The sequence below is a fragment of the Lactuca virosa genome, chromosome 3, assembly GCF_052849685.1.
Source record: "Lactuca virosa cultivar CGN04683 chromosome 3, Lactuca_virosa_CGN04683_v6, whole genome shotgun sequence".
NCBI classification, from domain to species: domain Eukaryota; kingdom Viridiplantae; phylum Streptophyta; class Magnoliopsida; order Asterales; family Asteraceae; genus Lactuca; species Lactuca virosa.
Window position 1 is genome coordinate 58183000 of NC_136428.1, and position 72089 is coordinate 58255088.

At 37.0% G+C, this 72089-nt stretch overlaps 4 protein-coding genes across 6 annotated transcripts; 2 read left to right on the forward strand and 2 right to left on the reverse strand.

The window, feature by feature from the left end:
* The first annotated feature begins 18902 nt into the window (after positions 1 to 18902).
* On the forward strand, positions 18903 to 30138 carry LOC145165765 (zinc finger FYVE domain protein). Of its 2 annotated transcripts, none has more exons than XM_079084648.1 (29): positions 18903 to 20106; positions 20294 to 20438; positions 20524 to 20799; positions 20881 to 21048; positions 21138 to 21356; positions 21460 to 21554; positions 21666 to 21837; positions 22126 to 22547; positions 22633 to 22756; positions 23094 to 23189; positions 23304 to 23513; positions 23586 to 23733; positions 23809 to 24604; positions 24688 to 25014; positions 25109 to 25330; positions 25420 to 25510; positions 25770 to 25847; positions 25941 to 26231; positions 26313 to 27565; positions 27666 to 27770; positions 27858 to 28089; positions 28171 to 28611; positions 28703 to 28834; positions 28913 to 29001; positions 29117 to 29199; positions 29292 to 29407; positions 29494 to 29579; positions 29657 to 29756; positions 29853 to 30138. In XM_079084648.1, exons 1-29 carry the CDS (start codon positions 19043 to 19045, stop codon positions 29916 to 29918), a joined length of 7647 nt encoding a protein of 2548 aa, XP_078940774.1. In that variant the 5' UTR covers positions 18903 to 19042; the 3' UTR covers positions 29919 to 30138. The 2 variants fall into 2 exon arrangements, with proteins under 2 accessions (XP_078940774.1, XP_078940775.1); XM_079084649.1 differs by having other exon boundaries at positions 19907 to 20106; positions 20308 to 20438.
* A 10776-nt stretch (positions 30139 to 40914) lies between these two features.
* On the reverse strand, positions 40915 to 41607 carry LOC145163554 (uncharacterized). The gene is made up of 2 exons (XM_079082385.1): positions 41318 to 41607; positions 40915 to 41236 (listed from the first exon to the last, which is right to left on the reverse strand). The coding sequence occupies exons 1-2, from the start codon at positions 41605 to 41607 to the stop codon at positions 40915 to 40917; spliced, it is 612 nt and encodes a 203-aa protein (XP_078938511.1).
* Positions 41608 to 43506: 1899 nt separating this feature from the next.
* On the reverse strand, positions 43507 to 45227 carry LOC145163555 (protein FAR1-RELATED SEQUENCE 12-like). The gene is made up of 4 exons (XM_079082386.1): positions 44748 to 45227; positions 44435 to 44684; positions 43612 to 44370; positions 43507 to 43526 (listed from the first exon to the last, which is right to left on the reverse strand). Exons 1-4 carry the CDS (start codon positions 45225 to 45227, stop codon positions 43507 to 43509), a joined length of 1509 nt encoding a protein of 502 aa, XP_078938512.1.
* Positions 45228 to 48390: 3163 nt separating this feature from the next.
* LOC145165766 (potassium channel KAT3-like) lies at positions 48391 to 53449 on the forward strand. 2 transcript variants are annotated; one of them, XM_079084650.1, is made up of 12 exons: positions 48391 to 48592; positions 49497 to 49712; positions 49796 to 49957; positions 51354 to 51411; positions 51490 to 51807; positions 51893 to 52231; positions 52340 to 52372; positions 52459 to 52644; positions 52725 to 52802; positions 52878 to 52947; positions 53031 to 53177; positions 53265 to 53449. In XM_079084650.1, exons 1-12 carry the CDS (start codon positions 48405 to 48407, stop codon positions 53366 to 53368), a joined length of 1899 nt encoding a protein of 632 aa, XP_078940776.1. In that variant the 5' UTR covers positions 48391 to 48404; the 3' UTR covers positions 53369 to 53449. The 2 variants fall into 2 exon arrangements, with proteins under 2 accessions (XP_078940776.1, XP_078940777.1); XM_079084651.1 differs by having other exon boundaries at positions 52878 to 52938.
* The last annotated feature ends 18640 nt before the right edge of the window (positions 53450 to 72089 follow it).

Below are 72089 nucleotides of genomic sequence, written 5' to 3' on the forward strand. Positions count from 1 at the left end.
ACTCAAAATCCCCATTTTCTAAGTACTCATGAACATTGTAGCAATCTTATTGCAATGTCTAACCCCCATAGACAATCTACAATTCAATTCATGATAGTCTTGATTCACTACTTACTTCCAAAAGTATGAACGACTATGGAATTTCGAATAATCAAATCATTCAAGAAGTAAAACATCCAAAGCGAAACACAAGAATAAACAATTAAAAAATACAATAACTATACACATAAATAATCTCTATTATTTAATCACCAAAATCAATTACATTTATTTTGTTACAAGTTTTAAACTATCAACTAACTACTAAAACTAATATCATCTCTCAAGCCTATGCTACTAGCATGTTGGTTATGCTTAACTCTACTCAGAGCCTTTGTGAACGGATCTGCAAAATTATCTTCTGAAGACACTCTCTTGACTAGGAGATGACCTTCTTCAACCCTACGTCTAATGTAATGGTACTTTTTGATGGGATTTATACATAGCAAACAATCCTATGTGTGCATGCAACCCTAATTTTAGAATCTATGTTTTCACTATTAGACATACAAGCATTGAACACAAAAACTAGAAACCCTAGGAGGCACATGTAATTTTCGAAATTAACATATAATTAGGGTTAGGATACATACCTTGATTGTTATATTGTAATAACAATCAAATCCTTGAAGATCTTGAACTTTGGTAGCAAGTGTCACAAGTGTCACACCTCTAATGGCTCACAAACAAACCTAGCAACCAAGGATTACTTTAGAAAGAGAGAAGTAGAGTAGAATTTCGGCCCTTGGGTTCTTTTTGGAGTTCATAGCCAAAATTTAACCCTAAGAGGGTTTATATAGGTGATAAGGAAGGTTTAGGATAAGGCAGGTGTATCTTAGATAACCCTAATCCCTTAACTTCCTCCCTAAGGCTTCCAAGGCACCCTTAGAGCCCAAGGAAACCCAAGGACACTCTAGATTTCGTCCCCCTCCCCTCTAAGGGAGGTTCTAGAATGCTCAATGCTCAACTTTTGAACATTGTCACCTTTAGTCCCTGCAGTTTTAATTAATTCCTTTAATCCCAAAATTAATTCCAAATTAATTTTTGATTAAATATTAATTAAACAATATGATTTCTAATTAATATATTATATCCATAATACCTTAATAAATCATTTATCTTGATTTCAAATTAATTTATTAACCACGTAATAAATTAATAAATCATTCTTCTCTCTCTAACAATTATCCTATTCAATTGCCAGGTTTGAAGACAACCCAAAATGACATTGCTACTATCAATTCAAGTACATATCAATTATAGTTATGGGCTTAGAAACCTAATCCAACAGTCTCCCACTTGGATAAGTTTAATAACTATAGTTGCAAGTATAACTTCAAAAATTGACTAGCAAATTTTAGCTACCAAAAGCCGTTGTCGAACTCTGACCTAGTCAGTAACTTGTCCTTAGATAAGTGATCAAATATTCCTCCATTCTACAAGATATCCTATGGACATGAGACATGGATTATAATCATTCTCTCTATCCAAGTTTTGTTTCCTGATTTCCGATTTATGACGACCGACTAATTGAACAAATCAAATCAGTCCAGGCTTGGCCAAGCGCTTAGGTGTCATCACTAAATCATCAAGGGGCCCACATATATCGCTTTTATACATTTACAGTAAAAGGAACGGATAAACTTCGAATCATATGCTTTTACTATTTACTCATCAAACCACACACAACAATACATTTTATAACATCGAGTTACTGATGCGTTTACGTATTATCAATGTGCAACCGACTTGCAACAACAACTCATATGTCTCCGTTTCAAGAATATAAGATATTATCGTCTCACAATCACTCGTGACAAAATCCATGAAGTGATTCAAATGAGCGTGGGTTTAATCCAATACTCAAACTCTTATTTCAGGAGTACTCATGAACACTGCAGCAAACATTTGCTATGTCTAAGCTCTTAGACAATCTACAGTCGGATTCATGACAATTTTAATTCACTACTTACTTCCAAAGTATGATCGATTGTGGATGTTTGAATAATCCTATTATCCGTGAAGTAAAACATGCGAAGTGAAACACAAGAATAACCTAATCCAATGTGGTCTCAAAACTTTTGAATATAAATAAAACACTTATTATTTAATCACCATATTAATTAGACCTTATTCATTGTATATTGTTTCGACCAATCAACTGAATACTTGAATTAAAACATCTATCATGTCATGCTCTTAGCATGCACACCATGTTTATCTATGGTCATTTCTTTGTGAAACAGATCAACTGAATACATATCCAATGATGCTCATTTCACAATTTCTAAATCCTTATTACAAGTGTAAGAATACAAAATTCTTGCCACTTATTAGAATATGTTAAAGTCTAAACTTTCATGCAATAATCCTTTTGTAATGTTGAGGCACCAAAGTCACAAAGACTTTGCCAATGATATTACAAACCATTCCATTGAAGATTGTTTACAAAAACAATTCCATGGAAATGAAGTCTCACATTCAAAGTACATTCCTTTGAATATCCTTCTTGCATAAAAGTTTCTAATCTTACACATAGATTCTTAATATCCAACTCCCATTATGGAAACATTTCCATATTTCCATATGACAATCCATTCTTAACAGAATTCTATCTATTCAGAATCACGTCAATATGGTCTATTTATTACTATACTTCCAACTGTCCATAAGCAACCAATCTTAAGCGAACTTCAGATTGTCCTTCACAGTTGTTTAAATCTTTAGTCATATCTCGTTCTAGTCCCTTTTCCCTCTTAATGCGCTAGGCATTTGGAAAAATAGAACAAGTTAATATTATAGCATATGCAATCGATCCTATACCCGAAGCATATGGGATTCGATTCATAATGTCTCACATAAAGACATGATACTCGATCAATCTCTTGCTATAATATTTCCATATATAGAATTTCCTATGTTGAAACATTTCAACATGACATTCATATATATCCATGACTAAGTTCCATTAAAATTTAGATCTAAATATTTAGATTCGAAACTAGGTATAAGTATCCTCTCCCTTACTATAGCGAAACAATTCCCAAACTTTGCAACTTTGCAAATTGAAAACTTTATTTCCTATAAATATCATTGCTACCTTGCAACACTTATTATAATGATTATGCTCCCACTAGCATAATAATTATTCTTACTAGCATAACAGTTATGCTCCCACTAGCTTTGACATGTATCCAGAAATCAGCTGGACTTCTAGAAATCAATACTTATTAACTTTCTTACCAAAGTTCAGATGGTGCTTCGATAAGTCTTTATCTAGACTTCTCAAGCTCATACACCTTTCATTAAATAGAATATGTGCGTGTCTAAACCATTTCAGAACTTACAACAGTAAATCCCGAATGTTCAAACTATTTGCCATTTCTCACAATTCGAACTATGAAAAGGGATGTCGTAATCATACTCGAATTTGAGAACGCAATTGCCATAACCGCTAACTCTATTGATACTAATCAATCCTTTAAAATCTACTAGTGGAAGCGTTTCCTCACACTCATTTTCATGAAGGAGAGAACTCTCTTGCCACTAAGATTTTATGGTATATGTGTTCCTATCCATGTGAATTTGTCATTTACAACCACTATCATAAGATAATGTTTATGACAAATTCAAACTCATATGGACTGAACTTGCTTAATCTCTATTTCTTGCCATCTAGTAGCACAAGGGCCTACCATTGCTTCCAAGTTATTGAGCAGCTCGCCTACACTGATCAATGTACTTTCACTGATCAAGGTTCTTTGCCTCATGCAGTCAAATGAGAACTCATAAAACTCACATGCATAGTCAACTTAACTGGAATTGGCACATAAACAAGAATATGTCAACACGATAGGTTATAAACCTTAAGTTGTGTGCGAGTGATTACTAAAAGGTTTATTCTTGATTAGTTCCTGAAACTTTTCAATATCATAAAGACTCCCACTGACCTCTTGACATATAAAATTCTATTGTCAAGGAACATTCCTCGACAAACGAATATTCAAGAGTTAGTGCGGGTTCTTATCAAGATAACACTTCATATAATTGGTCTTACTCGGTCTTTGTTTTATCTAAAACATCACAACTACCAATTTCAAATGTGCAAGAGTAAGAAAACATTTCTACTCCACATTTCATGAGGTGTTATAAACCTACTTAGAATATGTTACTCAAGGTACAACATGAAGTAACTAGAGTATAACTCAAAATTTTGATTTTGGAACGAAGTACGACTCATCCTTTTGATTTAATCATTTCAACAATTCCCGATACCTCTTCTTAGTCATGTAAATGCACTAAGGTGTCCTTAGAGGATCAATTGTGACATGGTTCCATAATCATTAGGATGATCATAAAACACAATACTAAAGTACTCCCCTTTCCTTTCAGATTGGAGAAACTTTTATCTTTCTGCCTAATTGATTCTTCTCATTCGTTCTGCTATACTTTGAAATTTTTCAAGGTATCAGAATTATACTTAATCTTATAAGCATAACCATATTTACTTAACCAACAGTAAATCATGACGAATAGACTTTATCGTCCTTTGTGGTGGATCTGACCGCTCCACATCAATGTGTACTAGATCCTTTAGTCTTTCACCTGACTCACATATACATGTGAATAAAGAATTAGTCTTAATTTCCCAAAGATCAAGATTCTCATGCATCACACAATTCAAATCGCATGATTCCAAGTTTCTGTCCAATTGAAACTTGGATGATGAGAATCCTTCCTCATTTGGTAAATTATGACACTACCACTAACGATATAACCAATAATCAAATCCATTTCAATATTGCTAACAATAGAAATATAAACACCAATTTTCATAAATTCCATTGCAAGGAAATTTAAATAAGATAAAATCAAATTTTATTTTATTGATAAAATGCGGAAAACTTGTCCTTACAACGCAAATACATATGAAAACTATGTTACTAAATATTCCTAAGCAATCTATCATAACTCCTAAGTAGCAGCTCAAAAATCCGATCATCGAACCATGTGATTTAAATCCATTTCTTCACGATCAGACCCATCTCACTCTTCTTTTAAGTTTCCTTCCTTTTCTTGGATCCTACAAAACATCAAAATGCAATCTTATCACATCATGTATTAAGAATCTATAAATAGAAACTTAATAAAGTTAGATAGTGGACTTACCTGAAGTAGAGTCATACAATTTGACTTTACCATCCTTGCGATCCTTCAGCTAGGTACGACAGCTTCGGATCCAATGCCCCTTTTCTTGGAAATAGAAACATTTGGACTCTTTGGGGTTGACACATGAGACAATCTCAAAATTTGCCTTTCTCTTATGATCAAACTTTTCAACCATGGCCGATTTCTCTCCCTTAGGAGGAGAAACGATTTCTGGATTATCACCTTTTTCATCACCAATATCCATGGAAATTTGGGATGTAGATCTTCCAATCAAATTTGCTTGACCCGTACGCCAAAGCATTGTTGCTTCAGCAGCAATTAACAAATATGTCAGATCAATAAGGTTCACGTCGTTATCAGTCACATAGTAGTCTTTAACAAACTGACTATATGACTCGGGAAGTGACTGAAGAACCAAGTCAATAGCTAGCTTCCTTGGGAAAACGACACCCAACATCCCTAGTCTATCAATGTGCGACTTCATCTTCAAGACGTGTGTGCACACAGACCTACCATCTTGGTGTTTGCTTGCCAATAGGGCTTGAGTGACCTTGAACTTTTCAAGTCGACGAAAACGTGGGTCAGGGAGAATCACGGGATGAGGTGGAGGAAGAGAAGTATGATCCAGTTCCTCCTTTGCACGAAGAAGGGAATGATCTTTTACCTTGATCGACATGTGAAATATCATCTTCGAATGGAAAGCTTTTTTCAAAGGATTGAGGAAGACCATAATTGTTAGAAACAGACATCTACAAAGAGAGAAATTCAAGTTAGTTGATTTAATCCTTAATATATCACCCAAATGAAATATTAAGGCTAGGACCCAACACAATAATTTACAATTCGGAAGAGGGATGTCGTAATCCAATTGAAAATTATTTGAAGGTAGGCAAATGACGACAATTCCACCACGAAAAACGAAATTTTAAATGAATTAGGTTTTAGATGAAACTCCTATATCTTTTGAGATTCATTGAACTTTTCAATGGCATGTTTAATCTCGATTATGCCCTTCAAGTTTGTGACTGGGATATCGAGCATCACAAACAATGTGTGAATAACCATGCAAATCAGCTTCGTATTCTCGATGTCATTTATCACCTAATCAATGTGCCGGTTAACCACACACGTGTGACATCCCCATTTTCATAGCCAGAAAAGACCGGTTTTGTTTATGCTTTATAAAAATCAGAGTACCACTTTTAATAAAAATGTTGCAGAATTTGTTCCCAGAAAAACATGATCAATACGTTATCAAAGCATTTTCGAAGAAATGTATTTTTATTCATTTTAAAACATTGGGATGTCATCGTCAATACAGAAACATAAGCATAAACAGAACTTACATTCATTATCACTAGTGATTTATATCTCCTTAATCCCTTAGTGTAATGTAACTTCATATAGACACTTGTGATACAAATAAACTGAGTGGGTCAGGTTGGGAAACCTGGTGAGTACATAGGGTTTTCAACCCACAATAATATAATTATTATGTTTAAGCATCAAACAATCATCCCAATTACCCATCCCCATTATCTTTTTTACTCTTAAGGATCTACCCTAAGAATCAGCTATTCCTCGTTCATTCATTCCTAAGGATCATCCTAAGGAATCGGCACAAAGTCCATCATTCCCACGGTTTACACAATGGGCACTAAGTCTGCATAGTCGCCAGGGTTTAGGCACCAAGTCTGCATGGTCGCCAGAGTTTACGCACCAAGTTTGCATGATCGCCAAGGTTTAGACACCAAGTCTGCATGATCGCCAGGGTTTAGAGTACACCGAGTGAACACATCGTTCACAACACCTACAAGTTGCGAGCCTGCTAGTGTTCCAATGGACTGTCTAGAATAGTCCGTGGTTGTCATTCATACTCTGCTAGATGACGGGGCCATGTTTGGGTAAAAGGCTTCTCTCATTGTTCACCTCTCACCCTTATCTCATGGTCTATATCACCTCTTATCTCAACATTCAATTCATATTTCATCTACCTATGTTTTACCCAACATATTTTGTAGATATAAAATACATATACAGTTTAAATCATTTAAAACATGTATAAAATCTTTCATTCAGCATAGACAGCAAGTATTCAGACAATATGCACACATAACACGTAATTTATATTAAAATACTTCATATCTATGTGTAAGATGAAAGTAATTATGCACTCACCTGATAAGGTGGTGACTCGGTACTCGGACAACGCTTCGTTTACTTAAAACAACTTCTTTCGACAAAACCTAGTATCATTACCACTAGAGTTTAATCTAAGGTTCGACGAGACTAATTAATAGTCTAGCTATTATTACTATTATATAAGCGTTAAACAATACTCTTCACCCACTATGTACAGACAGGGGCCAGACATGGAACATCGGAGGGCAGGATCATTTTGGCATAAAGCACTTCTGAATCCAGCAACCCAAGCGGCCCTCCAAACCAGATTCCTCGTACCGTGAGTGGTTAAAAAGATATTATAACAACACTTATATAACTCATAATAATAGCCCAAATACTCATTATATGGTCCTAATAACATTACTATATTAGGACATAAGCTATACTAAAGATAGGTTAGGCGTAGCTCACTTACAACGGGTTTTCTCGAAAACCGGGCTTCGCTAGAGCAGCATTCCCGAGCCAAAAGGCTCTTTTCTCGGGGCTTCGGGAGCCTCGGGGCTTCCTTCGGGTGCTAGGGGGCTTACCTAGGCTTAGGGGGGGTTTTGGGGGCTAGAGAGAGAGAGTTTAGAGAGAGAGAGTTTAGAGAGAGAGAGAGAAGAAGTTGGAATGGTGTGAAGAATGAGGGAACCCGACACCTCTATTTATAGGCTGCCAGGCAGCTGGACTCGCCGAGTTGGGTCGCTGACTAGCCGAGTCAGTGCCATGTGTCATCATCTGATGGCTTTTCTTGGGGAGAAAGCAACGGCTGTGATCGCGCCACGTCACCCAAACTCGCACAACACCCTCCCGACTTAGAAAAATCATAACTCTCGCATACGAGCTCCGTTTTCGACGTTCTTTATATCCACGCATAGGTGGAATCATAATCTACAACTTTCATTTAGACTATGTCGGCTAATTCTCGACCGATCTTAAATTTAACAGTAGGAGGAAATTAGATTGTTAAATGTCCGCGTAAAATTCATAACTTCTACATACAGACTCTGTTTTCGTCTATATTTTTATCGTTGAGTTCCTATTAATGAGATCTTCAACTCTCATTTAGGTAGCATAGGCCAAAAACCGCTCGAACTAAAATTTGAGTTTCGGGCCGTGCACTGCTGTGCCAAATCTTAGAAAATTCATAACTTCCTCATACGAAGTCAGATTTGGGCGTTATTTTTTTGTATGTTCTCGGTTTAACGTATACTACAACTTTTGTTTAGATTACTAAGGCTAAAAACTCCTCGATCATAAATTCACTATTTACGTCTCCCGGTGCCGTGCCGGTTTTGCCGTAAAACTTCGACGGGCCATAACTTCTTCGTTATAACTCGGATTTCAGCGTTCTTTATATGTACGGAATCCTTGTAATATACACTACAACTTTTATTATGATTATTAATTCTAAATAATATTCTACCAACCATTCGTTTTCAACACTTATTGTATCTATAATGACTAGCCCGGATCTACGGGCGTTACAATTATCTCCCCCTTAGGATGATTACATCCCAGAATCATCAATGAAACATGTCTGTATAATGACTCCGTACGTTATCTCTTTCTCTTAGGTAATAATCGTAACTTCTATGTTCCTTCGAATGAGTATCTAACTCTTTGACTTCTTGACCGCAGGCGGTGCTCGATCTTGCACCCGTTCTCTATCTTACGTTAGACTTTCAATTGTGACCTTCACGTCACAATCTCGATGTTTACTGGAGACAAACTCAAGATGGGTTCTTTGATTACTGCAATGGACTAATGCGTCATATTCTAATGACCTATCGTCGTGTAACGCAACGTTTAGACTCAGGTCTTTTAGAGTCAAATTCCAGAATGGAATATACCTTCCTTCATGTTCTAATGTGATATAATCACATTTTAACATGTAGCATTTCTAGCTACCAACTTCTTTAACAAAGAGCGCGATACTTCTATTGATCGCATTGATTTCAATCTTCTGGTTTAAGTCAGATGTGACATTGAACTTGGTTCTCTAAAGCACGTAACATACTCGTCTTAGTCGGACTCAATTTGATATGACCACTAGGGTCGGAATAACAGTCATCTTCTTAGTCATTACCGAAACTATGGTAACGACATACTTGAATAAAACGGAATCAATTACTAGCTTCTTGGTAACCTTGTGACTTTCCCTGATCCAAGCGTGAGTCATGTGCTTCCGGTAGTATAGGCCTCTACTACCATTCACACCTACTCATACTCGTCCCAAGTATTGTCTCGCAGTTTTCCAAGTCACCATACAAGAAAATCACATAACAGTTTAACACACCAGATAACAAAACGAAGGTTTTATTATTATTTATTGAAACTATTACATAGGTGTTCAAGTTCACCCTAGACTATGCCTCTAATAGGCTACATCATATGATTCTATCCCCTTGGCTACTTCATAACTCGATCTTCGGGTATGAATTCCTCATCCTCGATTCATTGCGTTGTTTTCTGCTTCGTCGAGGATCATGTGGAATGCCCTTGGCCTTAGTGGCGTTTCTGGCCTTGCTGCCTCGTTTTTCTCCGGGCAGTCTTTAGAAACATGCCCTTCTTTGTTACATCTGTAGCACACCCTCTTGTTGGATGCGCACTTGTTGGCGTAATGCCCTGTCTTTCCACATTTGTAGCAAGTCACCTCCTCGCTACATTTCCCGAAGTGTTTCTTTTTACACTTCTCGCACCACTTAGCTTCACATCCTCCTCCTCCTTCAGTCTTTGAGAATTTCCTTTCTTTGTTGGATTTTGAAGATCCTTCATACTTCCTTTTCTCGCCAACTTCAGCTCTCTCCATACCCTTTTCCCTAATCTGGGTCTCAACATTTCTGGCTGCTCTAACGGCTGTTTTCAAGGTAGTTGCCATTTTAACTGTTGGGCCAAAGTTTGTGGGCAGTCCGTTAGCAAACCTATCGATCTTGGAGAGTTCAGTAGGCACCAAGTAGGGGAATAGCTTCATCCTCTCGGTGAATGCGGTGGCATACTCATCCACACTCATCTTTCCTTTCTCCAGGTTCTGAAATTCGTTGTTTAGGTCTATCATATCTATCTCTGAGCAGTACTGCATTTTCAACTGCTCCATGAATGCTTCCCAATACATTCGCATGGCTTCTCCTCGTGGCATTGTATCTGCCAATAACTTCCACCAACTTAGCACTCCAGTATTTAGTTGTCTGACTGCAAAGACGGTCTTTTGCTTGTCGCTACAATCACAGCTCTCAAACACCATCTCCATTTTGGAGATCCAGTCCATAATCTCAACCGGCTTCAGGCTTTCGGAAAGGCTTGGTGGCTTGGCACCCAAGAAGTTCTTATATATTCGTCCATCCTTGTAGTTTCCCCTCTCCGGGCCATTCCTTCGTTCTCCTTGAGTCCCAACTTGACTCACAGGGCGGCTATAGTTCCCTTCCTCCGATTGCTCGGGAATCAGCTCGGGTTGCTCAATGGGCATGGTAGGTTCGTCCCTATTTTCATGCAACATCCTCCTCATTTCTTCCCTTTGTTCAGCTAACATAGCCCGAATCATGGATTGTACTCCAGCCATGGTGATTGGTTCAGGTGCAGCTTCTACTACAACAGGTATTTGCTCAATCACTGGGGGTTGTTGATTCCTATTTTCATTTGCGTTCCCGACTCCACTTCAGGATCTTGCCATTTCGATCTATACACCAATTCAGTCGTTCGGTGTCTAATGACGAGAATTAAGATAGGAAAATTTTTATTTATGATCGATGTGTAAATTTCCCTATCACTCCGAAAAGTTACATGCCAGTTCTAATACCGTAATTATACGTTTATAAATCTGAACACATAAAGTTTCCAGATCCGTTCGGCAACAGACCATAGATCCGATCAAACGATAGCATAAAGCATCACAAATCATTTAGCACATAAAAGCATGTTAGGCATTTTCCCTAAATAAGCTAGTGCTTGCGTCTATTTAGGTGTACTACCTAAAATATATTAGGCACACTCCTCACAATCATCGCTTAGCATTCTAAGTTTAAGTCTAGAAATAAATCCTTATTCCTAGTTCGCTTAAACTAATGCTCTGATACCAACTGTGACATCCGGCCAGAAAAGACCGGTTTTGTTTATGTTTTATAAAAATCAGAGTACCTCTTTTAATAAAAATGTTGCGGAATTTGTTCCCAGAAAAACATGATAAATACGTTATCAAAGCATTTTCGAAGAAATGTATTTTTATTCATCTTAAAACATTGGGATGTCATCGTCAATACAGAAACATAAGCATAAACAGAACTTACATTCATTATCACTAGTGATTTATATCTCCTTAATCCCTTAGTGTAATGTAACTTCATATAGACACCTGTGATACAAATAAACTGAGTGGGTCAGGTTGGGAAACCTGGTGAGTACATAGGGTTTTCAACCCACAATAATATAATTATTATGTTTAAACATCAAACAATCAACCCAATTACCCATCCCCATTATCTTCTTTACTCTTAAGGATCTACCCTAAGAATCAGCTATTCCTCGTTCATTCATTCCTAAGGATCATCCTAAGGAATCGGCACGAAGTCCATCGTTGTCACGGTTTACACAACGGGCACTAAGTCTGCATAGTCGCCAGGGTTTAGGCACCAAGTCTGCATGGTCGTCAGGGTTTACGCACCAAGTCTGCATGATCGCCAAGGTTTAGGCATCAAGTCTGCATGATCGCCAAGGTTTAGAGTACACCGAGTGAACACATCGTTCACAACACCTACAGGTTGCGAGCCTGCTAGTGTTCCAATGGACTGTCTAGAATAGTCCGTGGTTGTCATCCATACTTTGCTAGATGACGGGGCCACGTTTGGGTAAAAGGCTTCTCTCATTGTTCACCTCTCACCCTTATCTCATGGTCTATATCACCTCTTATCTCAACATTCAATTCATATTTCATCTACCTATGTTTTACCCAACATATTTTGTAGATATAAAATACATATACAATTTAAATCATTTAAAACATGTATAAAATCTTTCATTCAGCATAGACAGCAAGTATTCAGACAATATGCACACATAACACGTAATTTATATTAAAATACTTCATATCTATGTGTAAGATGAAAGTAACTATGCACTCACCTGATAAGGTGGTGACTCGGTACTCGGACAACGCTTCGTTTACTTAAAACAGCTTCTTTCGACAAAACCTAGTATCATTACCACTAGAGTTTAGTCTAAGGTTCGACGAGACTAATTAATAGTCTAGCTATTATTACTATTATATAAGCGTTAAACAATACTCTTCACCCACTATGTACAGACAGAGGCCAGACATGGAACACCGGAGGGCAGGATCATTTTGGCATAAAGCACTTCTGAATCCAGCAACCCAAGCGGCCCTCCAAACCAGATTCCTCGTACCACGAGTGGTTAAAAAGATATTATAACGACACTTATATAACTCATAATAATAGCCCAAATACTCATTATAAGGTCCTAATAACATTACTATATTAGGACATAAGCTATACTAAAGATAGGTTAGACGTAGCTCACTTACAGCGGGTTTTCTCGAAAATAGGGCTTCGCTGGAGCAGCGTTCCCGAGCTAAAAGGCTCTTTTCTTGGGGCTTTGGGAGCCTCAGGGCTTCCTTCGGGTGCTTACCTAGGCTTAGGGGGGGTTTTGGGGGCTAGAGAGAGTTTAGAGAGAGAAAGAGAAGAGGTTGGAATGGTGTGAAGAATGAAGGAACCCGACACCTCTATTTATAGGCTGCCAGGCAGTTGGACTCGCCGAGTTGGGTCGCTGACTCGCCGAGTCAGTGCCATGTGTCATCATCTGATGGCTTTTCTTGGGGAGAAATCAACGGCTGTGATCGCGCCACGTCACCCAAACTCGCACAACACCCTCCCGACTTAGAAAAATCATAACTCTTGCATACGAGCTCCGTTTTCGATGTTCTTTATATCCACGCGTAGGTGGGATCATAATCTACAACTTTCATTTAGACTACGCCGGCTAATTCTCGACCGATCTTAAATTTAACAGTAGGAGGAGATTAGATTGTTAAATGTCCGCGTAAAATTCATTACTTCTACATACGGACTCCGTTTTTGTCTGTCTTTTTATCGTTGAGTTCCTATTAATGAGATATTCAAATCTCATTTAGTTCGCATAGGCCAAAAACCGCTCGAACTAAAATTCGAGTTTCGGACCGTGCACTACTATGCCGAATCTTAGAAAATTCATAACTTCCTCATACGAAGTCAGATTTGGGCGTTATTTTTTTGTATGTTCTCGGTTTAACGTATACTACAACTTTTGTTTAGATTGCTAAGGCTAAAAACTCCTCTATCATAAATTCACTATTTACGTCTCCCGGTGCCGTGCCGGTTTTGCCGTAAAACTTCGACGAGTCATAACTTCTTCGTTATAACTCGGATTTCGGCGTTCTTTATATGTACGAAATCCTTGTAACATACACTACAACTTTTATTATGATTATTCATTCTAAATAATCTTCTACCAAAAAGTCGTTTTCAACACTTATTGTCTCTATAATGACTAGCTCGGATCTACGGGCGTTACAACACGCTCCATTGATCATCGATAATTTACGAGAAACCCATTGCCATCCTTCATTAGTCCACATTAGTGTGCCGGTTAACCACACACGCTCCACTAACTGACCAATAAGGTGCAATGTGCAATTTCATGGGTTAGCATCAAATTCACATTTTCCTAAAGTAACTAAGATTGGGAATTTATAAAAGTGTTTAGTTACTTTGTATGTTCATTATACTTTTAATGATAGCTTAGTGTCCTATCCTACCTGTTCGGCTAACGACCCCCCACTAGTCAAGGGTGCGGTGGGTAAGAGTGGATACCCAATGGCGGTCATTTTACAGGCTGCTTCCTTAAACACCTCTTATATACCAGCTTCGTGAATGAGGCCTACTAACGGTAAGACTAGCTTTTCTTATACATATATAATATTAAACCATTTAATTATATATATAGTATCACAGTGTATGTTAAACTTTTAAAATACTAGGTTTTTTTTTTTAATTTTATTAAAATTTTCAAAAATTAAAACCATTTAATTTAAAATTAATTTTTTTAAAAAAACTTTTGATTTAATAATTATCCAAAAATTAAACAATTAATTAAATTATTAAATCAAATAAGGATTACCAATTTAAATTAAACATATTAACTTAATTTAATCATTTATCTATGGATTTCGAAATTTAGGTAGGGATATCTTTAATTATCCAATTAAACAATTAACAAGATAATTACCAAAAATAACAACCTACTAACTTATTCCTTAGATTTCGAAATCTTCTGCTTGGAGTGGAAGGCAAGGCTTTCAACCTTGCCTAAAAATCAAAAACCCTAGGGTTAGGAAACCCTAGATTTCGACTCCAAGGTGGCCAAAGGAAAGGGTTTGAAAACCCTTAGGGATTTTCGAAAAACAGGGTTCTTAAACCCTAACTTGCGAAAATTTAAAGGCCTTAGGGTTTAATAGCCATAAACCCTAATTTTGTCTAGTTCAATCAATTGTACCAAATCTAATTGAAAACAAAAATCATACGCTCTGATACCACTGATGGGATTTATACATAGCAAACAATCCTATATGTGTATGAAACCCTAATTTTAGGATCTATGTTTTCACTATTAGACATACAAGCATTGAACACAAAACTAGAAACCCTAGGAGGCACATGTAATTTTCGAAATTAACATATAATTAGGGTTAGGATACATACCTTGATTGTTATATTGTAATAACAATCAGATCCGTGAAGATCTTGAACTTTGGTTGCAAGCGCCATAAGTGTCGCGCCTCTAATGGCTCACAAACAAACCTAGCAACCAAGGATTACTTTAGAGAGAGAGAAGTAGAGTAGAATTTCGGCCCTTAGGTTCTTTTTGGAGTGCATAGCCGAAATTTAACCCTAAGAGGGTTTATATAGGTGATAAGGAAGGTTTAGGATAAGACAGATGTATCTTAGATAACCCTAATCCCTTAACTTCCTCCCTAAGGCTTCCAAGGCACCCTTAGAGCCCAAGGAAACCCAAGGACACTCTAGATTTCGTTCCCCCTCTAAGGGAGGTTCTAGAATGATCAATGCTCAACTTTTGAACATTGCCATCTTTAGTCCCTGCAGTTTCAATTAATTCCTTTAATCCCAAAATTAATTCCAAATTAATTTCTGATTAAATATTAATTAAACAATATGAATTCTAATTAATATATTATATCCATAATACATTAATAAATCATTTATCTTGATTTCAAATTAATTTATTAACCACGTAATAAATTAATAAATCATTCTTCTCTCTCTAACAGTTATCCTATTCAATTGCCAGGTTTGAAGGCAACCCAAAAGGACATTGTTACTATCAATTCAAGTACATACCAATTATAGTTATGAGCTTAGACACCCAATCCAACACTTTTTAGATGTGAACAAGCCGAAAAGTTAATTACCTTAATAAGTCAATTTCATTTTTCTTTACAATTAACCCCTCGTCGTTCTTCCTTCGTTCATATGCTACCGTATCATATATTTTCTTTGCTCATTGATTTCTCCCTTCATTTATATGCTACCGTATCACTCATTGGTTTGTAAGATTCCCCATATGCCCCATTAAATTTCATCATATGCATTCATTTTACCTTTAATGCAATTTTCTTATGTCATTTAACCTTCTTTTATGAATTGTCACTTAAAACCATTTTTACTTAATCAAAATATTAATTAAGTCCCTTTAATCCCATCTTATTTCATCTTTTTGTCATTAGAAAAAGTTTAACTAAAATTTTATTATCTCATTCATTTTACTTTTAATATATTTTTCTTACAATTTAATTTGTCTTATGAGTTATGACATTTAACCCTTTTTTATGAATTGTCACTTAAACCCTTTTTACTTAATCATGATAATAATTAAGTCCCTTTAATCCCATCTTATTTCATCTTTTTGTCATTTGAAATGTTTGAACTAAACTTTTATAATCTTTTGTATTAAAACGTCTAACCCATAGTTGTGGATGTTACAGTTTTACCTAATGGTTATTTGTTTTTCTTTAATCTCTTCTCGGAAGCACTCACATCTCTTTCCTGTTGTGGTACACCACAACTTCACCATTGCACCATCCCATCTTCCTGCCACGGTTTTGTTTCTCTGTCTTAGGATATATATATATATATATATATATATATATATATATATATATATATACATACATACATACATACTTTTTGCTGTTTGGTTGCTGATTTTTGAGTCATTTCTTGATTGCTCTTTTTAAGTATGGAAACTTAGGATTCTTTCTCCATAACAAGGTTTTGTTCAATGTATTGATGTTTTCTCATATCCGATGAGAATTAAACGAGTTACAAGAGTAATTAAATAATTGATGATGACTATTAACAAAAATGTGAAAATAACTTAGTTTTGTTTGGAACTATGGTTTGCGATTTCAAGGTAGGGATGGGTATGGAACGAAACCGATACCAACCCGAGATTATCAAATGCCAAATTGGGTAGAAAGTCAATATCGAGCACCGGACCGAACTAACATTATCGGTACTGTTATTAGTTTTTGGTACTAGTGTCAATTTTCGGTACTAGCACTGATACCAAATCCTGAATTTTGGTGATTTTAGAGTGCAGAGTACCGTCTCATATTAACAAAAAAAATGGTGTCGGTTCAGGTCGGGAATTTCGGTACCCTTGCTCACCCCTATTTCAAGGAGACTTTTGGTTACATTGTGTAACTTTTGTAATATTTTGTGTACTTGTGATTCTTTGTTAAACTTTGATATTCCACATTGAAATTAAGGTAAAGGTCAAAGTCTTTTCATCATATTTTTCTTTTGATATTGAGGTTCTATTGAAATGGTTTTGTGGGTTTTGCTTTATACATCGGTGTTAAAGAAAAGGAATCACACCATCTCAAATGAGATGCACATTGGAGGAGGTCTCAGACCGGTCTCGAACGGTCTTGGACCGGTCTTTTTTTGGTCCGATTTTGCGGTATTTGCATGCATCTTTTTCGGTTCGGTTTTGGGGTTTTTTTTAGTTTGATTTTGGTAATTTTCGATTTTTTTGTTCTGATTTTGATTTTTTTCGTTAACAAATTTGTGATTAACATTATAATAATACATTAAAATTTTACAAAAAACGGTACACTAAAATTTATTAAAAGAAAAAAAGGAAGACAATAAGTATTACATGACTAAAAAAATATGTAATTAACATAAAAATGATATGCTTATAAACTTGGCTTTCCATCTTTTTTGAGATGAGCCTTGTGGCGGTTTTGGAATGGTTCGATTTTTTTTAAGACTGTTATGTTTTTTTTCGAACTAGTCTCATGACGGTTTTGAACCGGTCTTTTTTAGAAACAACATTTTTTTCGGTTTGTTACTGGTTCTTTTTTCAAGATCGATTCAAGATCGATCTTTTTGTTCATGTCTATTGATCCTTACTCACTTTATGATAGGGATGGACATTAGAACCGTTGGAAGCGGAACCAGAATTGGTAATAAGGTTCAGTTACCGATTCTCCATTTTTATGAAAACCTGTCCCGGTTCTAAAAGCCGGAACTGGTTTGACATTTTTCCTGTTTTTTAAAATGTGCATAATTCACTTCTATGAAGTCAGAATTACTTGATTTTTTTCCAACATGTAATTTGGAGTTTGTAATTCATTTTGGACTGTACAAACATATATTTTGGTTAGATATTGAATCAGACACATGCCTCGAAAGAAAAAATATCGATGCTGCGTTTTTTCTATTTCAACACTTTTTTTTTTGTTTTTTTTAATATGTCCCGTTTTTTTAAATGTGCATAACTTATTCATATGACGTCATGATTACTTAATTTTATTTTTCAATATGTAATTTGGTGTTTGTACTTCATTTTAGATTGTAAAAACACATATTTTGGTTATATATTGAATCAAATATAGACCTCGGAAGACAACATATCAATGCTGCGTATTTTCTGTTTCAACATTTTGTTTTTATTTTATGAAATCTGTCCCACTTTTAAAATGCGCATAACTCACTCATATGAAGTCGGAATTACTTGATTCTTTTTTCATCATGTAATTTAGTGTTTGTATTTCAATTTATAATGTAAAAGTTCACAATTTGGTTAAATATTGACTCATTTATAGGCTTCGGAAGATAACATATTATCTATAACATTTTAACCGGTTCTGGTTTGAAAAATAACCGAAAAACCTGGATCGGAACCGGCGGTCCGGTTCCCGGTTCTTATAATATAGGAAAACCGGTTAAACTCATCTCTACTTTACGAATAAGATACGATAAATCAATTTTTTAAATAGTATAATCACCTTTAAAGTGATTTAAACTTAAAGAAGAAGTAAATGAAACCCGATAATTAATTTTAAAAAAAATTCTGTTTCCAAGTTTAAAACATGAAATCATACAAAAACTGTTTCGTCCACAGACCCATCACCCAAACATCGCCTAAACTACTACTGGGTGTCACTAACTATATAAACCCTTTTCAACGTTCTTCTCTTTCCTTTCATGCCCCAACTTTGTCGTTCATCCCTTCTCCACTTTCATCTGTATCTATCCAGATACCTTTTCACCTATACATACACATGTATCTTCTTATTCTATAGCCCCAAGCAACGATGGAATCTCCACCGCAACAGGCAGTGATGGAAATGGAAACAGACCTGCTTTCTCGTCTCACAGCAAACCATTTGTTCTTGGGTCAAATCGAACCGTTTCGAGCTACCATTCTCGCTCTCCGATCTCGAAACCCTGACCTAGCTCGCGCTATCCTCCAAACAATAGTGGCGAGTGGTGGCCGTTATGAGACTATCCTTTTCAGCTCTAACTCATCCCCTGCTCTTCTCACTTATTTATGTACCCTTGAACTCCTCCAATTTAATGATCCTACATCGCGAGTTTGGAGTTTTGACTCGGCTACTTTGCGTTTGCGCGCTGAATTTTTGCTTTATGTTCAGACTATTACGTCTAGGGTTTTGGAAACTAAGAAAGTGATCGATAATTTAGGTCAAAATGAAATGGATATTGCCAATCTCGATTCAATTAAGAGAGATGGAACGGGTACTAGTGAGAGGCTTGAGGAGTCGAGATGGGACGCCAGTGGAACGACTATTAACGATATTGATTCAAAACAGCAGTTCAGTGAGTCAAAAGGGGATACCAGCGAAATGGATATCAATGATTTTGATTCAAGAGCTGGGCACTTAGCTGACCAGGATGTTGCCAATGCTAAACATTGGGATTTTCAGGAGTGCTTGAGAGTTTTGAACAAAATCTCGGAGGTGGGGTTCAAGAGGTTGAGGCCAGATTTGATTGAACTGGACGTCAAAGTGAGTGAAGAAGAGGGGACTTCTGGTGCTACTCTAGAGATTGAAGAAGGTGAAATGGTGTGTTTGAGGGGAGTAATTTTGGAAAATGCTGTTATTTTTCAGGCACTGTGTGAGAACATATCAAAGCAGGTAAAGTGGGTACAAGGGAATGATGGTGGTGATGATTCAGGTTTGGCTATTTCACCAACAGTTCAAGAAGAGGATGTTAAGTCTCTTGAATTGATACAAAGCTATGCTCAGATGGTGCATTTGAGTGCCATGAAGGAATGCTTGAAGGAAGGTGACAATGATGGAGCCATGTCGCATATTCAATATCTTCACTTTGATTATGGTGTGGAGGAAGCTGATTACCGGTATGCCCCAAGACACTGTTTTCTTTTAAGATTGACTTTCCCAATTTGTTAATAGATATTGGTTGTCCCTGTTCTTTTTTTTTTTCCCTCCAATTCTACAGCATTAAGAACATGATTCAACAATGGTCATTATCAAATTACTTTTATGTTGGTTATTCATTTGTAATCCCTTGTGATGTTTAAATAGCATGGTTTTGCAAGATCTCCTAAAGAGGGGTTTATCAGGAATGACGGACTATGATGACACCTGGCTTTCCATGCGAAGTAAATTGCTGTCAATATATGAGAAAGCACTCTCATCAAACTCGATACGTCTTGTAAACATGATACAGGTGTGATGAAGCATTTATAATATGCTGCTGTACTTTTTATACACCTATTGCAATAATATAATCTATCAGGATTTGCCTTTTGCAGTCCATCCAAGAGGAATTGTTATCAGAAGAGATAGAGACACATAAAGTTTTGAATGGCAACCAGATTCCACCCCCTCTTGCAAGACTTTTAAGTTTTATTGCACAGATGACCCCTGATCCATTGGGTGACCAAACATCATCCTTTAAGTCGGCTATATCTGCATGCATGAGAGACATGTATCATTATGCCCGTATTTCTGGGTTGCATGTACTTGAATGTGTCATGGATGTTGCTCTTTCTGCTGTCAAAAGGGAACAACTTCAAGAAGCTAGCAATGTATGTACCCTGTCCTTTTTCTTCCATTGTACCCCTACATTCACAGAGGTCTTATAAGTCCCATGTCTAAATATGTTGTAGATTCTTTCATTATACCCCCAACTTCAACCACTTGTGGCTGTTATGGGTTGGGATCTTTTGCCTGGGAAAACAGATATGAGAAGGAAGTTGATGCAGCTTTTGTGGACTAGTAAATCACAAATTCTAAGGCTGGAAGAATCTTCTCTTTATGGTAATAAATCAGATGAGGTATAGTCTTTTGTTTCCAAATTTGGTTTCATATGAATCACCTGGTGAATCCCGAACATAGAGTTAGTATAACTTGTTAATTTTGGCAGGTGTCTTGTGTTGAACATCTTTGTGACTTCCTATGTTACCAGCTTGATCTGGCTTCTTTTGTTGCATGTGTCAATTCTGGACAATCATGGAGTTTGAAATCATCATTACTCTTGTCTGGAAAAGGGAATACTACCGAGTTTGAAAACCAAGAATTGCAGTTAGATCCATTTGTTGAAAATCTTGTTCTTGAAAGGTTATCGATCCATAGCCCACTTCGAGTAAGTCTGTAACTTTCTTGGCCATTTATGTAACATCCCAATTCAAATGATGTACACCCAAAGTTTTTCTAGAGGTATTAATCTCCTTATTCCTATAAAACAGGTTTTGTTTGATGTAGTTCCAGACATAAGATTTCAAGATGCTATTGAGTTATTTAGCATGCAACCAATCACCTCTAATTTAGCAGCCTGGAAAAGGTACCCTCCAAGTTCTTATGATTCTTATTCACTACATTTTACTTATTATTATTGTTTAGTTATTTGCATATATGGTAGTTTAATAGTAACCATATGTTTTGTGTTTCACAGGATGAAAGATGTTGAACTTATGCACATGCGCTATGCCATGGAGTCTGCTGTTCTTGCCTTAAGGGCTATGGGGAATAGTAAGAATAATGAAGTAAAAAGCTACCAAATGGCATTATGTTACTTAAAAGACCTCAGGATTCATTTGGAGGCTGTCACCAACATTCCACGCAAGGTTGATTCTTTGCCTCCTTTTCATCACGACAGTATTTATTTTTCCTTTTTTGTTTTACGAATAAGAGCAATATACTTACATTTTTTTTATTGATAATATCTCTATGTAACCAATAATAGCAACATGTTTTTTTTTTGGACATAAATAGCAACGTACTTACAATTCTTTACCCATAATAGCAACATACTTGCATTTTTCCCTTTCCATTATTCATATCTATAGGTATTTGCCTTATTCTCATGGCATGTTATTACAAAAAATGAGACGATCATCTTTTTAATAATGCAGATAATGATGGTGAACATTATTATTTCACTTTTACATCTGGATGATCTTTCTCGCGACCCATCACCCTCTCCGCCACCTAGGACGCACCCCGACACGTCATCCACTAGTGAGGAAAGTGGTGATCAATGCACCAATGAAGAAGGGAATACAATGGTGGTATCCTTCACAGGTGGACTCCTTAATATACTGAGACAAAATCTACCTTCAGGTGTTACTGAACAGGAGATTGCAATTGACGGAAATGTCCCTACTGATGGGAGACAAGCTTTAGAGTGGAGAATCTCAAAAGCAAGATCTTTTATTGAAGATTGGGAATGGCGGTTATCAATCTTGCAAAGTCTTTTGCCCTTGTCTGATCGTCAATGGAAATGGGAAGAGGCATCCACTGTCTTACGTGCAGCCCCATCTAAGTTGCTTAATCTGTGAGTTTAATTTTATTAATAATTAAAATATTATTATATGACTTATCGAATTTAAGTTGACTTTGACCATTTTCTATGATTGCAGTTGCATGCAGAGGGCAAAGTATGACATAGGAGAAGAGGCTGTAAACCGTTTTTCCCTAACTCCAGAAGATAAAGCAACTCTTGAACTGGCTGAATGGGTGGATGGAGCCTTTAAGAGAGCATCTGTATGTCTGACTCTGTATTAATTATTATTCTGTTCGATAAGTTGCAGGAATTAGCAACATACTTTACTCTTTTTACCAATATAGGCAATTTACTTGCATTTCTTTACCCATAATAGCAATGTACTTGCATTTTTTTTACCAATAATAGCAATATTTGTATGTTACTTTTATCAGTATAAGTTGAAAGTACATTGCTATTATCGATGAAAAAATGTAAGTATTTTGGGCAAAAAAAAGGAAGTATATTGCACATGTTGATATTGAGAGTAAAGTACGTTGCTATTTATTGGAATATGCTCATTTTTAAGTCCAATGCTTTCCTTTTGTGTTTCCCAAGGCTGCAGATGCTGTTTCTCGTGCTGCTGATGAAACTTCTGTTGTCCAAGACTTGGACTTTTCCACTCTTCGCTCTCAATTGGGTCCTTTAGTTGCAGTATGATTATTCTATTCCCCCTTTTCTTTTCTTTTCTTTTCTTATTTTAATTTTAATTTTTCTTTCCTTCATTGGTTGAATGCTAACTTATTACATGTTCATGCTTCCTTCTAGACTCTTCTATGTATCGATGTAGCTACAGCATCCTCAAAGTCCTCAGCTTTGTCCCAGAAGCTTCTAGATCAGGCTCAAGTCATGTTGTCAGAGATTTATCCTGGGCGTGCTCCTAAAATGGGGGCTACTTATTGGGACCAAATTTATGAAATTGGAATAATTTCAGTCGTGAAGCGTCTTCTCAAACGTCTACAAGAGTTGTTGGAACAGGTCTGAATTCAATTTCTTGTTTTATATCCATGTAATACGTGATTTAAATGTTATGATTTTTAATTTTTTTAGGAGAAGTTTCCGGTACTTCAGGCTCTTTTAACAGGAGACCTAATAAGTACCAAGAATTTCCAAAAGCAAGGACCTAGGGAGCGTGCTCTTGCTATGCTTCATCAAATGATTCAAGATGCTCACATGGGGAAACGCCAGTTTCTTAGTGGTAACCATTAGTTATATGCCAGCTGTCCTTCCAAGTTCCAATATACAGTGATAATTTTTTTTTGATGGATTTTAGGTAAACTTCATAATCTTGCAAGAGCGATTGCTGATGAAGAATATGAAAGAGAATATATGAGAGCAGAGAGCACGTATCCTGATGAAAAAGATGGAGTTGTAGGGCTTGGATTGAGACCCATGAGACAACAATCATCAGCTGAAAAGTCAACTGCTTCTAAAGAGGCTGAAAAGAGAATATATGGCCCGTTGACTTCAAAAGCTACAACGTACCTTTCCCAATTTATCCTCCATATTGCAGCTATTGGAGACATAGTTGATGGGACAGATACTACACATGACTTCAACTATTTCTCTCTGATATACGAATGGCCTAAAGATCTTTTGACTCGTTTGGTGTTTGACCGAGGTAGCACTGATGCAGCTGCAAAAGTAGCTGAAATTATGTCTGCTGATTTTGTACATGAAGTGATTTCTGCATGTGTACCTCCAATATATCCACCAAGATCTGGTCATGGTTGGGCAGACATAGCAGTCATCCCTACATGTCCTAAAAGTAGTTCAGAGGGTAAACTTTTATCCCCATCTTCAAAAGAAGCCAAGCCGAGTTCTTATTGTCCGTCCTCAGCCACACCTGGAGTTCCCCTGTACCCTCTTCAGCTAGATGTTGTAAAGCATCTTGTGAAACTGTCACCAGTCAGGGCTGTTTTAGCGTGTGTTTTTGGGAATTGTATTTTATATGGTGGAAATGACTACTCATCAACCATGTCAGGCTCATTGACTGATGGGCCAGGGTCAGTCCAGAAGCATGATGCTGATAGATTGTTCTTTGAGTTTGCACTTGATCAATCCGAGAGGTTACTTTCGTCTTTTCTCCATATATAACTGAATTCAGTTAGTTGGTTACCCGATTTTGAATGCCATTTAACTTGTAATTCAGGTTTCCGACCTTGAATCGGTGGATACAAATGCAAACTAATCTTCATCGAGTTTCAGAGGTAGCTGTAACTGCTGAGCATTCGGTTAATGATGGAATTGAGGCGAAAACTTCTGTGAAGAGGTTTCGGGAGCATGATAGTGATTCTGATTTAGAACATGATGAGCTGGCGGCGGTTGGCACCAGCAGCCTTTCTGTTCTTACAGACACTACAAATGAAAGTGGTATATGGCAAGATTCACCCAAGTCAGAAGCTGCTGAAATTGATACAACAGTTTTTCTCTCTTTTGGATGGGAGAATGAAAAACCATATGAAAAAGCTGTTGAAAGGTACTACTACTACGGATGTTTTCTTTTTTCAACTTTTTTATTCGATGCTGCAACATTAAACAATCACTTACTTCATTTCCGTATACATTTTTAGATTGATAGAGGAAGGAAAACTAATGGATGCTCTTGCTCTTTCTGATCGATGCTTACGTGATGGTGCTTCAGATCATTTACTGAAGTTACTCATTGAGCGTGAAGAGGAAAATCATACAGTATTCAATGCTTCAAGTCACTCAAACTTTAGAATTCCAAGCAATAGCTGGCAATATTGCAGACGACTAAAAGATAAACAACTTGCAGCAAAACTTGCCCTCAAGTATATGTCTATTTGTATTCACACCATAATCTTTTCTATTTTTTTATGGCTATATGTTTCATTCATAAATGTTTTCTCTCGTACTACAGATATTTGCATAGGTGGGAGTTAGATGCTGCTTTAGATGTTCTCACCATGTGTCACTGTCACTTGTTGGAAACTGATCCTTCCAAGAATGAGGTATTTAGTGTGGAGTTTACCTTAGGGCAAAATGCAAGAAATAGCGATGTCATCATAATTCAAATCTCAAATATATAATGGGTAATTTTTTTAAGGTGAATGCTCTAATAAAAAAATAATTTGAAAGTACAATGCTGTTATAAGGAAAAAAGAAAGTACAATGCTATAATAAGGAGAAATTACAAACTACATTGCCATTCCCTGCATTTTCCCTTTATTTTATCAAATCATAACCCCTCAATATGTGTCATGTACATAGGTTGTTCTCAGAAGACAAGCTTTGATGCGGTACAGTCACATATTATCTGCAGATGAGCGTTACAACAGCTGGCAAGAGGTTACACATATTTTTAATACCAATAATTATTATTATTTTTAATTTTTAATCATCGTTTATGGTCCGTGACTCCATGTGTTCTTGATATGCCAGGTGGAGGCAGATTGCAAGGAAGATCCAGAAGGTCTTGCCCTTAGATTAGCTGAAAAGGGAGCTGTTTCAGCTGCTTTAGAAGTTGCTGAAAGTGCAGGGTTATCTATTGACCTTCGTAGAGAACTTCAGGGGCGCCAACTTGTAAAACTTCTTACAGCAGACCCGATAACAGGTGGCGGCCCAGCAGAAGCTTCACGGTTTCTATCTTCCCTTCGCGATTCAGAAGATGCATTACGAGTTGCAATGGGCGCAATGCAACAGTTGCCAAATCTTCGATCCAAACAATTACTCGTAAGATCACATTTAGCAATAATCCATTTCCAAAACAATCAAACGTATGATATTAATATGTCTTGTTATTTTGTTTTTAAGGTTCATTTTTTCTTGAAAAGAAAAGACAGCAACTTGAACGAACCGGAGCTTTCCCGGCTTAATCTATGGGCGTTAGGCCTTCGCGTATTGGCTATTTTACCCTTGCCATGGCAGCAAAGATGCTCTGCATTACACGAACATCCCCAACTAATTCTGGAAGTTTTACTAATGCGCAAACAACTCCATTCTGCTTCTTTGATACTTAAAGAATTTCCATCATTGAGGGACAACAATAAAATATTTAGATACGCTGCAAAAGCAATTGCTGTGACTATAGCCCCGCCACGTCGTGAGACGCGGATACAGGTGTCAGGTCCAAAAGCAAAGCAGAAAGCAGGAGGAACTCCAACAAAATCTTCTTTTTCTAATAGCTTAAGTAACTTGCAAAAGGAGGCACGTAGGGCGTTTTCTTGGAACCCAAGGAACAGTGCTGAAAAAGCAGCCCCTAAAGACGTACAAAGGAAAAGAAAAGGGTCTGGATTGACACAGACTGAAAGAGCTACATGGGAGGCTATGGCTGGGATTCAAGAAGATCGTGTTTCATCATACACGATGGAAGGAGGGCAAGATCGTCTTCCTTCCGTTTCCATTGCTGAACAGTGGATGCTCACAGGTGACCCGAATAAAGACGAAGCTGTCCGATCCTCGCATCATTACGAAAGTGCCCCTGACATTATTCTATTCAAGGAACTGCTATCTCTGTGTTCAGACGAGAGTACATCAGCCAAAGGTGCTTTGGATTTATGTGTTAATCAAATGAGAGCTGTTTTAAGCTCTGAAACGTTACCTGAAAACGCATCAATGGAAACCATCGGTCGTGCTTATCATGCTACAGAGACATTTCTTCAGGGGCTCCTTTACGCGAAATCTCAACTTAGAAAACTTTCTGTGGGAAATGACTTTTCTGTCCTTTCTAAAGACATGGAGGACACGTCCTCTGACGCAGGGAGTTCTAGCATGGGCAGTCAGGCTACAGATGAGCTTTCTGAAACCCTATCACATTCCGACACCTGGCTTAGACGCGCAGAACTTTTGCAAAGCCTTTTGGGATACGGAATTGCTGCTTCACTTGATGATATTGCTGATGAGGAATCTTCCGGAAGGTTGCGTGATCGATTGATTCTAGAAGAACGATATAGCATGGCTGTGTATACTTGCAAGAAATGCAAGATTGATGCGTTTGCTGTGTGGAATGCATGGGGACTTGCTTTAATTAGAATGGAACACTATGCTCAAGCTCGTGTCAAATTCAAGTATGTTAATAATGTTCTCATTTCCATTTACAAAAACCTTCAGATGTTTTTACTTTTAGTTTATGGATTTCATAATCTACTTTTCACATTGTGCATACAGGCAAGCGCTTCAATTGTACAAGGGTGACCCTGCTCCAGTTATTCAAGATATCATTAATACAATCGAAGGTGGCCCGCCAGCTGATGTGTCATCTGTTCGTTCCATGTAAGTAAAAACAAGGGTAAATTGTGTAAAATAGCAACGTTGTAATCCTCAAGTTAAGATAATGTTACAAGGTTTAATATGGTGCAGGTATGACCATTTGGCTAAAAGTGCACCTGCGATCTTGGATGATTCTCTTTCTGCTGACTCGTATCTGAATGTTTTATACATGCCGTCTACATTTCCACGATCGGAAAGATCTAGAAGATTGCAAGAAGCTTCTAATGAAAATTCAGTCAACAGTTCAGAATTTGAAGATGATGTTCCACGTAGCAATCTGGATAGCATTAGATATCATGAATGTGTCAACTATTTACAAGAAGTAAGCATCAGTCAGTTAAATTTCCTACCAATATTGTTTCAGGTTATTTTTTTTTTCTCATATGGTATCTGTTTTTTGCAGTTTACACGTGAAGATTTGCTTGAATTTATGTTTAGACATGGTCATTACAAGGATGCATGCATGCTATTTTTTCCGGAAAATTCCGTTCCTACCCCTCCTCAAGTATCATCCACCCCACAAAAACCAGATCCTTTATCAACCGACTATGGATCGATCGATGATATGTGTGACCTGTGTGTTGGTTATGGAGCCATGTCTGTTCTAGAAGAAGTGATGGCTTCTAGAATGTCCTTGGAAACAGCTGATGTGGCAGTGAAGCAGTATACAGGAGCTGCTCTCAGCCGCATATGCGTGTTCTGTGAAACTCATAAACACTTTAACTACCTATACAGATTCCAGGTGATAGGGAACGATCATGTGGCTGCTGGACTATGTTGTATTCAGTTATTTGTGAATTCATCTGCACTTGATGAAGCTATAAAACACTTGGAAAATGCAAAAGTAAGTATCAAGTAACTCTCATTTTTTTTTTCAATATCTCTATTGCACCTGATTATTTATTTTCTCTATATATATTTTATTTTTGGTAAAGATGCATTTTGATGAAGCGTTATCAGAGAGATACAAAAGTGGAGGCTCAACTAAGCTTGTGAGCAAGGGTGTACGTGCACAAAAACTTACAGCAGAAGGGCTAATCAAATTTTCTGCCCGAGTTTCCATGCAGGTAGGTCAAGTTGTTACATTCTATATTCCCATTCTACCCTTATGATGTGTTAACATGTTCTTAAATTACAATGTACAGGTGGATGTGGTTAAATCATTTAATGATACAGACGGGCCTCAATGGAAATACTCTCTTTTTGGAAATCCAAACGATGCAGAAACTTTCAGGTAATCATTTAATATTCTATTATTATTTGTAATTTTTCAAATAATATATATATATATATATATATATATATATATATATATATATATATATATATATATATATGTTTTACTACAGGAGGAGATGTGAGATTGCAGAAACTCTAGTGGAGAAGAATTTCGACCTAGCTTTCCAAGTGATATACGAGTTCAAGCTTTCTGGTAACAGTTATACATGTTTTTGACAATTTTATAAATAATAATCTTTTGTTGGATTAATATGAAAATTGAAAGTATGAACTTTCTTTTTCCAGCTGTTGACATATATGCTGGTGTCGCGTCATCCCTTGCTGATAGGAAAAAAGGCGGTCAATTGACTGAATTTTTCAGAAATATCAAGGGTACAATTGAAGATGACGACTGGGACCAGGTATTTATTTATTTTTTTATATGAAGAACCAAAAATAAGCAGACTATTTTAAGATTTATAAAAATTTGTATGGTATTTGGATGTAGGTTTTGGGAGCAGCTATTAATGTATATGCCAACAAACATAAAGAACGACCTGATCGTCTTATTGACATGTTAACTAGCAGCCACAGGTTAGTTAAATTAATTAATAACTTCCCATAAATCACATACAAATTTACAATGCCTTTTTATTTTTTTGATTTTGCAGGAAGGTTTTGGCTTGTGTGGTGTGTGGTCGTCTAAAAAGTGCGTTCCAGATTGCTTCTAGAAGTGGAAGTGTGGCTGATGTTCAATATGTTGCACATCAGGTAAATATAAATAAAGATGAGATGAATTTTTTTAAAGGTTATTATATATTTAATTTTTATCAAACTAACATGTGATGATGATGATTAATGTTGCAGGCATTACATGCAAATGCACTTCCAGTGCTGGATATGTGCAAACAATGGCTGTCTCAGTACATGTAAATTTTAATGTCGAATGCACATTTTATAGCATTTTGCCATACAAGGAGAAAAAAAAGGTAGAGGTGTTGTATATATCATCTGAGTATGTATGAGTGTTATCTATTGTTGATTTTGAAAGTTTTCATGTCAAAATCGACAAAAAAAATTGTTTTGATTTTGTTATATACTTATGTTAATAATTTGCAAAGAAATGGAAGTAGTTCGCAATTTGTCGACACTATTCAAATATATATCATATTATATAGTTATATAATTAGTATCAGACGTGGGGTGACTTTTTTTTTTTTTTTTTTTTTTTTTTTTTTTTTTCCTGAATGTGATTATCCATTGGTAATAGATTAAAGAATGTAACAATAATTGAGATGGAAAATATTTGATAAAGGACTTGGTCAACACCTAAAACTTAAATCAACGTTTTGACAAATTAGACATTATTGTAATCTGAAATATTAGAAAAAATGACGACAATGCAATATGCTATTGAGATAAATAATTTGATGTTTAGCGTTTTAGTTTGTCTACACTGAAAAATATAAACACTCATCACTATCGTCTGTCTTTTCGTAATAATTGTTGTTTAAATGTCGGTAATCTATTTAAACTACTATTTATAGATACTTTTCATAAAACGATTCCAAGACATCTTAGAATTCATATAAAAACAACATATACGTAATATATATCCGTCTTGTTATAGTATTCATAGAATGGTAATACAGGGATTATGATATCAATCAAGTAACAATAATGATGTAATCACGTTCATTTCCTAACTGGTTGAAAAAGATGGTCTAGATACCTTCTTTATTGTCGGGTCGGCTCAAACAAGGGCACAACCATATTGAAAAGAAGATATGTGTATTTTCAAGTCTTCTTATAACTTATTCGAAATGTAAAGTAACATACGATATGAGTTGCGATGGCCCCTCTATTCACTTGCTTTTCTTAATATTAATGAACGACTTGAGTTATAATTTTATAAAACATCTACTTTGATACTAAGGTTAATCACATAGGAGACTAACCAACACTTCTCCATATACACATTTGATCATTTTTTGGTACACCGTTCAGTAAATACCATGATTATTGACAATAGCTTGCATTTGCCGGTCAAGTTTCTTATTTGGAAATGAGTTAATGACCCCATCATGACTAGGTGTTGTACGTACTTACTTATTTGACATTTACGTGGTAATGATTTTTAACCAAATTACATGCTAAGGTATGTACAATGTCGTTTATATCATAGCTAGCAATTTCAATCATTCTTCTCAAGCAAAATCAACAATATTCCTACCAATTTGATCAAAGAAGGAAATCCATGACATGTCTTTCTCCTCTTACATATCCAACCTAAAGAAGGGAATCGATTTGGGTTGAAGATAATGATCGAACATTTAAGGTATGATATAAACGATATCTTGTATTGTATATGTTAAGAAGTAATTGATATAAAACCATTACCACATAGTGTAACATCCGATCCATGTATGAATCAACTTTCTTGTATTTTCTTTAAAAAGGGTGGGCACGACATGGTGGAGCATCACCACGACGTGGCGTATCAGTTTGGGTCTTGGGATTTAAATGACCCGCCACGACGTGATCTTGGGGTACCACGACGTAGCATATGTTTTTAAGTGAAAGCCCTAATTTCGGGTCTTGGACCCTATATAAGGAACATCAAGGCTAGGGTTTCAGCCTCCATCTTCCTCCCAACCTCAGAAACCCTAACCCTAGCCTCCATTGAAGTTGTGAGCTCATTTTTGGTGCTTTTTGGTGATTTTAGAAGGAGAAGTAAGCTTTTGGTGAGGTGGTTACTTGGCAAACATCATTCTTCAACTAAGCTTATCTCTTGGACCTTGGTGAGTGCCCAAGACTCAACCTTTTCTTGCCATGTAGTTAGATCTCTTGTTTTTGCCCCCCTTTTTCCATGATTTATATGGACTTAAATGATGATATCTCATAAAGTTTGCAACTTTATGAATCTCCAGGTCAAGTTGAGCATTTAGTGTATTGGATCTGAATTATAATCAAGTTTTGATGTCATGCATGAGATTTTAGTCATTAAACCCTATTTTTTGACTTAAAATGGAAAACGCATGTATTAGACATGCAAGTCCTTAAAGACATGATTTTTAAGGTCATTTTGGAGTGTGAAACCATTCTGGAAACTTTAGAGGTGCAACTCTAAGGATTTGGTGCTTAATGAGAATCTTGATGCATTAAGTCACCATAAGTGGTTTGGTTTGAGATTTTGGCTTATGGAAGGGTTTGAGGGATAAAGTTGGAAACTTTACCCATCAAGACCATGAGAAGGACCAGATCTGAGCCTTGGAGTTTTTGTAGTTGAAGGAAAAGGACTTAATGGTTTAAGTTGTTCAGACGCATCACCACGACGTGGTTGAGGTCACCACGACGTGGTGACTTGGTCAAGACCTGCCTGTTTTGTCAGTTTGTGGCCACGACGTGGCCAAGGAGGCCACGACGTGGCGATTAGCTGGGTTGACTTTTGAATTTTGACTTTGACCTGGATTTTGACCAAAGTTTGACCTAGGGGTATTTTGGGTATTTTGATCTATATTCTGAGTTTTGGTCACCGTATTTATAAAGGTGACCAGTAGAGTTAATTCCGGAGCAGCGTGTTATTTCAGTTTCTCATCTGTTTGTGAGGTGATTTTCCTCACTGTATCTATGGGTCGAAGGCACCAATACCAATTTATTATTCGATTATGTAGAATGCTAACTGCTATGTGATATATATTTTTTTGTGTGATCGGGTTGAAATACACCCCAGGACGGGGTCTACTATTGTATGTCGGGTTGAAATACACCCCAGACCGGGGCCCACTATGGCATGTTTGAGTTGAAATATACCCCAGGGCAAGGCCCCAGAGCGGGGCTGTAACATCCGGATTTCTAGGTATGCTATAAAGTTCATTTATCTTGAGTTTTATGGAGGGACTTGGCGAGTAGACGCTCAGACTCGCCGAGTAGGAGTGCGCATTTCTTGTCTGATTTAATGAAGGACTCGACGAGTCGATGCGTGGACTCGGCGAGTCTGCGCTGTTAAGTGAAACCCTAATTCTCGGGGCCTGTGCCCTATTTAAAGGCCTTTATGGCCTCCATTTGCGGCCAATGCACCCCTGAGAAACCCTAGAGAGCAGAGAGAAAGCTGGTAGTGCAAGAGGAGGGCTAACTCATCATTCTAAGTGTGATTTTGCAAGAAAGAAGGAAGGAGGACAAACAAGGAAGATTGAGGAGCTCAGATCTATCACCCATTTGATCAGAAGAGGCTGCTAGAGGTACTAATCTGTGCTCAATCTCGTGTATTTGGTGATCTACTTGAATCTAGGGTTTTCTTATGCCTTCTTTGGCTTGGATTCGAAGTATGTGAGGTCCCAAGGTGGAGTTCTTCTTAGATCTGGACCTTAAGAGGTCCAGAGAGTCCTATCTACCTTGCTTTTTGCTACTTTATTAGAGATATGACCCTAGGTTGCCATTCTAGAGGTTATTTCACCCAAAGGAGCTTATTGGGCATTGCATGAGTGTAAAGGTCGGACCTTTACGTGATTATAGTGGTTGGGAAGGCCAGATCTATAGGTTAGAGAAGTCGATCTGACCTCAGAAGGTCATTTCAGTGTTGTCATGGATGCAACTCGCCGAGTCCATAATGGGACTCGACGAGTCGAGTCGGGGTTGCCCCGCGATTCGTGACAGGTGTAACCCGTCGAGTGGGACGATGACTCGACGAGCCAAGAGAGGCTAGAAGGATTCAGAGAACCCGCATGGACTCGCCGAGTCGCCCTTGTGCACTCGACGAGTCGGGTCAAAGTTTGACCGTTGACTTCGTTGACTTTCGTTGACTTTAGGGTTCTGGTCAAGACTGATTCAAGAGAGTTCAGAGAGGGGTAGAATGGCCTTCTACCCAATCTATAGAGATAAGGCTATGAGAGAATATTGATCGGGAATGTTATTTGAATAATAGGAGGAGGCTAGGTCGGGACGTTGAGCACGAGAGTTTATCCGACTTCATTGAGGTGAGTCTTCTCACTATACTGTACCTGGAAGGGTACCTATGTGTGACCGGAAGGTCTTGTATGCTATGAGATGTAAGTACTATATGCGGTTATGTGATATGTATGTGCTATGTATGTTGACCGGAAGGTCTTGTATGCTATGAGATGTATGTGCTATATGCGGTTATGTGATATGTATGTGCTATGTATGTTATGTATGGTATGGACCGGAAGGTCAAGATGATATGGACCGGAAGGTCAAGATGATATGGACCGGAAGGTCAAGATGACATGGACCAGAAGGTCAAGAGGTTACGGACCGGAAGGTCGATACGGGTAGGACCGGAAGGTCTACCGGGATTCGGGACGGAAGTCCCCTGAGACACATGGATCGGAAGGTCCTACAGAGTTATGGCCTGGAAAGGCGTATGTGTTGTATGTGGTATCTTGGGGAACTCACTAAGCATTTATGCTTACAGTTGTTATGTTATGTGTTTCAGGTACTAGCGAGGATCGCGGGAAGGCGCCGGCATGATCCGTACACACTTATGGAGTTTATGTTATTGAGATTCTGGGACATGTTTTGTTATGACACAGTAGATACATTATGTTTTGTGATTATCGTGTGATTGAAAGTATGATTTAAAAATGAAAAATTGTTTTGAAAATTTGCGTTGTTACAGGGGCCCATATTTGTGTATTGGGTTGAAATATACCCCAGGGCTAGGCCCAGTTGTATGTTTGGTATGAGGTACTTTGGGGAAACTCACTAAGCCTCGTGCTTATAGTTTATGTTTATGGTTTCAGGTACTTCTGGTGCAAAGGAGAAGAGCCTGTCCTGATGGCACAACATCCTCCAATTATGATTTCCGCACTTTTTGAATATTGTTACTCTGATAACTTTGATATTGTACACTGTGAATGTTTTGGAACAATTTGATGATTGAAACTATTGATTTTAAAAATAAAATTTTTTATCATACTTTTGGGATGTTACACATAGATGCCAAGTACTAAAGGGTTTATAGCCCAACCACACATGGTGTTAACATGGTACCACTCATCACAATGGTTGAGGGTAAGTCCCCTATAAAATAATAATGTAATTTAGGATTAGATTAAAGAGTGTGTGTGCTACTATTCTAAAAAACATAGATACCAAATAAGTAGGTGCATGCAATACCCGACCACTGCACCAATGGTGTATTTTCAACAAACAAATTGATTTTTTTAGGAATTACAATGTACAAAAAAAAAAAAAAACAAAATAACCAAATATGAATGTGAAGAACTGCTGGTTACCCTCGCAAGTCATTAACCCACCTTAATATGTGAGATGTAACTAACAATAAAAGATATTATCGTTAAAACTATGTTTATTGAACAAATTTGGTCATATATGAGATGTAGCCATTTATATTATTTGGGATAACTATTCAAAACCAACATGACTGCAAAACTCTATACCCATGGAAGATCCAAGCTTATCTAACAAATCAATGTAGCTCTTTATCTTTAATAAGTGAGTGCCCCCATCATCCATCTTGCATGCATGGAATGATAAGACAATATCATAAAGTTCCTGCATAGCTTGTGGTTGAAATATATTCTTTAGCTCATCATACATCTCATGTGTATCAGGGTTCTTCAGATCCATCTAGAGGTTTATGATCATGCTTTTAAGCATAAGGTATGCAACTTCATTATGCTCATTGTGTTTTCCAAGCCAATCATTTTGAAAAGTAACATATGAGACATCACGTGGTGCATAAAGCAAGGGATTTTTTGTGACATGTAAGGTTAATCCTCAAGTTACAATACCAATCTATCAAGTTTGAGTAATTCAACTTAACCTTCACTAATAGAGAACAAATCGAAATATTTTTTACAAATGTTATAGCAATTCTCGTACTTGAGGACACAATTGTTATGTTTGCGTAAAACTTAATTTAATAAAGCCTAAGATCTATATTAAAGTCTATTATTGTGCTCAACTGATGATAAATGATAATAAGTTTAATCGGTAGGTAACACGTACCAATTTCATTACAAGTGAAACAATTGGATCTATTATGGGACTTTGGACAAAACTGTCGTCCAACTGATATGTTAGTGTCCCCATGCTTACAGACCATGATCCTGATTTATTCATTCAAACTGGAACTATGGATTTTCTCTTACTTTGATCATGACCCAAAATTCATCTTGAAAAATGTAATATGATTAGGTCTAACCCTACAAAAATTACACTTATAAGTGTTCCAATTCCAACAATTGGATGTCCTTATTTTTACCACATTTATTTGAAACTCCCATGACTTTTCAATTTCTTTCTAATAATAATTATAAGTTGGTTAATAAGGTTAAATAAATATCAAACCTAAAGTGTAATCACATATAAACTAAATTTCAATATTAAAATAATATATTTAATTCTACTTATTAAGTGATTTTTTTTTAACTTTTAACATATTATACTTAATTTATTAGTTTTAATATATTGTTGGATGTAAACCATTATCATTTTAAAGATACAATTTTGGAACAATTTGTATAAAATGCTTCAATTATTAATTTGAATATAACATTACATGATCAACTTAAATATAAATTTTAGTTTAACTTAAACAACCCAAATAATATTTTATAAATAGTTAAAAGTGATTAATTGTAGTGTTTTTCTAATAATGATTATAAGTTGGTTAATAATGCTAAATAAATATCAAACTTAAAGTGTAATCATAAATATACTAAATTTCAATTTTAAAATAATATCTTTACTTCTACTTATAAAGTTATGTCTTTAACTTTTAACATATTATACTTAATTTATTAGATTTAATATGTTGTTGTATGTAAACCATTATCAGTTTAAAGCTACAATTTTTGAACAGTTTGGACAAAATACTTAAATTGTTATTTTAAATATAACATTACAATGTCAACTTAAATATAAATTTCAGTTCCACTTAAAAAACCAAAGAATATTTTGTAAATAGTTAAAAGTGATAAATTTTAGTGATAAATGCAAAAACTAAATTGTAATCTCAATTTAACTAAAATATTTCCTAAAGATATTTTTATAATCGTTAAAAGTTTCCAAATAAGTAGCTTAAAATAACTTACAATAACAATAGTTAAAAGTAACTCTATATAAATGGTTATATTGTTACCTTTAAAATCAAAAAACAATGTTTGATGTTTTAAATAATTATAATGATAAAAATTAAAACATTAAGAAAATAAATTTTAAAAAATTAATTAACAATAACAACAACTATAAATAACATTAAACCATATATTATATTTAATTTTATTCATGTATAACTCGCGGGTAGAAGTTATTCAAACGATTGAGATTAAGCAGTTATAATGGATGTATAAATTATCATATAATTCAAAATAATCAATACATTATATCAATTTAGTATATGAATTATTATATTAAATTTAACAACAGTGTTATTGCTATATTAAAAAAACATATATTTGTAAAGACTTCAACTATATAGGTGTTTCTGCGTAATGCGCGGACATTCACCTAGTGTAAATATAAAATTATGTATATTCATATATGATTATTACGTACCTACGCCTCCACCTCCCCTCTTCTCCCCCACCGCCACAACCGTCACTGCTGCCACCACCAACTACCATAATAATATATGAGTAATCACTTGTAAATAGACATATATGAATAAATCGTATATAAATAATCATTTGTGAATATACCATGTAATATTTGTGAATATACTTAATTTTTATATTCACATGTAAATATTACCTCTCCTGTCATGTCAGTAAGTTGGAGCGATTTTGCGACAGATGAAGAAATGTGTGGCCCATATTCATTCTCGCGTTGTAACACCCATTTTCCAGGTGTGTTGGTGGATTGAGTTAATTTATTCTAAGTCTTGGTTTTTAGGAATTTCGCCGTGTCGCGACACGATGTATGTTTATCGCGACACAGTCACTTCATTATAGTGGCGATGCGATGAAGTATCTAGGTTTTGATGTGAAGCCACAATCAACCCAAAACCCTATTTCCCGGGCCTTGAGCCCTATTTAAGGAATGAGATGTTTAGCTTTTGCTATTCTCTTCAACCTCCACTCACTGAATCGAAACCATATCCCCCCCATTAGAGCATTCCCCGAGTTTTGGTGTTTTGTGTGTGAAAGAAGAAGGTGAAGGTGGTGATTTGGGTGCAAGAGTGCTAGATCTTCTTATGTGTCAAGCTTCTTTCCTTGCTCTGTACTTCTTAAAGTATTTATGCTCCATGCCTTGTAGATCTAGGTTTTGGTGCTTTATTTGGTCCCTTTAAGGGTATTATAATGGAGTTTGGACAACTCCAGGTTCAAAGGTTGGGTTTTTGGGTCTTTTGGACTCATTGCGGTGTTATGATGTGACTATTACCCTTCCTTTTGGGTGTTTAGATCCATGCAAGTGGATAAAGTTTCAAACTTTATCTATTAGAATCATATTTCGTTGCATTCTGGAAGTTTTGAGCCTTGGTCTTAAAAGATTAAGACCTGAATGAAAGTTGGTTGAATCCCCGATAATCGTGACGTGATCTTTAGGTTGTCGCGCCTGTTTTATTTTGTTGTGTATGCGATGCGACCAAGGAGAAAGCCGCGACACATTCACCATTGGTCATTGACTATTTGACAAGTTTGACCTCTGATTCAAACTTAGTGGGTGGGAGCTATAGGCTGAGATTGGATCTCTGTTGGAATGTAGGAAGTTCATGTTGTTCATTATCCCACTAGGATCTTGAGTTTTCAGCTGTTAGCATCAGGTGAGTCATCTCACTATATGACTTATATCATGATTAAATCATATATATGTTGGTTGCCTGTGTAATACTACGATAGGATTGTATGCTTAGCTAGACTAGTATGGTCTTACTTGTTTATTTGTATGATTACATGCTTCGTTGGGATGATACCAAGACCGTCATGGACCTGTGCCCGCATGGATGATAGTAAGAACGTCATAGAGTTGTGAGCTAAACATTCCCATAAGGATGATACCAAGAACAACACGGAGCTATGAGCTAAACAGGCTCAAGGCATGATGATGAATGCCTATAGGCCAATAATTAGTATGTATAGTTATTGATGCGGGTATGTGATATTTTGGAGAACTCATTAAGCTTTGTGCTTACTGGTTTATGTTTAAATGTTTCAGGTTGTTTTGGCGGCAAAGGGAAGGACACAACTTGATTCCATTACATCCGTTGATATATTCTACAAACTTCCGCACATTTTATTTTATTATCTTTACGACTCTAATTTTATTATGGTTTGTCAAACTTAAACAAATGGTTATTTATCTATCTAACTTGAGGATGAATTTGGAATGATTACTTTTAAACTAATAATGAAAATTAGGGACGTTTCACGCATTCTCAACCTTATTTTATTCTCATTTGAACGTTCGTCTCTCTCTCTCTCTCTCTCTCTCTCTCTCTCTCTCTCTTTGTGTGTGTATGTGTGTGTATATATATATATATATATATATATATATATATATATATATATATATATATATATATATATATATCCGTGAGAACCCGGGAACCTTTTTGTTGTATATTTTATTTTCAAAAAAAAGTTTATGAACCTCTAAAACTTGCAAATATAAGAACTTTTGTTAAATTCTTTTAAAAAAATATATGTATACATATATGAACATTTCATATATACATATTTTTTATGAAATTTATTTAACAATTAAATATATATATATATATATATATATATATATATATATATATATATATATATATATATATATATATATATGACAAAATTGCAAAAATGGTCCCTGTGGTTTGCCGATTTCTATGGGTAAGGTCCAAAAAAAAGTTTGCTAGCAAAAAATGTCCTTGTTTGATGTTTCAGCTGTGGATTTGGTCCCTGCCTCTAACTGCCGTTAGAGCCATTTCGTTTTCTTCCCCACGTGCCATGCACGCGAGGGTATTTTTGTCCTTTCATTTATGGGACCAAAATTGCAATCTAATTTCTCTATTTAACCTCGACTTAAACCCATCTTCCCCAACGACTCTCTCTGCGAAAATGGTAACGATCATATGCTTCTGTGGCAACAATTCTGTGTTGCGCACATCGTGGACTCCACTCAATCCAGGCCGACGGTTCTACGCATGCCCTCTACCGGTAAAGTAGCGTTTCTAATATTTGCAATCAAACACCTTATTGTTGCCCTAATTTTGTGTGCTTCAGCTTTGAAAGGACTTAAAATGTCGATTCCTTGGATGGTTTGATCCTCCAATGTGTGATCGTGCTAAGACTATCATTCCTGGTCTACTGAAGAGCATGAACAATTTGAAGCTTTCAGTGAAAGAGTTAGAAGATGAAATTCAGAATTTGTGGTTTTACCTGAAGATGACAGTGAAAGAATTAGAAGATGAAGTTTGTAAATTGAAGTTCTACTTGTGGTGCAGTTGGATTTTTTTTCTTGTTTTCTGGATGTGGAATTAGGGATTAAGGTTAAGTTCTACCTATGGTGCTAAGGTTTTTTGGGATCTTATTGTTTTGATGAATAGGCCTTTGTATACTATAATGGTCATTTCATGAACCTTGTACCTCGAATTATAATGTATGGAATATTATCTTATTTAATTGTTGTTATTGTGGAGACTGTAATGGTAATACAATACATGAAATGGTATTAAGAAAAGTACAATACCATTTTGGAGCTTACTAAGTGTTATTGAATCATAAGATATAATCCAAATAAGTCAATGCACATTACAATACCATTGCACATAACCAAAAGCAATTGTCATTACAATATCCAAGTGTAACAAAAAAGAAGCAACCACATGAGTTTTGGAATTGCAAAATAACTTAACATACTAATAACTGTTAAAACAACCAACATATGCCAGTTTCTTAAACAAATTAGACCAAAAGATGATTTAACAACTTAACATTACACTTGACCATACGAACTACTCTTGACCATGACCTTCATTAGCCCCTCCACCCTCCTGTTGACCTGCACCTTGACCTTTACATGTACTTTTGTTGTGTCCTTTTTGTTTGCATTTACCACAAGTGACACTCCCAAATTTCCTACTAAGCTTCTCCACTTCTTTGGATCCTTGAGTTTGACTTTGACTTGCTATCACACTTTCAATTTGACTGGACTTTTCCTTTTGGCTCATTCTCTCCTCCATGGACTGTCTTCTTTTCTTCTTTGGCCTGCCATGCATTTTGTGGTATGGAGGTGGGATAATTCTAGTGGGACAATAACTTTTAGGCCACATTGCCCTACCTTTTATAGGTTAAACTTTAAAGTCATACACAACCTTCCAAGTATCCAGTAAATAAAGTTTGTGTACCCAAGTGTACAGCTCCCCTACTATTTCCCCATTGTCTGTCATCTCACTCCAAGTGGCTATGGCATGCCTGCAAGGGATTCCTGTCAACTCCCACTTCCTACACGTGCATGTCATCTGGTTAATGTCCACAACATGTTGATCATTCCATGGTCCAACTACCTGATACTTTCCACCACCATTCCACCTTGCAATATACTCAGCTGCTTGTTGCTCATTCTTCTTTAACAATTTGGTTGCAGTAGGTGTGAGAGGACCTTGGCATTTCCTTTTCTCTTTAACCACATTGCAGATCCTCTTCATTAGATATTTACTTATAAATTCCAAGCATGTAATGATTGGCTTGTACCTTCCTTTCTCCAACTTACCATTCAGAACTTCACACATGTTATTTAGAAGCACATCTGAGATGGCCCTACCTGCATAATCCACAATTAAAATCATTGGCCAATAAAAAATAGTTGCATATCAAGTAATAAGATCAATTTTATTTACCTGTAAAATGGCTTCTTGCCCAATATACGTAAGTTTCCCCTTAACATATCTTACATTTGGAAAAGGTGTGAACTTCCCACCATGGCGAAGTTCAATCGTGAACAAATGGGGATGATCGACTATCCTAAACAACAAAAAATACAAAATGTAGTTAGCATATTGTGTGAAATTTCAAAAAATTTAAGTTTAAAAAGCTATAATAACACTCACCATAAAAATCAAGTGCATCAAACCCCATCGTCGAAGGACGTATAGTCCACAGTGAATGCACCATTTTTTCCTTCTACCTATTGGACTGCAGTTCTGCTAAAGAAAAGATTCGGGGTGGAAATCGTTGACTTAGGGTTCGAACGTCAATGGAAATTGAACGAGGAAGAAGTTGGAGTGTCTGATGTTTTTGGGCATCGTTAAATGCGCGGTAACAGATGAGCATTCCCCCTATAAATAAAAGGACAAAAATACCCTCGCGTGCATGGCACGTGGGGAAGAAAACGGAATGCCTCTAACGACAGTTAGAGGCAGGGACCAAATCCACAACTCAAACATCAAATAAGGACGTTTTTTGCTAGCAAACTTCTTTTTGGACCTTACCCACAGAAATCGGCAAACCACAGGGACCATTTTTGCTATTTTGTCATATATATATATATATATATATATATATATATATATATATATATGACAAAATTGCAAATTTGGTCCCTGTGGTATGTCAAAACTAGCACGTTTGGTCCAAAATGGGTTTGGCTTGCAAGGATGGTCCAATAGTTTCATTTTGTTGCAAGTTTAGTCCAATGGCTTAACAACCGTTACCAAGCTCCCGTTACTTTACCCATGCCCCTCTCACTTAAGGGTATTTTAGTCTATTCATCTAGCCCCTTTATTATTTTATTATTATTTAGTCCATAAAAAGACTTCAACGTCTCTATTCTCGTCTCCAACAAAAAGCCCTAACGATCACTCCATCTGTGATTTCATCTTCTCCATCGATCACCCCTCTGTGATTTCATCTTCTCCATCGACAATGGTGATGTGCTTCTGCAGAAAGTGGGCGATAGTTCGGACATCGTGGACAGATAACAACCCAGGGCGCCGATTTTGGGGATGTCCTGACCCGGTAAGTATGTTACATTTTGTTTTTGAGGACTGCTCCCTGATGATCTAATGTTTCTTTCTTCCCTTTTTCAAGAATTCGTCATGTGGGTTTATTGGGTGGTATGATGAACCCATGTGTGCTCGTTCCAAAGTTATAATACCAGGGCTGCTTTGGACAATCAATAAGCTACGAAAAGCAGTGGATGATATAAAAGATCAAGCTAGTAAGCATGGAAAAGAAGTGGTGAAGATCAAAGAACAAGCAACTATGTTGAAGTATTACCTAGTCTATAGCTGGATTTTTTTTGTTGTTGTGTTGGTGTTCTTGTTGTAAGTCCACAAATGTTATGGTTATCTTTTGTAATAGGTTAGGGGTATATGTGTCTGGTTTAGCTAGTTTTTTTGCAAATGTAGAACATTGTTGTAATGCAAATTAATGGTAATGAAAATTTGGTATCTATTGACCAATTATGGATTTGTTCTGTTGTTCATACATAACCTGCTAAAGATAACATAGCATGCATCCATATGTAGTTAACACAAAAGCATACTAAACTCATAATACCTATTACCATCTTCAAAATACATGTCATAAGTTAATTGAAAACAAAGTTATTGCAACAAAAGACATCCTACATGTAGGAATCAAAACAAAGTTGTCAAACATAGTTAAACCAAAAGATAAAACCAACATAGTCCATCAAGTCCCTCCCTAACCTTTGCATGTCCTGGAGTTGTGACCTTTGTTTCCACACTTACTACATGTCACACTAACAAACTTTCTTGTTAGTTTCCCATTACCATGTGGGCCATGATCATGAATCTCACTGGGACCAACATCTGACCTTTGACTTTGACTCTGACTCTGACTCTTGCTTTGACTTCTCTCCTCCATGGATTGCTTTCTCTTCCTTTTGGGTCTCCCAGGTTGATTACGGTGTGGGGGAAGTGTGATCTGCATTGGATACTCACTTCTAGGCCATAGTGCCCGACCTTTAATTGGTTCCACCTTGTACCCATATGCAGTTTTCCAAGTTTGTAGCCAGTGCACCTTGTGGACATAAGTATGGAGCTCTTGTACACACTCACCATGATCTGCTTTGTTATACAACACAGAAATCACATGTCTGCAAGGGATACCTGTTAATTCCCATTTCCTGCAGCTGCATACTCTTTCATGCATATCAACAACATGTTGATCATTCCATGGGCCTTTGACTTGGTATTTTTCATCACCACACCAATCTGCAATGTACTGAGTAGCTGCTACTTCATTCTTCTCCATGATCTTTGTTGCTGTTGGGGTGTGTGGGCCTACACACTTCTGTTGCACCTTAAGGACATTGCATATCCTCTTCATCATATATTCCCTAATAAACTCCAAGCAGCTAATAATTGGTTTATCTCTCCCATCAACCAGCTTCCCATTAAACACCTTACAAAGGTTGTTTAACAGCATGTCTGTGGTTGCTCTCCCTATATAGAAAAGGGTAAAAGGGTCATAACAGGGTAAAAGGGTAAAAAGGTCATAACAGCTTACCTGTGAAATGGCTTTTTGCCCAATGTTGAGGTGGTATTGACTTCAACCATTCATATGATGAGTTGTCATATAAACTTAATTGGTGCATGTAATGGTTAAACTCTAGCACTGTTGTAGCTGTTGCACAATCCCAAAGGTGATCTTTATATTCCTTAGTTCTCCATTGTTTCTTCATGTTCTCATGTATATGTCTGAGACAGAACCTATGCTCAGCACATGGGAACAGTTGACTAACTGCTTGTAGCAAACCCTGGCAACAAATTACACATGGTTAACAAATAAAGATTAAAGATAATAAAAAAGCAACCATTACCTTTTGTCTGTCACTAACAAAAGTGAAATTAGACATAGCATGTAGATCCAAGTCATAACCAAGACATTCAAGGAACCAATTCCAAGATTCACAGTTTTCAATCTCTACAATGGCATATGCAAGTGGGTATATGCCATTGTTGGAATCTAATCCAACTGCAGTTAAGATCTGGCCTGGATAAGGGCCTTTCATATGAGCCCCATCTAACCCCAAGAAATCTCTTAAACAAGCTTTGAATCCCTTCTTCATCCCCCCTAGACAAACATAGATTCTTTTGAAACATCTTGAAGTGCAATTCACAATGTTAGACTCTGAAATATCTCCAAGTTCTAATTTGACTGTGGTATCAGGATTGGTTGACTGCAACTCAAGGATATAGTCTCTTAGAACTTCATACTGTTTTTTGTAATCACCCAGTACAATCTTTTTTTGCATCTGCTTTAGCTCTAAAAACTTTATGAATTGAGAAACCCACTCCATACTTCTTCTGTAGCTGTTCTTGGAGAGCTTTAACTGGGATAGTAGGGTTGGATTCCACCTGATCCATAATTTGTTTGGACATAAACTTTGTTGTTGCAGCTCTGACCTTCCTTGTATTCATACAAGTGTGTTTGTCTTCATATGTTTTAATATACCAGCTGCTTGCATCTGTAGACCTCGAGGCATGTAACATCCAAGGGCAAGAAGAATCTGCTTTATCCTGACTTGACCCACCTTGTTTGTCCTTTTCTTTACTTTTCCCTTTATTTTTCTCAGGTTAGGTAGGTCCACCAACTCCATCATTAGTAAATGCCACAACTCCATTACATATGGCCTTCAATCTGCATTTGTCATTTTTTTAAATGCAATATTCTTTTTTGTTTCCAATGCATGCATTTTGATTTTCTCTTTCAACTCCTGCTTACTGTTATACTTTTGACCTATTTTAAAATGACACTTATGAACCTCACCTAAAGAACAACTTTTTTCCTTACTTAGTTGTTTCAAAACTACTCTTCTTTTCCTGTCCTGATCAGAATCCTCATCCATGGAATCAAAAGCATCATTGTCAATAACATCTAACTCATCAGCTTCTTCATCACTCTCATGTTGTCTAGGATTCCTAGTCCTTTTATCCAAGAACTCTACTTCTGTATCAATGCTCATGTTAAAATCCCTCATATCAACTTCAACATCTTCAATTACATTATCTTCATCCACCCAATAATCACTATCATCACTATCATCTTCCTGCTCCGTTTCACTTCCTTCTTTACTTTCAACCTCACTTACATTTTGTTTTCCATTACTATCCATGTTAGACTGAGGTTGGCTTTCACTTCCATCTTAGACACACGCATCAGTTTGATAGTCAAAATCCCAAAAGTCATTCATATGAGGTTGGTTTTCTTCATCCATCTGAGGTTGGTTTTCTTCATCCATCTGAGGTTCATTGACATCATGCATGTCAGGGCCATTGACTCCATCAACATTGCTTTGTAGTATTTGTTGGTAGAGTCCAATATCAAAATCAATAGCCGCCTCAACAAAGTCTTTGGCTATCTGCTCAGTCTCACCAATACCATCAAAGTATATTTTCTTACTGCAAGATGCCATCACTCCATCCTTGCTCGTAACCCTTCTCCTATTATATTCAGGTGATAAGGATGCGACTTGAAGTACTTCATTGACTTGGATTTCAGGTTGGTTTGGTTGAGTGGGCACCACATCAGTAGGTGTAGTCATCACAGGTGTTTCCTTTGATTGGTCATCAGGAGCTTCATCATTATGTTGCACATCCTCATGTGGTTCATCTAACTGTACAAGGGTAACCTTGGTAACAGGTTTAGGATTCAAGAAATAGGTGAGTAGTCTTGTTTCACCATGTTCTGTGTATACCTTCATCACTTTGTGCTCACTGACATATTGGGAAAAGTTTGCAACATCTTCATCATTTCCTAAAGGGCGAAGACCAAAGTGGAAGTCTCCACCAGGCACAAGAAAATGGTAGTATATAACAGGAGGAACCCCATATCTGAAACCTTTCATGATTGCATCGAGCTCATGAACTGAAAACTCATCTATGTCTACCATGTCAACATAGTTTACAGTCCGTCAATGTAACGAACATCAGGGTACTTAGTGAACTCACCTCCATGGTACAACTTAATGGTAAACAATGTTGGGTGTCCATCTTCAAAACAAGTAAAAAAACACTTCAGGTGGAGTTACGTCAAAAAAATTCAAGAAATAAAAAGATGAAAAAGGACAAATTACGTACCATAAACAACCTTGGGGTTGAAGTGTGTGTTTAACAACCTTACGTGCCACACTGGTATGTTCATCCACCGATAATCTCACCAAATCGCAACTTAACTAACACAACAGATTTTGTGTCTAGGGCTTTTATTGATCTTGGTTAAAGAACGACGATCTACTTTATTGAGGAGGAGACGAACTGCTTTTATTTAGCTTTAGCGGGAACGGTTACAAGGATGAATGGACTAAAATACCCTTAAGTGAGAGGGGCATGGGTACAGTAACGGGGCCTTGGTAACGACTGTTAAGCCATTGGACTAAACTTGCAACAAAATGAAACTATTGGACCATCCTTGCAAGGCAAACACATTTTGGACCAAACGTGCTAGTTTTGACATACCATAGGGACCAAATTTGCAATTTTGTCTATATATATATATATATATATATATATATATATATATATATATGTTTCAGATGTGCATAAACTTTTTTTGAAAAAAATCTACATCAAAAATTTTTCTCGGAGTTCTCACGAATGTGAGTTTCAAAAAATAGTGACCCTTTATATATATATATATATATATATATATATATATATATATATATATATATATATATATATATATATACTAGGTGTGAGACCCGTCTATTACACGAGTTTATTAAAAGAACTAAAAGTAACAGCGTGAGCAAAAAAAGACCATTCACGTAAGTTTTGATAACCACAAGGACCATGTTCATAAAAAATAAGTAACGACTGAGTTTGTAACCTTTGATAAACCATATGAACCATTTATGTAATTTGGTCTTAATTAATCTATACAAAAAAAATTAATATGAATTCACAAATGGAATGTACTATCTACATTAATATACATATACATTAATTAATATATTAATAGAAAGAAGAATTTACAAATAAGTTATTATGTATATTAATTAATATATTAATAAAAGTAATTAATATAAGGTGGCATTTAATAGATGAAATTTGAATAAAAAAGAAAAAAAACTATAAAAATAACAAGTGGATATTAAATAATTCAAAAAAATCTAGAAAATGACAAGTGTCAAAATGAAGGAAAAGATGATATGTGGCAAAATCATTTTTATTTATTATGATATATATATATATATATATATATATATATATATATATATATATATATATATAATTCGAAAGTTAGCGAAATCATTTAATTATAGCCATGAAGTAAGCAAAAGTTCAGTGTTTGTATTTCCAAAAACGGAAAAGTCAAATCTCTAGTTGTTAATTATCTATATTATCTTCCCTACAAATCTGTTATTTGTTTTATAGTTTTATATTTTAGATCTTAATATTAGAATAATTAAACCACTATATATACCAAGACAAAACATGAACAAGACTAAAACCCCCAACTAAAGTGGCTAGAGATGGGAGAGACTATGTCGGAGACACGATCACCGATGCCATTGTTGTATAGACGGCATTCAAGCGGAGAGGTTATGAAAAACTTAGCTTCTGTGTCGAGTAGCCTCTTGCCTGCTTTCGGAACTCTTGTTGGTGATGATTCTCCTCTTCTTAAGAAATATGTCATTGCACCATATGATCGTAGGTATCGGTAAGTTCTTAATTAATTGTGTTTATATATGTCATATAGTGAAATGGCGTACATCCTACAAGATGCGTTATATGTACATGCTACATGTCACCACCTAAAGCAGCACCAATATGCTTAATTAGGTCCTTTCTTTATCCAAGAATGATCATAATCTGGATCGCACTTAATACGTATTTAGAGCCTGAATCTAAAATTGGGTTTGACACTTCGCTCTCCTTGACGGACCTACTTGACAAGATCCTTGGTTCACAATTTTCACTTTCGTATTGTCTTGTAACATGAACAAATGATTGAATGGTTAATAAGATCGTGAAAATCTGAGACTGTAAAGATTGATAGAAGTTTTTGAGAACCGATAAGACTCACTCATATTTTACTCTTAACTAAAGATTTAAACTACCTGTTTTTTTTTTATCCAAGCAAGACATCAGTCTATGAGTAAGGGACATGTTTTCATCAACATCTGAATCTCTTAGGCTACAAACGCTCATTAACCGATTACACAAGTAAAATTTTAGATCGGGTTATGGGATATGGGAAGTTGAACTAAAAATATTTAATTAAGGTCCATTTTTTAATTAAATAAATAATTTAGAGAAATTAAATATTTTCTTATTTTTTCTTCCTATTTATTTTTCTATCCATCTAAAATGATGGCATGTGTCTATTTGGATAAGATTAATGATATTATATACTTAGAATTACACATGGTCTTATACAGTATTTATGCATGCATAGTAAATACTTAACTAGATTTTGGATGTTGACATGTTTAGTTAAGCTAATTTCTAATAGTACTTATTTGACTCATCATCCATAATATACATGTTAATCATAAAAAAAATATAATATATACTTTTATTAACCATTTTCTGTTTTTTGCAAACTTTTAATTTCGTTGTAGGTGGTGGCAAGCATTTCTAGTTGTATTGGTCATTTACTCGGCATGGTCATCACCTTTCGAGCTAGCTTTCAAGGATGTCGCTACTGGCTCTCTCATGTACATCGATTTGGTAGTCAACTTATTCTTCACCATTGATATCATCCTAACGTTCTTCGTGGCTTACTTGGATAAAACTACATATTTGTTAGTCGATGATCACAGGAAGATAGCTATAAGGTAAATCACATTGGACAAATAATTCTACTCCATACAAATTAAACCATTCTCCATCTCACCTCCCCCTTTATGTATATAAAAAGGTATGTCACACACATGATGTTTCCAATGGATGTCGCATCGACGTTGCCGTTTCAGTCCCTCTACCGACTCTTCACCGGAAAGCTCCACCACGGGCAGGCCTTCGGATTCCTCAATCTACTCAGGCTGTGGCGGCTAAGGCGTGTTAGTGAGCTCTTCTCGAGGTATATATGAACATCCAGTTGGCTAATTGCCACCATGGTTGACTACTCAAGAACCAAAAATACCTAGTATATATATATATATATATATATATATATATATATATATATATATATATATATATATATATATATATATATATATATATATATATATATATATATATATATATAAAAGTTCATTGCTATAAAGTTGTCTCGTTTGGATTTAAGTTAAAAACAAAACTCATAAAAGATAAACAAAATATATAAATATTTATTGGTTTAAAAATAATTTAAATCGAAAAACAAAACTCATAAAATAAACACAATATATAAATATTTCTTGGTTAAAATGTTGTATTAAGTTTACAACAACTTTTTATTCTTACTAATATTAAAATATATCACTTGTAACTTTTACGTCGATGTGGAAGACAAAGGCAAAAAATTGCACCGTTAATTCTCTTCGGATGAGAAAACTATTTTTTTTAAATATATTGAATTCTATTAAGGAGCTTCACAATTTTGATGCAAGTAAACCAAAAGTATATAAAAAAAAAACAATTGGTATAAATATGTGTTTGATTTTCCATTCACAATTTCTTATATTTTATCACTTATGAAGCAACTTTTAACATAATATGCCCCACCCACCGTAAAACTTCCACTTCTCATGAGAATGTATCTAAATGTGGATTCACATGATTTATTTTTTATAAATCTAAGTTAATAGTTGCAATTTTATCTAATAAAATAGAGGTCTATGATTGAAATTACGAAGTTTTTAATATTTTTATCTTAATGTTTTTATTCTATATACACTATTATTTGACCATTCCTTTCACTAAGACATTTGTAGAGAAAAGGTTTTCTAAGATTAAAGTTCCTAAATATATAGTTATGATTTTTTTTTTGAGAACTGCAAATAAAGATATAAATAAAAAGCGACAACACAACCAGCAAGGAGTTAGCCGCGCGCGAGCACAACAAAGAGTACAAGTTTACATGAAACACGAAAGTGGAGAGCAGCTCCAATCAGCCCATTTAACCCACCCTTATGTTTTCACCTAAAAAAGATAAATAAATTACTTTATCAGCCACTTTAGTTGGGAAACACACACTTTGATTGAAAATGGGATTGTTTCTAGCACCGTATTAATTAATATTGAGATCATTATTATTAATTTTCCATTTCGAAAAGAACAAAGAAGTACTATTTTCATAAATGATTGTAATTTGTATTTTATATAACTTAATGTTTTGGAATATGATTGTGGTTATTTATATAGGTACGTATTTCCTTCATTTATTTTAGTATAGCTGGCAAATTTGAAGTATTTTCGGGGCCATTTATTTGTTTTTTTGCCCTAACACTAAATTTTGTACCGACCTTCACCGGCACGTGTCTTCTCAACAGGTTAGAGAAGGATACGAGGTTCAGCTACTTTTTGACACGATGCACCAAACTCATATGCGTAAGTTCTGATTACAACCATCTACCAATTATTTTTTACTAGAAAACAAAGATTTACGAGCGTTAGGAAGCTCTACAGGTTACACTTTTTGCCGTGCATTCAGCTGGATGCTTCTACTACTGGATAGCCACACACCATAGCCCCTCGGAGGAAACATGGATCGGGTCTATCATCCAAGATTTCGAAGATAAAAGCATATGGCTAGGATACACATACTCCTTATACTGGTCTATCGTGACCCTTACAACGGTCGGCTATGGCGACTTGCATGCGGTGAACCCCGGAGAGAAAGTGTTCAATATCTTCTACATGTTGTTTAACATTGGGCTCACATCGTATTTGATCGGAAACATGACCAATTTGATTGTTCATAGCGCTGTTAAAACCTTTATGATGGTAATTCTCTTTCACTTCTGTTAATCTTTGTAGAATCGTTCTAACTGTGATCTTAATTACTAATGTACGCTTTGATGTACTAAAGAGGGATTCGATCAATGAGATCTTAAGATATGCAAGCAAGAACAGATTACCGGAAGGGTTGAAAGAGCAAATGTTAGCACATATGCAACTCAAGTTCAAGACAGCTGAGTTACAGCAAGAAGAAGTTCTTGAGGATCTACCGAAAGCCATTCGTTCCAGCATCGCTCAACATCTTTTTCGGAAGACAGTGGAGAAAACGTATTTGTTCAAAGGGATTTCAGAAGATCTTAGCAGCCAACTGGTTACAGATTTGAAAGCAGAATACTTTCCACCAAAAGTTGAAGTTATTCTACAAAATGAGATACCAACAGACTTCTATATCATAGTGTCTGGAGCCATGGTACGTACATTACCTATCTTTCATCAACAGTATGAACTTAATTTTCCTTCTCTAATTCTTATTATGTGAACCCGACTGACTGTTTTAATCATGCATGTGTGAATGTAGGAGGTGCTAACTCATCAAAATGGAATGGAGCATGTACATTTAATTTTTCCCTTCATTAACAAGATAATTATGTTTTGTTAACTATGAATCTTAGTTTCAATTCTTTCGTGAACATATAGTTCTTGACAAAGCTAGGCCCGATGGACATGTTCGGGGAAATTGGTGTGTTCTTTAACATTCCCCAACCTTTCACGGTGAGAAGCAAGAAACTTTCTCAGGTTGTTCGAATCAGTCATCATCACTTCAAGGAACTAATCCAGCCACTTAGCGAAGATGGGAAGACGATAATGGCCAATTTCACTCAGGTTCAGGTTCTTAATTTATTGTATGGTTTCTAAAGTTCATGAATTTATATATCCGAGCTCATATATATGTTGGTTTACAGTACTTGAAGGACTTAAAGAAGGAGGTACAAGAAGAGATATCATTCTTAACAGACCTTCTACGTGACTTGAACATCGAGGTTAGTCATTCATCTTTAAAACATCGCTATACCTCTTCTATAATGTTCTAAATTAATGACAAAACTAATTTGCAGCAAATGACATCGCTTAACGAGTTAAGAAATCATGATGAAAGGTCAAGTTATGATCACGAAGGTATGCAAGGTTAGTGATCTTCAATCTGGTCCTTTACATCTCACAAGAAACAATGGTAAGAACAAGTAAATGAGTAATGTCATGATTTATAGGAACACTCATTGATGCACCTTCGAGAGCATGTCCGTCCAGGGTGATAATCCATGGACATCATCCAGATGACCAAACAACAGACAGGGGAAAGACAGGAAAATTAGTTCGTCTGCCAGAAACAGTGGATGAGCTTTTGAAGTTAGCAGGTAATTAGTAATAGGGAGGAACTCCATGGATTATAGTGAAGCTTATTTTTCACCTGAAATTATAATATATATCATGGTGTCATGCAGAAGAGAAGGTGGGGAAAAGAGGGACTGTAATCGTCATGGAGGATGGATCGCAAGTGGAAGATCTTGATGTTTTAAGAGATAATGATCACATATTTATACTCTAGCACTCCAATATGCGATTGGAATGAAAACATATATACTACATTTTGAAATGAAATCATTGGTGATGTCACACTTATCCAAAACCATGTCTCAAAAACTCTTTTTATCTTGTCAATTGTTAATGCTATCTATTTATAAAAATAAAAAAATAATAATCAAATAAGTCGTTGAACGAAAATACGTGGTGAGGGAGACTATTACTTGTGACCAAGGATTGATTATAGTGGTGGAGAATAGGGTTGTAAACAAACCAAACGAACACGAACCGGGGCTTGTTCATGTTCGTTCGTTTAAGTTAGCCGAACAAATGAACGAACACGAAGAGATAAACAAACGAGTTTTCGTGTTCATATTCGTTCGTTTAACAAATTATATTGTTCATGTTTGTTTGTTTATGTTCGTGAACATACTAAACGAACGAACATAAATGAACAAAGATAACATATATAATTGAACATATATGAACATAAATGAACATATAATATAGTAATGTAATCGAATACAATTAAACATATATGAACATAAAAAGAACATATATGCGTGAACATAAACGAACGTAAATGAACATAAACAAACGTTCACGTTCATAATTGAACGAACGAGACCATTGTTCATGTTCGTTCGTTTAACTAAACGACCGAGGATTTGTATTCATATTCGTTCATTTATTAAATAAACGAACTTCCTGCCAAACGGTTCACGAACAGTTCGCTGAACATTCAGTTCGTTTACAGCCCTAGTGGAGGACACTTTGAAGGTGTTTGATCAATGGTTGTGTCGGAAGTGTATGTCTATACATGTAATCAATTGTCAGTTCGTTTTGCTGATGAGGTATGACACATGGGTGGATACATTATTGACAATTCAAACCCTTCCATCAAAACTCGATCTCCCTACTCCAGAAGGGTTTCAGAAAGTTTAAAACTGAGAAATGGGCTAAAAGGAAAACTTTCTTGCGTTAAATTTGTTTCATGACGTTGACGTGTCACGTTTAGCCCTTGGACGTGTCGCGTCCCTCGTCACTACTTTAAGTATAGCAACATGCTATCTCATGCGTTGCGTTCCTCTTCACACACATTGTAACATCCAAATTTCCAAACCAAAATTTTCATTTTAAATTCATATAAAAACATTGTTCATAAAAACCATTTCAAGAAAATCACAAATGTCAATACAGATCATCATCAAAATATCAGAGTGTCCTAAAATACCCGGAATCATAAACTGCAGGCGAATGTGTACAGTCAAGCTTTTGCCTTCCCGTGATCCTCAAAAGTACCTGAAACACATTTAATCAACAACTGTAAGCATGAAGCTTAGTGAGTTCCCCAATATATCACACAACACAAAATAAACAACTATGGGTTATCAGCAACCCTAGAGACCACTCAAAGTCTCGGTGGGCAAACTGCACACCCTGTAGGTTATCAACAACCCTAGAGACTACTTGAAGTCTCGGTACCCGCAACAAACACATATCTCAGTAATAGCACATAGACGCAGCTGTTCAACACAAATATTCTACCACACAGGTAAGAATAATGAGGAGACTCACCTCGCACATATGATTGATAGAACTCACACCCGAACTGCCGGAACGAAACTCCGCCTAGTAATTACACCAGTTAACCTTAATTATTAATTAAGGTAATTTCCCTATTCCACTAGTCCCAAGCCAAGTCTAATCCACATTTAGGGCAAAATACCCTTTTGCCCCTTCAAATCTCTCACAATTCCTCCTAGGAACAAATGGTCACAAAGTCACCGAAAGGCAAAGCGCGGTCGTACGTAGGGCCTAACAAGTTATACGATGGGCGTAGAGCGCAAGGCAAGAAGGACCAGACTCGCAACTGGCTACATTGGGTGTAGCCAAGAGTATGCTCGACGTACGCGGCTGATCCCAAAACTTCATTTTTAAGGTGTTAATCATTAAGACACTTACTCCAACTTCAGATCTGACCCTAAAAAGACGTCTTAATCCATGAAGTCTCTGAATTTATGCCTTTGCATTGCTAAAGAGAGCTTAATCCCAAAACCCTAACATTTCACCTCACCAAAATTCCCATAACTCATGCATGGAAGAAAGGAAAGGACCAAGCTAACATTTTTATGACTCTAAGCACCCTAAAATGTCTGAAAGAATAGCTCATATGCTCTGGAGTATTCCATACTCACAAAGATCAAGGTTTTGGGACAAAATGAACTTTAATCCAAGTCTAAACAAGATCTATCAAAACAAGCTCCAAGGTTTGAACTTTATACCTTCAAAAGGTGAACAAAGAGATGTAGATTCTGGATCCAAAGGCTTGAATGCACCACCACTTCTTGAATGACCTTCCTTCACTACCAAGAACACTCAAGGATCACTCTCAAGCTTCAAATCTCACTCACAAGGGCTAGGGTTTCGACTTTAGGGTTTAGAGGGATGGAGGCTGGTCATGAGAAGGTCCAAAAGGGATTATGATGCTTAAATATGGGTCACAACCCAAAAGATTAGGGTTTAGGGAATGCACGAGTACACCCGACCTACTCACATGTATGCCCAATGTACTCTACTTTTGACCCGCCACAAGTCGGCTAACTTACACCCGACATACAGCCTTGTATGCCCAACGTAAGGACCTTAGTGGCAAAAATTTTAAAACATAAATGATTGGAATGAAAAATACCTGACATCGAGTGTTACAATTCTCCAGTACTAGAATCAGATTTCGTCCTCAAAGTCAGCCTCTGCAAACAGATCAGGGTAATTCTCACGCATTTCATCCTCGGGCTCCTAATTCCACTAGGAGCCTTTCCGATGTTGTCAGTGAAATGTGACCAAGTTCACTACCTTGTTCCTTAAGGTCTTCACCATACTATCTAGAATCTCCACTGGCCTCTTGATGTAATTCAGGCGACCATCAACCTGAATATCCTCCAAAGGAACCACAGCTGACTCATCGGCTACACACTTCCTCAACTGGGAGACATGGAAGGTGTCGTGAATTTGACTTAACTCCTCATGCAACTCTAATCGGTATGCCACCTTGCCTACTCGACCTACCACTCTGAAAGGGACAATAAACCTGGGGCCCAACTTGCCCCGCTTATTGAATCGGATAACACCTTTCCAAGGTGATACCTTCAGGAGAACCAAATCTCCGACCTGAAACTCCAACTTAGAGCGTCGCCGATCCGCGTGGCTCTTTCGACGGCTTTGGGTTGTCAACAACCTCTATCTGACCTACTGGATAAGCTCTGTCATCTTGATCACTATATCAGTGCTCCTCATGACCCTCTGTCTAACCTCCCCCAACAGATAGGAGTCCGACACTTCCTCCCATACAGAAGCTCAAAGGGAGGCATGCCAATGCTGGAATGATGGTTGCTGTTGTAAGAAAACACAGCCAAAGGAAGATAGGAGTCCCAGCTCCCACCAGAATCAATGATGCAGGCCCACAACATATCCTCAAGGTTATGAATAGTCTGCTCGCTCTTCCCATCTATCTGTGGATGATAGGCTGTACTGAAATGCAATCGAGTGCCCAACTCCTCGTGAAACATCTTCCAAAATCTGGAAGTAAAACAAACATCCCGGTCTAACAAAATAGAAGTCGGTACCCCATGACGAGCAACTACTTCACGGACATAAATATCGGCCAATTTCTCGGCTGAAGAGCTCTCACAAATAGCTAGAAGGTGAGCACTCTTCGTCAAACGATCAACTATCACCCGGATAGCATCAAAACCTTTCGTAGCTCTCGAAAAATTCGTAATGAAATCCAGGTAATCTATTCCCACTTCCACAGTGGGACCTCCAAGGTTTGAAACTTGTCGTGAGGGCGTTGGTGTTCGGCCTTGACCTTCTGGCAGGTCAAGCACCGCTCCATGAGCCATGTCACATCTCTCTTCATACACGACCACCAATAGCTATGTTTCAGGTCAAGATACATCTCTGTAGCCCCCCATATGAATAGAGAATCTCAACTTGTGCGCCTCATCCATCAACACCCGTCGAGCCCCACCAGTATACGGTAACCAAACTCGTCCATGAAGAGTCAATAACCCCCATGCTGTCGATATAAAAAGTCAAAAACCCGACCGGCCACCCGCTCGCTCTTTCGATTCTCCTCCTTGATGGCCTCCGACTGCGCATCTTTGATCATCTCCAAGACTGGAGTCATCACAGTCATCCTCAAACACACGTCCTGACTCGGGGCACTGACTACCCTCTGGGTCAAGGCGTTACGTTGGCCTTTCCCGGGTGATATAGAATCTCGCAATCATAATCTTTTACTACATCAAGCCACCTCCTCTGCCTCATGTTCAAATTAGGCTGATCCATAAGATACCGCAGACTCTTATGGTCCGTGTAGATGGTACACCGAACCCCGTAAAGATAATGACGCCAAATCTGAGGGCGAAAACCACTGCCCCAACTCAAGATCATGGGTGGGATACTTCGCCTCATGATGCATCATCTGCCTCGAAGCATATGCAATCACATGTCCTCTCTGCATCAACACTACACCCAACCCCGAAATAAATGCATTCCATCAGACCACAAAATCCTCAACTCCATCAGGAAGGGAAAGTATCGGCGCCTCGCAAAGTCTCTGCCAAAGAGTCTCGAATGATGTCTGCTGCTCAGGCCCCCATCTAAACACAACATCCTTCCTCGTCAACTTATAGAGAGTAACGACAATCTTGGAGAAGTCTCGAATGAATCTCCGACAATATTCTGCCAAACCGAGGAAACTCCAAATCTCAGATGGAGACTTCAAAACCTCCCATCGCATAACCACCTCTATCTTGGATGGGTTAACCAAGATACCGTTCTGATTGATGATATGCCCTAGAAATTAAACCTCGCGCAACCAGAACTCACACTTGGAGAACTTTCCGTACAGCCTCTCCGTCCGCAAAACCCCAAGAATTTCGCGCAAATTTTCCTCGTGTTGTTCTCTGGTATTCGAATAGACCAAGATGTCATTGATGAAGACAATTACTTGCCCATCCAACATGGGTCTACACACCCGGTTCATGAGATCCATGAATGATGTCGATGCATTAGTGAGCCTAAAAAGCATCACCATGAACTCGTAATGCCTATAACTAGTTCGGAAGGCCGTCTTCTGAATATCCGCCTCTCGTGTTCTCATCTGATGGGAACCAAGCCTCAGATCAATATTGTAAAACCAAGATTCCCCCTGAAACTGATCGAAAAAATCATTAATCCTTGGCAACGGATAATGGTTCTTCATCGTCAGCTTTTTCAATTCCCGATAGTTATTACACATCCGGCGTGAACCCTCCTTTTTCTTGACAAAAATGATTGGTGCTCCCCATGGTGAACTATTCGGCCGAATAAACTCCTTTCCTAACAGCTCCTGAAGCTGAGAGGATAGCTCCTGCATCTCGGGTGGCACAAGGCGATACGGTGCCTTGGTAATCGGCGGCGCACTAGGGATCAGGTCGATCCGAAGTTCCACCTGTCTCTTGGGAGGCACACCTGGAAAATCCTCCGAAAAAACATCAGGGAAATCACGCACAATAGGAACATCAGAAATGAAAATCGATCTCTTCTCGTTAACCCGAATATCCACCATATATGCCAGATAACCTATGAGCTCGTGTTGTAAACACTGCCTCGCCGTAGTAGCAGAACAGAAAGCCGACCCTGACCTAGTATCCTCATTGTAAATGGTAAGCACTCTCCCACTAGGATCTCGAACCGTCACCAATTGCCACTCACATTCAATCAAATCTCCAAACCGACTCAACTAATCCATACCCACGATAATGCAGACATCTCCCATCGCAATAAGGAGAAGGTCTATTAGATACCCAACACAAAAAATCTCAAGTACACATCCCTGATAGATGTCAGAAGCGGAGACCGCATGCTCATCAACTATAGAAATCCCCAGTGGTATACTCAGGGCCTCACATGCGATGCTAAAATCATGACAAATGGATGATGACACAAAAGACCGACTCGCACCCGAGTCAAACAACACTAGAGCAGGTACAAAATTCACAAGGAAAGTACATAACAGGAGCAATATCATAAGAAACATAGAACAAATAAACAAAAAATAATAAAGAAATAGATCCCAGTCACAACGTCTGGTGCCGATCGGGTCTCCTCTGCTGTCAGTTGGAATGCTCTCCCTCGAGCCCTCGAAGCCTCGGCCTTCCCCTGTCGGCCATTAGTAATACACAAGGTAGTAGGAGCAGGAGTCTGAACCATCATCGATGCAAGCTGAGGACACTCGGACCTGATATGACCCGTCTGGCTGCAATTGAAGCAAATCTGAAATCCCTTGTGGGAATCCTTCGCCATATGCCCCTCCTTGCCACACATGTAAGCAAATGGTCCCTGGCCGACAGGGTCCCTCACGACCCTTTCCGTAATTGATGCAAGTGCGGTCTTTCTGGACTCCAACTCTTAAATTAGTAGACTTAAACCGCTTAGTCGCCGATTGCAACTAAACTGGCCTCCTCCATCTCTCTCTCCTCTCTCTCCTGGGTCTCTAGCTAATTCTCCTTCCTCCTGGAATTGGTTTGCAGCTCGGCCAATTTCCGATATGAAGTGTTTGCCACGAACTCATAAATATCCTTCCTCAGGATACTCAAATACCAACTCACACATGCCTGCTCTGAAGACACGTGCTCAGGGAAAAACACGACCCTCTCATGGAACATCCTAGTGATCTCTGTCACCGTCTCTGTCTTCTAATTGAGAGACATAAAATCCTGGGCTAACCGCTCTCTCTCAACCAATGGCTCGAACTCATCTCTGAACATCTTAGTAAACCTCTCCCAAGTCACTACACAACGCTCCTCAAGAGAACACTCAACCGCCACAAACTTCCACTAGTCCTTTCCTCCCAAGCGAAGTAGGTTCAGTGCAAAGTGAACCTTCAGATTCTCCGGGCAGGAGCAAGTGTAGAAGCAACCCTCAACATCAAAAACACATCTCATCGCAGCAATCGAATCCTTGGTCCCGTCAAACTCCGGTGGCTTCGTGTTGTTGAACTCCCTATACCACACGTAAGCAAAGTAACCAGTTCGTCCAATTTCCTTGCTCAAAATGGCGTAATTAACATGTAATTTGAAATTTGAGGGACTAATTGCACAAAAAAAAACTTGAGTGACCAATCCGGGACAAAGCCAAAAGTTAGTTGTGCTACAGTGTCAATTTCCCCATCTGAAGTAGTAGTGAAGAAATGCAACACAGGAAATATGGTAAAGAACTAAACATCAATAACTTACTTCAACCTACTGATTTATGTTTCCATTTCAAATAAAAAGAGGCTACAACTGAATGCAAATATTTGTTAATGTTATATTAGCAAATTTAATAATAAGAAATAAAGCAAACGTTAGTGAATTTTGATGGTAAAAGCAGAAGTATCGCAGAGGAGGCAAACCTCAAATTAACTAATTCTACATTTTTTATTACCATGTTGTCCATGATAATAAGTACCTGAGATAGGGTAAAGAAAGAAATATCAAATAAATATTAGTTTAAATGTTGGTAGTATGTCATAAAGATCAAAGAGTCATATGTTAAAAACTGAAATTTTAGAAAATACCTAAGTTTTGCAAGAAAAGATGCGTTTATTGGCTTATTCACCAATCACCATAGTTCGGCTTCACTACGGACACGAAGGCTTTAAGTTGTAACACCCGATTCAAGGTACTTTCCATTTTGACCCTTAGTATGTAAATAATTTGCAAATTTGGTCCCAGGGGGTGTAAAGTGAAACTTTGAGGGAGGACGTGCGTACGTTGGGCGTACTTCTAGTATGCTGGGCGTACGTCGTCCATGGACAAACCCTAGTTTTTAGGGTTTGGACCCTATTTACGCATCATTATGACCCATGATCCCCTCATTTCTCAGCCTCCATTACCCTTTTATCCTTATTTCAAAACCCTAACTCATCTAGAGAAGATTTGACCTCTTCATGTGTGTTTTAGTGTGTGTTGGTGAACCTTGAGGTAGAAGAAGCTTGAAGAAGGAACTTTGATGAAGGGAGAGCTTGTAGATCCAGATTCCACTCATCATTTCTAGCTTTATTGTGGTATAAAGCTTGGAAATTGCTCATTTTATGCTTAGATATAGTTACTATGAAGTTTTGTTCACTTTTTAGTCCCATGAATGAGATCTAGTGGGATTTTTCCAATCTAGAAGTTAGGAGTTGTTTCTCTTGATGTTTCTGAGGTCCCTAGTCCATAAATTTAGCATCTTGATGGTTGAGGATCAACCATGCATGTGTTTATGTCCATTTGGTGAAAGTAGGATGCTAAATCTTGGGTTTGAGTTCTTTTGATCCATGCAAAGGCTCCAAGTTAGTAAATTTATGATTGAGACGTTCCCCAAGGCATGGATCTGAAGATTGGACGTCTGGTTGTAAGCATTAAGTGCTTAAGGGTTGTATACGTTGGGCGTACACGTTCAAGTCCTCGATCAGGCAAGCCACCCAATACGTCGGGCGTACTTCTGGTATGCGCAACGTACTAGGCCTGGTCATGAGCATTGTGGTTTGGGCCATATTTGGAGTATTAGGGTTTTATGCTTTGTTAGGCCACTATACTTTTTGAATTTGGTCCATTGTTAGGCTGTGGGCCTTCTTAGATTTGGGCCCATATTGAGCTTTGGGTGTCCTTTACGAATTGGACCACTACTAGGCTTTTAGTGGCATTGAGTTTGGGCCTCCGTTATCGGTCCAAGTGAGGAAAGGGTAAAATGGTCTTTTACCCTGGGTATTGGACAAATGAACTAGATTCCCGGTTATGGTTTATGGCCTAATTATTAATTGGGGTTTTATTTGATTGGTTAGCATGGGGATTTTCCGGTTCAGCAGCCTAATCATTTGTTTGACTGACAGCAGACTGAGGTGAGTTTGATCCCTATACTGTAGGACACTAGGATATGTTATGTGCTTGTAGTATTTCTGACTCCTGTTGTATTTATTGTATGCCTGTGTACCTGTTTGCTAGATGTTGTTGGGTTTTGAGCATTCTAACACTTCCTAAGTGTACATGCAACCCTAATAAACCTTGGATCTATGTTTGTCTAAGGTACATGCAAAATATTAATTTCCAAGGTTTATAACCTATCTAGCATGGCATGGGGTACTTTTAAACATAAAAGGACTAGATGAATTACATACCTTTTATTGATTGTTGATTCCTTGGAGTTTGACAGCCAAGCACCAATAATGTGAATGCCTCAAATGGAAATCACAAATCACCACAAACTTGGAAAATGTATGAGAGAGTATACTAACACTTAGAAATCGGCCACCACTATTACACACACACTAGGGTGTTATTTCATGCAACATGAGCTTGTTTATATAGTGTGCATGGTTAGGGTGAAACCCTAATAACCCATGTCTTTTCCTTTCCAAGGATCCATGGGTTAAAAGCTCCATGGATCATCCATGGACTTCCACATAAGCTTAGCCCATTAACAAATGAGTATTATCCCACACCATATAAATATAATAACCCATGATTTAATTAGTCTTCCTTTTAATCACTAAATTAATTCATAATTAATTCAAGATTAAAACTAATTAAATAACATGACTTTATATTAATATATTATAACTTATAATATATTAATAAATCGTAAGTATACAATTCTCATAAAATTATCCATAAACAGTTTGGGTGAAGTGCAACCCAAATGGACCATGCCGGGTCGGGTCAAGTATATACCAAATAAGTTATGGACTTAGACACCTTATCCAACAGTCTCCCACTTGGATAAGTCTAATAACTGTATTTGGGTATGTTACTTCAGGAACCAACCAGCAATCGTAGCTCTCGAAAACTCTGTTGAACTATGAAGCGCCATTTTAGATAAGTGATCATATAATCCACTGTTCTCATGATATCAGCCGGACAAATACATGGAACAACGTCGTACTTATTGTCCAGCAGTTTGTTTCCCGATTTCCGATTTGTTTGACAAAGAACTAAATTGAACACATCAATTAGGTTCTAACCGGGCTCGATACATAGGTCAAAACAAAATCATCAAGGGGCCCAGATATCGCTTCTAATCCTCCAAGGACTAGAAGGAACAGATAAACTTCGACTCATATACTTGTTTCTACTACTTCTTGAATTATACACAAAGGCACGTTTTATAACATCAAGTTACTGATGCGTTTACGTGCAATCAATGCACAACCAACTCATAGGTAACAACTCATATCTCTAGGTTTGAAGACTTATATGATATTACCGTCTCACGATCACTCGTGATAAATTCCATGAAGTGATACAAGTGAGCGTGGGTTAATTCCAATACTCATAACTTATGAGTACTCATGAATGTTGTAGCAACCATTGCTATGTCTAAACACGTTTAGCCATCTACAAACTCGATTCATGACAGTCTTAATTCATACCTACTTCCAACATATGAACGACTGTGGAGTGTTTAAATAACTTAGTCATTCGGAAAGAATAACCTAGCTATTCTGGAAGTCAAAACATGCAAAGTGAAACACAATAATAATCGAATCCAATATGGTCTCAGAACCCTTTTGAATATAAATAAAACCACCTTTTATTTATCACCATATTGATTACACATTATTCATTGTATAATGTTTCAAATAATCAACTTAATACTTGAACAAAAACAACAGTCGTCCCATGCTCCTAGCATGTACACTTTGTTTTTCTAAACAATAGTTATGCCATACTCCAAGTATGCACACTATGTTTGTCTATGATATTTACTTTGTGAAATAGATCAATTGAACATGATTCCAATGATGCTCATTTCACAATCCCAAATCCTTATTGTAAATGTAAGAATTCCTAATTCCTACCATTTACCAAAAAAAACTGTTAGATTTTAAACTTATATGCACTGATCCTCTCGTAATGGTTATGCACAAGGTCACCAAAACCTTGTTATCAGTCATTACAGAGGATTCCAAAGGAGATCAACTCTATGGAAACGAACTCTCATATTCAAAGTACATTGCTTTGAACATCCTTCTTGCATAAAAATTTCTAACTTTCTCATAGATTCTTAATATCCAACTCCCAATATGGAAAATTTCCATATTCCTATTTTGATTATCATATCTGAACAAGAGCTACCTCTTTTCAGAATATATCCATATGGTCCTTCCAAAATTTAACACTATACTTCCAACTGTCCCTGAGCAACCAATCTTTGGTGAGCCTTAGATAGTCCTCGACAATTGCTTAATCATTTTAGTCTTATCCAATTCTAGACTTTTCCCTTCTTAATGCTCTGAGCATTTGGAAAATTTAGAAAGGATGAATATTATAGCACATGTGACCAATCCTATACCCGAAGCATATGGGACACGATTCACGATGTCTCACATAAAGACCTGATACTGGATCAGTCTTTTGCTATAATATTTTTTTTTATTTTCCATGTTTTCAAAAATCGACTATGAAGAGGGATGTCGTGATCATAATCGAATTTGAGAACGCAATATATATAGAATTTCCTTATGTTGAACCATTCTAACATAAAATTCATATATATATCCTTGACTAAAGATGATTAAAAACTCAATCTAAGCTTTTAGAATTGAAATCAAGTATAATTTCCTCTTCCTTAATTATAGCAAAACAACTTTTTCAACCCCTACAACTTTACGAATTGAAACTTTTGTTTTTCTATAATTAACATTGCTAACTTGCAACACTAAACATAATAATCATGCTCCCACTAACATGATGATTATCAGCATAACACTTATGCTCCCACTAGCTCTGACATATTTCCAGAAATCAGCTGGACTTCTGAAATTTAGATTCGTACACCCTTTCTTAGATAGCTCACATGTGTGTCTAAACAATTTCCAGAACTATGAAAAGGGATGTCGTAATCATAGTCTTAATTGTTTAGACCTTTGCCATTTCTCACAAGTCCATGTTAGTGTGCCGGTTAACCACACACGCTCCACTAACGACTTTGAGAATGCAAACATCACAATTGCTATCTACTTAAAATCTTCTTAGTGAAAGCATTTCCTCACCATCATTTTCATGAATCGGAGAGAAACCTTATGACACTTAGATTTTATGGTGTATGAGTTCCTATCCATGTGAATTTGTCAAAACCATAATCACAAGACAAGGTTAGTAACAAATTCAGCCTTACATGGATTGAACTTGTTCAATCTTAATTTCTTGTCATCTGGTAGCACAAGGCCCACCAATGCTTCCAAGCTGTTATGCACACAGTTTAGAACTAACAGAACTCATATGCATAGTTAACTCAATAGGAACAGACACAGAAACAAGAATTATGTCAACTTAATAGGTTTCAAACCTTAAGTCGTGTGCTAGTGATAAAACTCAGGTTTTACTCTTGATTAAATCTTGAAATCCTTTCAGGATCTTTAAGTCTCCCACTGTCCTCTTGACATATAAGTTTCCCTAGTCAAGAACCATTCCTTGACAAAACAAATATTCAAGGGATAGTGCAGATTCTTATCAAGATAAACACTTCACACAATTGGTCTTAGTTGGTCTTTGTCTTATCCAAGACATTACAACTTACCAATTTCAAAAAGGAGTAGAAAACATTTTACACTACATTTGATAAGTGTTTTAAACCTTACTTTATGTCACTCAATGTTACAATCTTGGATTATGACTCTAAGAGTTGTTTTGGAACGAAGTATGATCCATCTTCTTGATTTTAACCATTCCAACAATTCATGACCCCTCATCTTAGTCATAACAATGCACTAAGATGTCCTTAGAGTATGAATTTGTGATATGGTTTCATAATCATTAAGATGATCATAAAAACATGTATGATCCATGTTCTTGATTTTAACCATTCCAACAATTCATGACCCCTCATCTTAGTCATAACAATGCACTAAGATGTCCTTAGAGTATGAATTTGTGATATGGTTTCATAATCATTAAGATGATCATAAAAACATGATACTAAAGTACTCTCCCATCTTTTCAGAGTTGAGAAACTTTTATCTTTCTGCCAAATTTGATTCTTCTCATCCGTTCTGCCATACATTGAAACTTTTCCAATGTTACAAAATTATACTTAACCTTATAAGTATAACCATATTTACTAATCTTTAGTAAATCATGACGAATTGATCTTTGTGGTGGACCTTGACCAGCACACACCCAGTGTACCTAATTCCTTAGTCCTTTAATTGACTCACATATGCATGTGATCAATGAATTAGTCTCAATTTTACAAAGATGAAAATTCTCATTCATCATACAATACAACTTGTATGATTCCAAGTTTCTGTCTAACTGAAGCTTGGGTGATGAGAACCTTTCCTCATTTGGTAAATTCAGACACTACCACATATGAGAGAATCAAACTCATATTTCCAATATTGCTAGAAACATACAAACATCAATTTCCATAAATGCCATTGTAAGGGGATATAATATAAAATAAACTAAACAAAACTTTTATTTCTTTATTAAAATGCGGAAAAATATTCCTTACAATGCATCTTCAAATGAAAACTATGATATTACATATTTCCTTGCAATCTATCATAACTTTTAAGTAGTAGCTTAAAAATCCGATCCTCGAACCATGCGATAGAAATCCATCTTCGTGATCAGATTCAGCACACTCTTATTTTAACCTTCCTTTTGCTCGATCCTGCTAAACATCAAGATGCAACCTAGTCACATCATGTAATAAGAATCAACAATTAGGAACTTTAACAAAGTTAGATAGTGGACTTACCTGAAGCCGAGTCAAACATTTTGTCTCTACTTGCTTTCAAATATTTCAGGTATTCAGGGCAGCTTCGCTTCCAATGTCCCTTCTCATGACAATAAAAACATATAGACTCTTTGGGAATGGTACACGAGACAATCACAGACTTAGCCTTTCCCTTTACCTTTTGGTCAACCGGGTTGACCAAGGCCGATCCCCTTCCACTGGGACGAGAAAGCTTTTCTGGACTTCCAATGTTACCATTGTCCATGTCCATGGAAGTTTGAGAAATAGATTTTCCATCAAAATTTGCTTGACCATTGCGCCAAATCATTGCTGATTCAGCAGCAACAAGCAAATAAGAAAGATCTATTAGGGTTATGTCGGGATCTGTCATATGGTAGTCTTTAATAAACTCACCATACGACTCAGGAAGTAACTGAAGAACCCAGTCAACAGCGAACTTCCTTGAAATAACAACACCCAACATTCTCAACCTGTCTATGTGTGACTTCATTCCTAAGACATGAGTGCACACAGGTCTTCCATCTTTATGTTTCATTTCTAGTAGAGCTTGAGTGATCTTGAACCTTTCAAGTCTTCGGGCTTGTGGGTCAGGGAGAATAAATGGAGGAGGTGGGGGGAGTCAAGCATGATGTTGAGGGACATCATCTTCAAGAGGAAATCTTGTTTCAAGCGATTTGGGAAGATCATAGTTGTCTGAACCAGACATCTACAATGGGAGAAAATCAAGTTAGTTGATTCAAGTCCTTAATATAACACCCAATATGAAATATTAAGGCTAGGACCCAACACAATATTTTATAACTTAGAAGAGGGATGCCGTAATCCAAGCTATAAAATATTTGAAGGTAGGTGAATGACGATTCACCAATTTCCACCATGAAAAACAAAATAATTTATTAGGTTTTAATTGGATTTGAAACTCCTAGATCTTTTGAGATTCATTTAACTTTTCAATGGCATGTTTCAATCTCGATTGTGCCCTTCAGGTTTTGTGACTGGGATGCCGAGGATCACAAAACAAGGTGTGAATAGCCATGCAAACTCACTTGGTACCCTTAATATTATCACCTAATCGATGTGCCGGTTAACCACACACGCTCCACCGATCTATGATAAACATTAAGTCACCCTTCGTGATCCTTACTAGTCCAAGTTAGTGTGCCGGTTAACCACACACGCTCCACCAACGACTTGGTAAGGTACAAAGTGTGAATTTCATGGGTTAGCACCATATTCACATTTTCCTAAAGTAACTAAGATTGGGAATTTATAAAAGGTTTAGTTACTTTATAATATTCATTATACTTTTAATGAGAATTAAAGTCATTGTCCTACCCGTTCAGCTAACGACCCTCCACCGATCAAGGAAGCGGTGGGTGAGAATGGACACCCATTAAGTTGCCATTTTATAGGCAACAACCTTATACCCCCCTTATAGACCGGCTTCGTGAATGAGGCCTACTAACGGTAAAACGACTTGATCTTATACATATATATAATAATTAACCATTAATGTTATAAATAGTACAAGGGTTGAATTTTAACTTTTAAAACTCTAAGGGTTTGGAATTAAAGTTTATTAAAGTGTGTGAAACTTTACAAATTCCAAAACTTGAGGGCAAGTTTTGTAACTATCCAAAACTTTTCATTTCATAACTTATGAATTAAAGGTTCATAAAAATGAAGACTCTTCATTTTATGTAACTTATGTGTTTTAAATGTGTGTTTAAAAGAAGTGACCTTTGGAAATCCATAACTTGAGGACAAATTATGGATTCCATTAAAACACATAAATGATCAAGAATTAATCCTAAACAATTCAGCAAATAATTCCTATCATCTTCTAAATTCATAAGAACATGAACATGATCATCAAAGTTTCAAAAATTATATGAACACATACAAAGCATGAAATTTTGATATAAGCTATTGTAAATGGATTAGAACAACCATTACACCAACTAAAACAAGTTTTAAAACACCAAAACAGTTTAGGGTAATGTTTCTAGTCCATTTCCAGCAGCAAAAGTCGAAAATCTGCATTCTGAGGCTCCTACTCGCCGAGTGCACGAACCTACTCGGCGAGTAGGATGAGTTTACACATGAACTCAGCGATTCCCCCCATGGACTCGGCGAGTTCATCAGTCAGACAGCAAAAAATCGACTTTTTATCACTATTTTGCATCAAGTATCAAACAAACAAGCCTAGGCTCTGACACCACTGTTGGGTTTTGAGCATTCTAACACTTCCTAAGTGTACATGCAACCCTAATAAACCTTGGATCTATGTTTGTCTAAGGTACATGCAAAATATTAATTTCCAAGGTTTATAACCTATCTAGCATGGCATGGGGTACTTTTAAACATAAAAGGACTAGATGAATTACATACCTTTTGTTGATTGTTGATTCCTTGGAGTTTGAGAGCCAAGCACCAATAATGTGAATGCCTCAAATGGAAATCACAAATCACCACAAACTTGGAAAATGTATGAGAGAGTATACTAACACTTAGAAATCGGCCACCACTATTACACACACACTAGGGTGTTATTTCATGCAACATGAGCTTGTTTATATAGTGTGCATGGTTATGGTGAAACCCTAATAACCCATGTCTTTTCCTTTCCAAGGATCCATGGGTTAAAAGCTCCATGGATCATCCATGGACTTCCACATAAGCTTAGCCCATTAACAAATGAGTATTAGCCCACACCATATAAATATAATAACCCATGATTTAATTAGTCTTCCTTTTAATCACTAAATTAATTCATAATTAATTCAAGATTAAAACTAATTAAATAACATGACTTTATATTAATATATTATAACTTATAATATATTAATAAGTCGTAAGTATACAATTCTCATAAAATTATCCATAAACAGTTTGGGTGAAGTGCAACCCAAATGGACCATGCCGGGTCGGGTCAAGTATATACCAAATAAGTTATGGACTTAAACACCTTATCCAACAGATGTATGTGGGGTAAAATAGACCCAGGGGTGAAATAGACCCGGTACAGCCTTGTGCTGACATAAGAGTTGACATACACTCGGGGGTGAAATTGACCTGAGGGTGAAATAAACCCAGTACAGCGTGGGCCGACGCATGAGTTGAAAAAGACTCGGGGGTGAAATAGACCCGGGGGTGAAATAGACCCGACACAGCCTTGATCTGGCATATATTTATGGTATTTGGTATTTTGGGGAATTCACTAAGCTTCGTGCTTACGGTTTTCCGTTTATATTTCAGGTACTTCCGGATTGAAGGGGAAGAGCTCGGGATGATCATATCGCACACACCGTGACTTTTCACTTATTTGACTCTGATGTGTTTTGGATGTTTATGAATACATTATGATTTTCCATTTGGTTTTGATAAACACGTTTGGTTGATGTTTTATTTAATATAAATACAAAAAAAATGGTTTTGAGTTTTGTGACGTTACAAGTTGGTATCAGAGCCTTGGTTTGAGGGATTCGGGCATACTCTCGGGGTTGTCTAAACTCAAACTCAGGGTTTGGCAGATTTTTCATAAAAAGAAATGTTTAATAGAAAGGAGTTTTTCTAATAAAGGAAAGGGGTGTGGTGCATGCAATCGACCGAGCTCAAGTAAGTTTTCCTAAAATACCCATACATGGTTTGTGTTATGATTTGAATTCAGAATTTGTGAATCGCATGCTAGATTAGGGCTAAGGATCTGCCCAGGATTGCATGATAGAATGCTAGGAGAGATGCATTTATATTCCTACTCTACGAGCTTGTAGACTTTCCTGCTAGTATTGATCAGTCAGTGATAGGATGGCCTATTTAGGTTATGTTTTGATTCTGATTATTCGATGCTCGAATGTTGCTTGCTTTGTGCTTTTAGGAGTTTCCATTAGCATCAACTAACTAGTAAGAGAATACGCTAAATTACATATTACCGAGATTAGATAATTTTATAAGGTTAGGTTTAACTCTATTGCGCAACTCTTGATTGAGTCCAACCGTTGTAGTGTCAGACCTTTCATTCGAAGAATTATCTGGTGTCAGTGGTATGTAATTGTATTCATAAGCTAGTTAAAGGGTGTTAGGGGGAGTTCCTTTTGCAGCTGATGGCGGAGAGTGGTGTGGTGGTAGCCCTAGGAAAACCTAGGAGGTGATTCGGTGCCGAGAGCCTTGTTTTATTGAGGGTTGTTTAGATTGTTAAGGAAGTAACTTGGGGGATTCGTGGCGATTATTGAGGAAAGTACGGTAGATGTGGAAGGTAGTATGGGCCCATACTACTGGAAGTAGAGGATCCGTACTCGAGTCAAGGAAAGTCACGAAGATACTAGGAAGCTTGTTGAGTATGGGATTCTTCGAGTATGTTTTGATGGTTTATATGGTTTATTTTCAGTATGGTGATCACTCGAGGAGGTTTTGGTAGTGGCTCTGGTGCCGGTGATGGTTTGGGTTCGGGCTTTGGAGCCGGGTTTATGGATGATCAGATGCGGGAGTTCATTTCAACAGATATTACCCATAGTATTCTTGAGCAAACTCCTATGATTTTTGGTACGGTCAAGGAGGGTATCTTAGATATTCTGGATAAGTGCTTGGGCACTTTTCATTTTAAGATGGTGGCGATGATGGGAGCCCGCACTTTGAATTTCTGAGAGTTTCGGGCATGTGGGGCTCCGGAGTTCTTCAGGAAGAAGGACACGATCGCGAGCAGGCATTGGTTAGCGGATGTAACGAACGCCTTCCGGACTAGCTGTTGCCCCGAAGGGGAAAAGGTCAGACTTGCTTCCTATCTTCTGAAAGACAGTGTTCGAGATTGGTGGGAGGAGGTTAGGCATGCCTTGGGAGACGAGGCAGTTGAGTCTATGACTTGGGAGGATTTTGTGACGAGGTTTCGGGTTGAGTTTGCACCAGTGATAGAGGTCTAGCAGTTGGCAAGGGAGTTTTAGGACCTTCGCTAGACTACTGAGACGGTGGCGGAGATC

Coding starts and splice junctions, on each gene's coding strand:
- LOC145165766 (XM_079084650.1), top strand. CDS start 48,405: ATGGGAGAGACTATGTCGGAGACACGATCACCGATGCCATTGTTGTAT. Junction 52,232..52,339: donor TCATAGTGTCTGGAGCCATG/GTACGTACATTA, acceptor GTGTGAATGTAG/GAGGTGCTAACTCATCAAAA. Junction 52,645..52,724: donor TAATGGCCAATTTCACTCAG/GTTCAGGTTCTT, acceptor GTTGGTTTACAG/TACTTGAAGGACTTAAAGAA.
- LOC145163554 (XM_079082385.1), bottom strand. CDS start 41,607: ATGAAGAGGATCTGCAATGTGGTTAAAGAGAAAAGGAAATGCCAAGGT. Junction 41,237..41,317: donor GGGGAAATAGTAGGGGAGCT/GTACACTTGGGT, acceptor TATAAAAGGTAG/GGCAATGTGGCCTAAAAGTT.
- LOC145165765 (XM_079084648.1), top strand. CDS start 19,043: ATGGAATCTCCACCGCAACAGGCAGTGATGGAAATGGAAACAGACCTG. Junction 20,107..20,293: donor GTGGAGGAAGCTGATTACCG/GTATGCCCCAAG, acceptor ATGTTTAAATAG/CATGGTTTTGCAAGATCTCC. Junction 22,757..23,093: donor GAGCCTTTAAGAGAGCATCT/GTATGTCTGACT, acceptor GTGTTTCCCAAG/GCTGCAGATGCTGTTTCTCG.
- LOC145163555 (XM_079082386.1), bottom strand. CDS start 45,227: ATGGAGTGGGTTTCTCAATTCATAAAGTTTTTAGAGCTAAAGCAGATG. Junction 44,685..44,747: donor TTGTTAGTGACAGACAAAAG/GTAATGGTTGCT, acceptor ATTTGTTGCCAG/GGTTTGCTACAAGCAGTTAG. Junction 43,527..43,611: donor CAACTCCAGGACATGCAAAG/GTTAGGGAGGGA, acceptor TCCTACATGTAG/GATGTCTTTTGTTGCAATAA.